Source organism: Anguilla rostrata, chromosome 1 (assembly GCF_018555375.3).
Source record: "Anguilla rostrata isolate EN2019 chromosome 1, ASM1855537v3, whole genome shotgun sequence".
Classification (NCBI taxonomy): Eukaryota; Metazoa; Chordata; class Actinopteri; order Anguilliformes; family Anguillidae; genus Anguilla; species Anguilla rostrata.
The window spans coordinates 23114926-23186439 of record NC_057933.1 but is presented as its reverse complement, the minus strand read 5'-3'; the positions used below and the strand labels follow the sequence as shown (position 1 = coordinate 23186439).

Here is a 71514-nt window from a genome sequence, read left to right as displayed (position 1 = left end):
TTCCTGGATAGTGCTCTAAGGCAATGTGGGAAGCATTAGAGTGAGTGGTGTGAAAGGAAGGTCTGTCAGGGCACTAACATCTCCCCCTAATTCTCTTCCCCCCCCCCCCCCTACCCCACCTCCTTTACACCCACTCTCTCCCTTCATCCCTACACCTCTGTTTCTTCTCCCCCTCCCCCTCCTTCCTCCATCACACCATTCCTTTTTTTAATCCTCCATACTCTAAATTATAATGCCCATTCTGACCTCCCTGAATGATTATTTACACCCCTATCATTACTGATATCAATCCCTCGCTCGCTCCCTCCCTTCATCCATCCATCCATCCATCCCTCCCTCCCTCCCTCCATCCCTTACCCCGCCTCCTTTCCCGTTACAGTGTGATCAGGACCAGTGCATTCAGAGCACCAAATTCGTTTTGCAGGCGGCGGCCACGCCCCTGTTGCAGAGCGAGCCCATCGTCATGGCTGCGGGCGACGTCCCCCTCCCGGCCAGGACCTCGCTGAACGGCCCCTGCGCCATGCTGCCCCTGGGCCAGCCGACCCCGCCCACCTCCACCCCGAACCTGAGCTGCGAGCCGGACCTGCTGCCCCGCCAGGAGGGGGCGCCGCCGCACCACCACTTCCTGACCCCCGAGGAGGCGCCCTCCCCGCCGGGCATGCTGCCCTGCTCCGCCCCCCTGGCCCACAGCCACACCCTGCCCTTCTACAACCCCGCCAGCCAGGACTCCCTGCACGAGGACTCGGTCAGGGGGCTGGTCAAACTGAGCTCCGTCTGACCCGGCTCCGCCCACTCACGCCCGACCAGCCCCGCCCACCAAGACCCTCCTGCTTGAGGACTCAGTCCAGGGGGCCGGTCAAACTGAGCTCCATCTGACCCGACTCCGCCCACTCACACCCTACCAGCCCCGCCCGCCAAAGCTGCCTCTCAACCAGCCTCCTCCCGAAAATAACCAGTGAACGCTCGCGCCTGTCCGCGGACATGCAGCCACGCCCCTTGAACTGGCAGAGTCCCGACAGGTGGCAACGCAGGAACTGCTGACCGTGGGTTAAAAATGAGCAAAGAAAAATGCTGCTTTTTTCCAGCACTGACTCAAGTTGGGCAAAATCCTTTTCTAAAAAATAAAAAAAAGACACTGCCTTGACCCAATGATTGCTCACGGATGACGCGATCACCCTCGGGCAGTCCAATCGGTAATGCGAGTTCCTGTGGCGTGTTGCATACCGTTTGATTCTTTTTAAGTTTCATGTTGAAAGATGCGCTATTGTGTTGTGTCATACCAAGGTTTTTTTTTTTTCTTCCAGTTATATTTCCTGTGGATATGAATAAAAATACAACTTTTCACTGGGAGTGCGCGCCTTCGCTGGGTGTGTGTGTGTGTGTGTGTGTGCACGCGCGTGCGTGTGTGCGTTTTCTCATGTGCACGTGTGGGCTAGGAGCATTTATAAACTTCTGTAAGAGCTCTGGCTCCCCCTGGTGGATAGAGGGTAATTGGTGATTGCTTGCACAGTGGTGCTGGATTAATGTCAAGGTTGTTACCACCCTACTTTCCCTCATCCCTGAGAATCTACTATGCTGCTTTTGGTCCTTTTAACATTTTCAAACATTTTGAGAACATGTTGGAATGTCCCCTAGATTTTTTTTTTTTGTCTTTGCCCATTTACCTTAGAAATGTGACCATTTCAGTAACCAAGTGCAGTCAATATTTAGTACAGCGATTCAAAATGCTGGCAAATTTTTACTCAGAAATGAGCTGTTGACCTGAAATGATTTAACTTTGCGTAACAAGCATTGCCCATTTTGTGGGTGAGTTGACCTGGAAAAGGTATTTGGGGCAGCGTGTCAAGCGCTCGCCTGTAGAACCAACAACCATCTGTCACACCCCAGGCTCACTGGAAACAAACGACTACCTGAATCTGTCACTGCAGACCTGTTCACCAGTGATGTATTCAAAATATTGAGTTTCAGTGTAGCGAGTTTCTGTGTAACACAATGCAGGTTTGACTCGTTTTCATTTTTGAATTCTTAATTATCAACCAGATTGCTCATTTTAGTGGCCGTGTGTCCATACATTCACAAATTAGGCATCTGTTAATTCACCTGAGTTTTTAATTTCATCAGTTAAAAAAGATGTATTTCTCTTTAATCATTTAATCATTTCAAGTTTTAGAGCTGGGGTCCCCAGTCTTATCCAGAAAGGGTCAGTGTGGGTGCACCTTATTCTACTAACCAAGGTGTTTAGCAAAGACTAGCTGTTGATTAGTAGAATCAGGTGTGTGCACGCACACTGGCCCTTTCTGGGTAAGACTGCGGACCCAAGCTCTAAAACATGAGCACCTAATTAAGAAAAATTAACAGTTTGTTAAAATTCTGGGATTGCAGTTGAATGAAAAGCAACATAGGCAGTGGTCCCCCAGGACTGAGTTTGGGAGCCACAGATCTAGACAGTGGCATTCAGACGTTTTCTGCCATAGCTGAAATTGGAATCTATATTCAGTTTCAATTTAGTATTCTGTTTAATGGATATACTTCTAATGTTTGTCTTCATGGGGTCATTTGCTGTGCGAGTATTGTACAATACCTTAGGACAGTACAGTATGTGCGCACCAGTACTTCTAGTACTGAAAACTTGCAATGTGTAATTCTGCCGCAAGGTGGCACTGCTATCCAACTCGTAGAATCCTTCTGTACAAAAATGTACTGCATTAACTCACAATTAAGTGCTATGTATATTTAGCCAGATATACTGCATATTATAGTCGTGCTCGCAAAATGCGTATTATGGGGACTCGACGTAGTTTAACCGTAGGAAAGCACGGAATGTATGTTTATTCGCTTTACATAGCCTAATGTTCCTTGCGTAAGTGTTTGATTTGCAGTTCTTGGAATGGAGGCCTCAGAATGCCCCAATGTCATATTTCATGATCAATGAGCCATCTGTAAATTGCTGATGGTCAATGCAGGATTTTTGATCCTGCATAATGGGGCCATATGTTCTTTTTCCATTCTGAACTGAAATGGACTGAGCTCATTTCAGACTTTTGGATTTAAAAAACAAATGCTTAGATCTGAGGAAATGCGTGACCATATGTTGTTCGTGAATTATGTTACTGCATAACTTTTTTTGTGAGTCGTGTTGTGCAATGTACTGCGGGTCAGAGTTCCTGTCATTGCAGCTGGCCTGACACGCACTCCACAGGTGGGTGACCAAACGCTCAGGAGGGGTCTATCCACTGAGAAACGATCGCGAATGCAATTGATTCTGTTTAGTGGCAACAACTGCGGACGCTGTGCCAAATTAAAGACTGGTTTACCTAAGCGGTGATTCAAACGAAAGAACAGCTGAACTATGGCATATATTTAGCGAGCGCGGTTCACAAGAGCAACGTCATGTTTTTAGTGGCGAAACTTCATGATACTTTGGCCATCAAATCAGCCTTTATAAGACATTTTCGCCGAGGGTAGCACCAAGTTTCTAATGCCCATGTCTCATCAAAATTTTTCGCGTGGCCGATTCAATAACTTATCTGGAAAGTTGACTCATTTTACAAGGTATTAATTTTCTTTCTTTTTCAGAGAAATAATCGTGCACGTATAATGACCAAAAAACGAAGCGTTGGGTCACACATTAGACTACGTAAATTGGCTACGTAATAGAATGACCAAGAAGTGGACCTCTTAAATAGGCCTATTCCTTGGAAACATCTTAATCCATGAGGTTTTCAGAGAAATAATCGTGCACGTATAATGACCAAAAACGAAGCATTGGCTCACACATTAGGCTACGTAAATTGAATGACCCAAAATGGACCTCTTGAATATTAGAGGAACAAGGTAACGATTTATAAGATATTTGTCTCCATAGGCCACTATGAAATGGATTTCTTGTTCCCGAAAACAAATTACAGGGCAACCACGTTTTAGGTCGTCTTAAAAATTCTTACTTATTCGCAATGGTAACTTGCAGTCATCTTCGTGAATTAGACACGACCTGTCCTAAACTCCATTTGCATGGAATAGACATTTTGACCCTGACATATGTGTATATAACTGTTAAAACACATATAGCCTGTCATACCTATATAAAGGTTATATTTCCCTGATAGTGTGGTCGCGTGCACCCACTGTCGGTGCTTTCTGAATTGTACGTAATTTTTCCCCCTTGCAATGTTTTAACTGAAGCACAAGCACATCAGTAGTTTTATGGATTCAGGCCCCATTATGCGGCTATCAAATTGACCGTGGTGCCAGAGCTGGATCCTCCGCCGACTTTCCTCTCCGTTTCATTTGAGGAAAGGGAGGACTACAACCCTTTGAAGCATTCTGGGATTCGTGCCATCTGAACTGAAGATTTTCCAGGTACATCTTTTTACCACTTGTACCATCTAAATTGTAATGTTGGACAAACATGATAATGTGAAATAAGCTATTAAAACCTTGGAATAATAGCCTAGTATGTTGAGATTTTTTACACAAATAGTCTATAGGAAAATACCTAGTTAATACAATTAAGACAAGAAGGGATTAAAAGCTAGTTGAACACGGATGTGTTGAAAAGTTTTGCGAAAAACAAAAGTAGAAAATGTTTCTGCAGTTCTGCCATTCTCTGGCAGTGAGTTCCACAGTTCAGCGATTTACACAGTGAGGGCTTTGTCACCTTCTGTGATGTTGACCTTTAGTACTAATGCAAATGGTCCTGTGAGTGAACCAGCTGGATGTAATCCTAAATTTGTCCAAAAGTGCTCTTGGGGAAGGATGTTCACCTGTTTTATGTATCTGTCATATTTGTGAGTGCCTTGCTTCTGTTCTCCAACACTTTGGTGGTCTGTGTGACAACCATTCTCTGCCGTGAAATGGTGTATACATGTAAGGTCAAGCAATCAACATGAGCGGGCATGCTCAATTATTTTGTCTGAAGTAGGTTGTTTAATCCACTTTGAACAGCACCAACAGTAAGTGCATACTAGTAAGAATTTTTGTACAGTGGCAGAAATGCTTGCATATGTCATAATGCTTGTTTTTTTGCTTGGTGTTAACTGCCTGGTCAGAGCAGAGTATTCTGTGTATGCTCAGGACCAGCGTTAAACACATATGTGGTGTAAATTGAGCATCCTCACTCTCCACTATTAGTCTGACAGTGTCTTTACCTCTGAGGTAAACCTCAACATGGAATAGAGGGGAACCCAGCAAACCACTGGGAAGCAGAATAAAGCTTTGAATCTGAAGCATGTGTCCAGGTCACGGATGGCAGTTCCTCTGGAACACCAATGCTTGGCCCTGTTAGTCTTGCCACGGTGATTTCAAAATCCAACAATGTTCTATAGCTATGAAATGCCACTGTAATAGCATGCTTTGTGCCAAAAAAACAAAAAACAAAATACAAGCAGGCATGTTTATAGAAAACCAGCATAATTATGGATATTTATGCTCAGTAATGCTTCAGTCTTGCCATTTAGCTTCAGCTCTGTGTAATAAGTCTTATTAATCTATGGGTCGGAAAAGTCCCTAAAACAAAACAAATGCCAGCTGTCTTTTCAGTCTCACAAGTCTGCAAAATCTGTAACAATTCCGCTGATGTCATAGGGTTCCTGGACCGGATGAACGGGCTCTCTCAGGCATTAGAAGTGCAAGCAGACTTCCCTTTAAGGAGAGTGCAGAAAACAAGCCCCGAATTTCTTCCCGCCTCCACGACAGGCATTACAGTACTGAATAGATTGTACATTTAGATTACATTTAACCTCTGACCTTCACTGCAGTAGTCAAACTGCCGCTGAAAGGAGCTGCACAGGGACGGGACACCAGCGTCTCTCTCGCTCACCCCAGCTGCACTTCGCAAGGGTAATGGGAGGGTAACCGTGGCAACCCTGTGCTGCCCTGTCAGGAGTGGTGAATGAGTGTCGTTCAGGGTTGCGGTTTTCCCAGCGCCTCATTGGTCACTTCCACCACAAACACATCGGCATATGAGATCTAAAAAGCATGATTCAGTCTGGTTGTTTTGCACTTGTTATTCACGTCCAATGCTATTCAAACTGTTGTCCTTAATTCACTATCTAAATCTAAATTTACTCTAATCTAAAAAGAAACTGGATTAAAGGCATAGTACACTTCCTGCAGTTTTTTAAATATATTATTTCAGTTTTAGTGCATGCTTTTGATTGACTCAAACAGTTTTAATGTGCAATAAAGGATATTTGGTTTCAAAGTCAGACATAATCGTAGCTTCAGTTTAAATTTGAAAGTAGCTTGGCTAAAGCTGGGCATGCAAGAACAGTTAGTGTGGTAGCTACCCCTTGACCAGACCTGCTTTACCTAAACCACACCACTCTGGTCTTTGGAAGCAAAGAACTCGCACCATTTACAAACACAGAACAAAAGCACCTTCATGAAATTAAAATAGATTTTTATGTATATAGTTGTGAATAAACACTATGAAATCTGTAAAGTATGTTTGCTTGTACAATCTCTGGCAACATTATGTTGCTGTGCAGACTGCTTTGGAGATTAAATTTTGTTTAGCATAGTTTGTGAGTTTTAAGCCCCTTTATTTTTCCTGCCTACAGCTTCAAGAGGCATCTGGCTTTTGCATGGATCGCCTTTGAGAGTTCTGCATATTTACAGTGAGGACAGGTGCTCTTCTAATATCTACAGAAAAGCCTAGGCGGGCATGAGGTCATTCCAGAAATGGGCCAGCGGGTTGCCATGGTTATAGAATGGCTCTGATCTAATCCTTGAGACATCTCTGTCTGTCGAAGGAAAGGGAGAGAAAAAATTACTTCTACCTTCCTGTAATGGAAATAAGTGTAGTTTTGAAATGGATGGGAAAACTAAATTGCATACCTCAAGTCTGCATTTAAGATGAGCTTAAAACCACTTTTTGTTAAATGGATGTTGAGTTTATGCAACTTTCCTGAAAATCCTGTGCACCCTGCCTATTAAAAGCATGGGTTGTGCACATAAAAATTGTCTGCTTGGAAAAGTTTCTTTGAAATGTTAAGTTTAGGCTTTTCAAAAACAATTTTGATAGTTCTATGAAATGTAAGTTAAGGATAAATAACCAGTTAAAGGAATTGTTATCACTGGGGTTTCTTGGCATAATTTCAATTTTATTGTATGTGTTTGATTGGCCAAGACAAATGATATTTCAGATATTCACAGAAATGCCTGTTGACCTTTTTTGTTTTTGTTTTATAGAGTATAGAGGCATCAGTGAGTTTGTGGTCTAAAGCAAGAAAATACACTTCAAATAATTCCAAAGGAGTATGTCCAGTGATGTTATGCTTCCAGATGTTACATTTGTGTATATATATTACCTTTTAAAAATTATGTTTAATCTTATTTCTGGTTGGAACTATTTCCTATGATGACTGGTATTTGAGATCACTGCACTCAAGGAAAGAAGTACCGGCACTATGTGAAAATAGATATATATTTTTAATTGTGAATATACACTATGAAATGAAAGTATTCACATAGCATTGCTGTGCAAGCTACCTTGGAGTTACTTGGTGTATTCTCTTCAAGGTTGTGGTCAAAACAAGCAGTTGGTACAACAATAGTGTGTGAGTGTACCACATAATGTAGTGACAGAGACTCCATTGTGAGGCTGATTATCCATCAGTCTGCGTATTCAAACCTTGGAGGTCTGGAAGAGGATGGCCAGATTCTTGGACATAATTGAAACTGAAACAGTGCTCAGACCACAAGCTTATCTGGTGAGTAGAATCAAGCCAAGGAAATCAGAAATATTTCCTGAATTTGTTTCCGATCCAAGCAACCATTTGGATTTCGCACACTGATTCGCAGGCTTATGTGCTGAAATGTTTTACCAAGAGATGATTTTCAGAGCGTTTTCATTGAATTGATTTTGAGTTCAGCAAGTCAGCCTGTCCATTGTTCACTCTGGACATAAACCGCCTTTTTTATTGGACTTCACTTCCACCACCCAGAAATAGGGGCTGAAGAACCAGACAGTGTCCTGTGGACTGACATTAAACTTGCCGCTGTAAACGTAGGCTCTGGTGGACGCGCCCTTATTGTTTGCGACGTCCCAGCGGTGCTGACAAAGGGAAGGGGGGAGCGTTTATGGTCCAGCTGCAAGAATGGAAAAAAAGGCAGCTTTGGAAATGCAATGCAATTCAGAATCCACCCCCAGATGCACACATGCACGCACGCACACGAGCGCACGAACACTTGCGTGCTCTTTCAACAAAAACAAAGCATTCCAGTGGCTGAAGGGGGCAGGTTTCAAGACTTCTCCTTAAACTGTGATTATGCTCCACTCTAAGGCCTGAGAGCTTTTTTTTTGTGTATAATGTGAAACTTGAGGCTTTTGGATGCCCTGTTTCATATTTTACTCGGGAGCAATACTTGCAACAGATCTCAAGAGCTGAGCAGGGCTCAGGGCTCCTATTGTTGGCTAAATTAAATGTGAGCACCATGATTCTCCCTCCGGTGTCTAAACACAGCTGATGAATGTGTCTGTTTGCTCGGCTCACCCTTTTTCTGTGGTGGGAGAGAGAGGGAGGGGACTGGCCGTTTCCTGACTGTGAACAGAGAAGATGCCGCAGAACGCTGGAATAGGACCAGTGGTTTCGTGAGAAGTTTGAAAACGCAGTCCTCCCATTTAAAATGGCCTATAATTTTTTGTCTGTACAAACATTTCATTTTCCAAGCCTATGCACAATTCTTTCTCTGGAACAAAACCGTAGACAATTTCCTTCTGGTGGGAGTGGGGGCTTGGGAAGGAGAGCTCTGTGCTCCTCGTGATTCTGGGAAGGATTTCAACAGTCGGGATCCTCCTGCAGTAACTGCCATCCCCGTCAGGCAGCTAGCTTGTAAAACATGACCTTGGGAGAGGTTGTTCCCTTCCATAAAACAAGTTGCAAGCGAGCAAATGAAATTCAGCTATTCTCAGTTGCAGACATCTACCCTTTCTTTGAGCAAAAGAAATTGGCCTGTCTACCTGTTCTTGGCCGCTTATACATGTAGCTTAGGGTTCAAACATTGTTCAGCTCCTTGAGAATATTGCATGCACATTTGCTGGCACAGTGTGGATCCAAGCAAATGCTTACTTTAGTGTGATACAAACCAAGGTGCAGACTGAATGTTTGTTTCAGCAGTTCTGGGCTTGCAGAGTAAGTAACTATTGAGTAAGTGGAAGATACTTTCGTGAGCGTTTGAACAGTGTGTTCTCCCCACTGTTGATGATAGGCTGAAGGAGAGGGTTATTTTTAGTGCTTAAAGTCCATTAAGGCTGCTGCTGTTTTGTCAGGCTCTGGGGCTTCACTGACAGGAAGTCGACCCCTTATACCGTTCCCCCCGACTCGTATCCTCTCCCCTCCCAAGCTGTGAATTTAAGATCCAGATGTTCAGAGCCCCTCTAAGGAGTACAGCGGTAAGGACTACTAAGGAGAGAATGTTCCATAATGGCAGAAATGCAGCCCATTGTAAGCTGAGAACATAACTGTTCCCTGTTATAGTAAATAAGTTTTAAATAAAACAAAGTAGTAAACTATATTTATTGCACAGTGCTGGGTAGCTGCAAGCATAACCTGCTCATCTGATGTAAAGGAAACCCAGGCTACAGTAGCTTGCCTGCAGGGTGTTTGTGCTGGTCATCATTTTTGCATTTCAAGTCCAAGTCAGATTCACAAAGCAAAATACGTTTGGCTCATGCTTGGCTTACCACTTACATATCCCTGACTTTGTCAGCACTTAACAGACTGGTAACAGTGTGCCTGAGGTGTCAATGAGCATCAGAACTGGCAGCAGTCTAGCAAAAATCAGACCAAGCTGACAATTGCTATAATTTCTATGTTTTTGTGCAGCAGAATTTGGGCTGTATACGAAGGTCACATAATGGATTGTTTTCTCCATTTGTCCTTATGTCAATGGTATTTAAAACAATAAAATAGAACAGAGCCAATTCAAATGTGTGACCCTCAAAATAAGTTCTCCTACCCAAGAAATGGCCGTGTTAACACTCTTAAGCACCATGACCGTTCCAGCAGTTCGGTCACGTGCAAAGACAGGCTGTTGAGGCAGCGAGGCAAAGCATGTGTGCGCGAGAGATTTAAGCAAGAGAGTTTGAAAACGCGTGGTGCGTGACGTCATCGCACAGGGTCGCACTCCAGATGTCCCTGCGCACATTCCGCCGCGCGGGCCGCCAGAGGGTAAGCAAACAGCCCGTACGAGCGAGCTCGAGGCCCGGGCCGCCCCGGTAGAATGGTGCTGCGGAGAAACGAGCCCACTGGCCTTTGTGTGCGCAGGCGGACTAAACAAAGGCATTGTGAGCCATCTCCAGGATGCCCGTGCTCCTGCACTGGAATGCACTACTTTGGTGAAACTCGGCAGTGCGCTCTAATCACTCACCACCGGATCAGTCACACATCGCAGCCCGTGACAGCCGCTACACACCCCTCCTATTCTCAACAAACTCCAATAAAGCCTATTAGCTGGCCGCAGACGGGCAAGTGTCCTTCTCATTGTGGGTGATAAGAGGTTACAAAGTATCAAAATAGTTATTAATTGCTATTTGGGGTACAGTAATATGCTACTGTAACGATGACAGTATTAGGCTAGTGCTAAATAAATACAGTAAACAATGAAGTATTTTGGTACAATATTAACAGTATATGACTTATAAAGTAAATTTAAATATATAGTAGCTACTGACTGCCTCTGCTGTCAGTAATTTCGTCTAACAGTAAGAAACTATAATATTTTCCTTATTTACTCTATCCAGGTTGAGTAGCACAGTGCACAACAGCTGTCACCCATTCAGGAGGTGCAACACTTGGTTACAGCGCTCGTTCCATGGCTATTCTACTACTCCCCCATAATAAATTATTTGTATTAAACACATTTCAATAACAATAATTCAAAAATGACTTTCATATTCAAATTCTAGACTATGCCAAATTCTGACTGAATGATTGCCCAGATGTGTCCAATAACTTTTGGCTACATCTCTGAACACTGACAGAAAAATCAAATGTTTAATACAGCTAAATACAAACATAATTTAATGTTACAAAGAAAACAAAACAAAAACTGTCTGTGGTGTTATTTTGGGACATGAATGAAAGTTTCTGTTGTCTGCCTTTCGGATTTGTAACAGAGGGAGGAGTCTTCGTAGCAGGACGCAGTAAATTTGTTATGTAACTGCGCGCTCATCTCTTCCAGCTGTTTCCCTGTCGCGGTTCGCGGCAGATGGGACTCGAGACCGTCTTGGAAGCCCAATGTTGTCTTCAGCTATAGGTCAGCTAGGTTACATGCATATTGTGCACGAATGCCTATTATTTAAATACTATCAGAACCATGACTGATTATGAGAGAGCAAATGTGTTTATAAGGAGGCTAAGAATGTTGTTTTCTCTCTCTCCCTAGCCACACAGCTGTCTGCAGGACCGCAGGGATTTTCCAGTTTTTAAATCGTGCTGCTTAAAAAAAAAAAAAAAAATGACGCAGTGAAGTGCTAGTGTAGGCTACTTCAATGCGTTAAACTTTTGCAGACTTTTTGAACTGAGCCTTACCCCTCTTGTCCAAGTGGGACTGGCTGTTCATCCATTCTAACGTAAGCGTAAGGGGAAATAAGTTACATTTTAACTTCCCCAACCAGATTTCTGGCAGACAGTATATGAGCAACTTGGGAATTTGACCGCATTTCAGACATTTTTTTTTTAGAATGTGACATTCATTTCGCTTTGCGCTCTGAATTGTCTACCGCGGACAGAATCATGGGCAGCGGTGGTAGTAGGGGAAAGAAGGTTGCACCTGCGGCTGTCACAGAAGTAAACGTGTATCAAGCGGAGAAGGACAGCGCCGAGTGCGAACAGAAAGACGGTGAGTTATTCAAACCTTTCAAAATTCAGAAACTAGCCGACTTCAATAGGTCCTGGAGCAGAGCGCGACCCGACTGCCACAGTGAGGGAAACGACTCCGAATTTTCAGCCGAGGACGACGATATTGAGGTAGAGCTGGATCGGGTGATGGCAGAGTATGAAAACCGGCGGTTTAATTCCAAAAAGGGCTCACGGAAGAAGTCTTTTGAGAGGAGTAAAACTTACGGATTTTGTAACACCAGCAGAGCGTACAGTGGAGGCGATTTCACATCAGCTCCTCAGTTTCACAGCTCGGAACCACCTGGAAGGACTCGCCACCCTAGTAACACCGGTTCTGTAAGAGCCAGCGACAAGGAACTATCTACCTTCAACCAGACATGGCCGAATACACATTATGACCCCAACACCCATAGCAAAACGTTTCAGGTAACGTATTTCCTACGCCTATGCTACTGGTAAAGGGCATTATCAGTCGCAGAATACTTGACTGATGGCTAGCTCGATGCATAACTAACCGTGTTTATGCTGTGTTAATTTTGCCAACATTGTTGCGTTAACTGGCTACTATACAAATTATGTAGCTATACAACGAGTGATTGGCGTATTCTGTCCTGGTACATGGTCCCAAAAAGAAATCCAATTCTGTGAATAAAATAAAATGAACACGGGTCACAAGAGTTCGTTCTGTTTTCCATCCTTTCATCCGTGGTAACTTGAGAGGCCCTTTGTTGGATAGACTGCTGTTCAGAAGTGTCCGTGTAGCAGTAGCCTAACGTACGAACGTTTGTTCAAGAGGCTATGATTTGACTTATCCGTATTAAAGCTAGTAAGGTGATTTTGGAGGCTTTCCCTATAGTTACAGTGTCCACAAGACGGAGAAAGGAAAGTAGCCCGTTTCAAAATTTGTGAATGCTTAACAAAATTGAGGAGGTATATTAATGATTAGGTTATTATGTTAAAAAAAATCTAAGAAAATTAATTAATTCTGTAAATATTGGATAGTCTACATTTGAATTAGTTGAATACACTCTGATTAACTAAATACCTATTGAAACAGTATTGTCCTACATTGTGTGCAATAATTTTAATAGTGGTGCTATCTGGAATGATTGGCTACAATTGCCTTCCAGGACCCACCGGCGATTCGAAAATCTGAGGACCAGGTTCTTGCTGAGGAGATAGCCCTGTGAGTATTGCTCATTTAATTATTTATACTTACGGCTCAGTGACAAGCCTGCAGTTTGGACAATATCGAATTACCCTTATCTATATTTAAACGCTAAGCCAAGCATGTCAGACAATGAACAGAGAAGTAACTTTTAAATACATTAGAATATTACCTCCAGACAATATAAAACTAAAAAGTAGGCAACAATGAAACAAAAAATATATTAAATAATACAATAAAATAAAATGAAAATGCAGCGCGTTAATTCTAGGACGCTGACTATGTAATAGCCTCGAACTGAATTATTGTTTTCTAAGAGCCAATGTGTTTCTATTAGATGAGGTTTGTATTCTGACATGAGTTAGTTTATTGAACAGAAGATGCAGTTTAAGGAACATGCTTGTTTGAAGAGTTCCGCCAAATGTTCAAATTACAGAGGAATAATGAGAGAATGAGGAAACCACAGTGGAAGTAATAGAACAAATAAACTGAATTTGAATGAGTGTGCCTCTCTCTCATTGCGCTCGCAGAGTCCCCGGTTGCTGTGACGCGCCTGACCTTACCCTGCCTGTCATCCTGTATAACGGTTCCGAGGAGGATTTGATGGAAACAATCGAAAGGGAATTCAGCTGAGGGAGGTTACAAGAAATCTTTCACAATGCCCCATTGTATTTTACTTCTTTAAGGACTAACAAAAATTACGACTTCTGCAGAGCGGGGGTACTGTGGAAGATGACATTATTGACTAAAAATGTTTAAAACCGTATGCGGACGTGCCTGAAATGAACCTTATTCAATATGTGAACATGATTTTATGATGAATTTTAAATGAACGAAATGTGTATAATGTTCATGAGTATGTGATTCAACTGCAAAGCTTAAAGACTTATTTCTGTGCACATACTTCATACATGCATATATTATACATACATGTTACCAGGTAAATGAAAAGGGGAATGTTGTGTAAGTAATAAAATTAATCATGCCTCTGTAAAGTTATTACAAAATATTCTAAAGAAAATAGTGGCTTTGAATTCTGGTGCACAGCTGGGCAGTTGAGAGCTTTGCTGAGTTTATCTGCTGGGCACTGTGTTGTCACAACCCATTGGAGGTCTGGCAGTTTGCCTTTGGAAAGTGTCAGTTGCCACTGGTTACTGTGACTCACCTGTAAGTACCAACACAGTCACAAAGCTGTTTTCTATCTGTTGCTATGGTGATGTGACTAGGCTACTCTTGAGAATATTTAACAAGAGCTAGTCACTCCTCCGAGTTAATCTGGTAAATGTTTACTTATTTTCATATGGAGTTGATGTAGTTATTTCTCTTTGCTGGGGGCAAACATCACCCTTGAAATTGTTTTTTATGACTATTTTAATTATTTGTCAACCAAAAATATTTTGTTGAATAGAACCACAATTATTACCTCAGAAAATGTAAATAAATAAAATAGCCAAACTATTCAATATCTTCGTTGGGTTACTTAAATAAATAATATGTCTGTATAAGACAACTTTTGCCTATTTTTACTGCAAAAGGCTGCAGGAGAAATATATTCCATATGTTGTCTGCAGAGGAGATTTTCCTGATTTGTAGTGTTGGATGTAGGGGATATCTAAGGGTACAGATGGAATGTTTTTCTTGCCTGGTTGGGGAAGGTATGTTGGAATGTATATTTGAGGTTCGTTTCCTGCCCGCAATTGCTCCATTTTGCGCCCCCTTCCTGTTAGAGGAATTTGCAGGAGAATGGGTCTGTGGCCCCATTTCTGGCAATGCGCTTACAGCTTGTGGAGACAAATCCTATCCCCGCTCAACACTGCCACCATGTGCTGGAAATTTGCAGTTGTTTCTTATCACTATTAATTTACAATTGGGCAGAATCCATATAGATAATCTTTTATATCACTGTATTTTGATTACCAGGATTGTCATTATGACGTATTATCCTAAGTTTACTCTTCATTGAAATTTTTTGTAGTTATTCCTTATTGGAACTGAAACCTGGTTATTGTCTGATAATAATGGGACTGTAATGTAAAGCATTACCACCTTTTACAGAATGATGTGCTATTTCATTCTATTAAATACAATGCATTGGCCTTATGGCCTGTCACACAATACATTCATAAAATTGTTAAGTCACTTGTCTTTTAAAAAAAAAAATGTTTGCAGTTAAGTCAGAATGTGATAAATATTTTATTAACGGAAAGTTAAGATCTTGAAATATTAACCATATTAAATTTTGGTGCTTGTCATTCCAGGAGAACCAGGTATGTGATAAAGGGCTAATATTGAGTCGGGGAATCTTCCGACACTTCTCTCCAGATATTATGAATCTAAACTGTATACTTAAAAATAATATTCTCTTGTGGTTCCTGCAAAGTGAGCTGTTGGAAAAATTTGTGTTATTTTCATCCTACCTGCCACAATTTTTAATATCTAGATTCTTCTTGTGTAAGGAAGGGGTACTATGAAAAGTAAAAACAGTATGGTGGTGGCTTAAACATTTTAGCGTTTAAGTCATGCTTTGGTCATCACAAAAGAAAGATTGAGTGACTATACAGTGAGTACACTGAAGACTAGAGCGATTGTTTAAAATCTGTAATACGTAACTGGGATACAAAATGACTATTGTGGCTTTGTTTTAAGGAGATGCATACAATTCTAAATGTCACGAGTCTAGAATAAGACTGGATTCTGTATGTCCGTCCATCCATCCATCCATTATCTATACCTGCTTAACCTGAGCAGGGTCGCGGGGGGTGCTGGAGCCTATCCCTGCGTGCATTGGGCGAGAGGCAGGAATCTGTATGTCCAGGTATTTTGTATTATTTTAAATGACATTAAAGGGATAGTTCACTTTTTAAAAATATATATTTGAGTGTTAGTGTATGTAAGCAATTGGCTCTGATGGTTTTTGTGTGTAACAAAGTATATTTTGTGATATAGACAAGTTTCTGTTTCTGATGACCTGCCGGCTTTAACAGTGGCTGCTACTGAGAATTCTGGGGTTTGTAGTCTAAAGCAAAAATATGCACTTCTTATACAGATTGCACATATGTATATTACCCGATTATTTAAAAAACATTTTTTATATTTATTTTTATATGGGTCATAAATGGGTGTTTGATTACTTTTTCATTAAATACAATAAATAATCATTTCAAAAATGTGTTTTGTGTTTACTCAGTTTCCCTTTGTCTAATATTACATTTTGTCTAAAGACCTGAAACCATTCAGTGTGGCAAATCAGAAATAATAGAGGAAATCAGGGATGGGGCAAATAATTTTCTCAGCACCTTTTAAAAAAAAACTTTGACCATAAACCCCCCAATGCTGAATAGGCCTACCTATACCTGGAATGTCCCATAGCCTACATGTCATTGAACAGCCGGCAACTCATTCGAAACTTTTTTGATGTCGCAAGTTGAAGAGAATATCTGACCAATTATTATGTTTGCCACACAGCTGGCCTGCTCAGTGTTTCTGCAACATTGGTGTTGTGAACTACATTAATCTTTCGTTGACTGTCATGATTTTAATTTATATTCCTGTGTAACTTACAGGACAGTACAGTAAACTATCTGTTATATTACTAAATTTGTTATTTAAAATTACATAATGTAGTATCAACAGTAATTCGTGCACACTACTTGTTTTTGCCCGAAATCAGAGAATGGTATACGCAGACCTGGCAATTCAAGAAAGTACAAAAAAGGAAGACGTTTTACAGCACTAAGACGAGTTGTCTAAATTTACAGTAATGAAACTGGGTACAGTTACAGTTCGTAGACTCCAAAACTCAACCTGCTACTTCACTGCCTGAACGTGCAAATGGTTCATTGAACAAATGAGACATGCTCAAATCACGTTGTACCACTTTTCTCTAAAATAATCAATTTAGAATTGAGTGGCAGGTAGGAATATTTAGGTTTTAAGTGCTTTCGAAAGCTGACTTGGACAAACTAATGGAAACGTGTTTATACCAAATTTCTACATAAACGTTTCTTGGTTCATAATTGATGTATGAAATAATTTTTATTTCTTTAATTTCTTATTTAATATTGGTTTTTTTTTTTGTTTGTTTGTTTGTTTTTTTTTTTTTTTTTTTGCTGTTTGTATTTTTGTAGTTCCGCAACGTAACGTTCTTTCGAATCAAAAATATAATTGTATTTATTGTTATTACTAATAACAGTCTAATAGCCTAATAAGTTGTGGAAACTCATGTGGCCCAAATTTGAGTTAATTTATGCTCGTTTATATGTACGCATACTGAGTGTGTTATGATTTGCTGTAGCCTACATTTGTTTTGTACAAGGGCTTTTGTCCGTTGAAAATATATTTTGTCCATTATTTCTACAATATCTGGAGCATAGTTGCAGGAAACAGGATATCGATTATGCGTTTCATTCGTATGGCACACTCACACACAAAAAACACGTTTAAACATTGTGCTGTGAAGTAGAAATATTGTGTACTAATACTAATTGTGTGGTGTCGCTTCTATTCACACGCCACTCCGTGGCGCTCTCGCGCCGTATAAAAGAGCACAATCTGTATGCAGACATTTTTTTTGCGTCCTCTGTATATCGGTCAGTAAGGCAATGGGCGGGCATCTAACAAGAGAGCTGATTGGTCACACCCCTTTATGGCTCCGCCTTTCTACAATATGATTGGGGAAAACGTTGTTACTGGGTGTCAGGGGGATACGGGAAATAACTGCCTCTAGACTGTAAACATTGTTCTGTCGGGAAAAAAACGACCGTAGTAAACTAAATAATTTCTGAAACGACTTGTTATTCAGTGTCTACCCACTGGCGTGACTCGAAGGGAACACAATATAGGTCGTGAGATGTGCGTTGTGCGTTAAGAGCACAAATTCTGGAAATGCTAACAAATGGTACAACAGCTCTGCCCTGCCTCCACTCACCTTCTAAAACTATACAATATCCTCCAAATTTTTAATTTGCATTTTTTTTTTCACCAAAAGCTATTTTTTTGTGAGAGCTGCGAGGAAGTAAAACTCCTGAGCAGAGCACAGCGGTTTCGTTTGACCAGCAGCGATTCAGCAAATTCTGAAGGGGGACTTTTAGCTGACTTAAAAATGACGCAAAGAGCAGACCAGTTGCGCTGTTTTGTCAGATGCTCGTTTTAACTTCCCCAAATCTCCAAAAGATTCCCATAGAAATGTAACCATACCCCCCCCCCCCCCTTCATTTTTTTTCTCTTTTACCTCTTTTACTCTCAAACTTCCCATATTAATTTTTCACATAACCCTGCATTTGTGGAGACACTGGCAACCTGGGAAGCCTTGAGGGAAACCTGCCCTCCTCCAAACGAGTTAGAACACAGAACAGTATCAGTTGAGCAGGTACAGCAGATTCCTAACCTTGGAAGCCCACGTTTTGACAAGTGATGAAAAATACAGTGTTTTTATTACAAATGTTTATTAAATAATACCCAAAGTGAAATGTTACATTATTATCACAGTGTGGATTACTGTTCACTTAAGTATTTTCCATATATCAATAACATTTTCATTATTCTGTAAATAAATGCTGTTTAGGATACACAATACATTCAAACAGATATTGATATGTACAAATATATAAACATACAGAAAGACAGACCGTAACCGACAAACTTCAAAGGCTTTGGCAAAGAGTGCATACATTACAACTTTGTAAAACATGATAGTAAACAAAAAAAGTCCTTTTCAAAAAGTACAAATGAGCATAAAAGAAAGATTCAAGTCCAGTGCATGTGTGGTTTTTTTTCCCATGAGTGTGTTATAGCCTTTCTCCCAGGGTGGTTTTGAGTGAGAGGAGTCCCATAGGAGAGAGGGAATGGGGGGGGGGTGGGTAGTGTGGCTAATTTGAGGCAGGTACTAGAATGCTGACGGGCGCCGGCGTCTTGGCGGCGGCCATCTTGTTGAGGTTGCGGACCTCGGTCTGCCAGGTGGGGACCTTCTTCGTGGACATGTGTCGGCGGGCGTGCTTGGTCAGGTGGTCGCTGCGCATGAAGCGGCGGTCGCACACGGGGCACACAAACTTCTTCTCGCCCGTGTGGGTGCGCCGGTGCCGCGACAGCTCGTCCGAGCGCGCAAACTTCTTATCGCAGCCTTCCCAGCTGCAGCTGAAGGGCTTCTCACCTGAGAGAGAGAGAGACAGACAGGTCGAGTCACATACCTGCGCCAGCACCATTTAGCCAGGGGCAAACAGCGGCTGTTCATCCATGCTGAACCCTCACCTCATTCTTACCGCAAAAAAACATTCAGCATTCATTTCGTCGCACAGCTATTTCTCCTACACCCCATTCCTTTGTGGAACTATACCTACTTTAGCCCCTTTCGCGCGCGCCTCCTAACCCCTAAACGTTCCGGCAATATTCTGCGACGAATTGATACGCGAACAGGAGCCGTAGTCCATTTTCCGCACACGACTTTCTTCCAGTTTGCCGGCTCAAGACTTAAGATTTATGGAAATCGTCCGCAGTGGCTCTAGTGTGAACAAAAGCAGCAACGTTTCCATAAAACTATCACTCTTCAACTGTTGTGATGGCAGAATTTACTTCTCTGCCAAAACTATTTATTCAGCTAAATATCTCGCTGTTTTAGAGATGAACTGGGGGCGATGACAAACAAGACATTTTCTTTCTGATTTGTTTGGAGGGGACACTAACAGTACCACCCAATACAACATGATAATATTGGTGGTGTGGGGTGGGGGGGGGGGGGGGGGGCATTCATGTTCCAAAGGGGGGGAAGGCCCCAGGGATCTACGTCCATCCTGCCTTGCCTAAACCATCCAGAACTGTCAAGGCATGTGTGAACAGGCTTGACACGCAAATTTTCTGTATAGATGACCTATATGTGAACGGAGAAGACCACTACCTAACCAGGACAATTCAACCCAGCAATGTTGTGGGTTCCATGTGTGAAAGGGACTTAAGGTTGTTCTTTTCAAAGAATTTTCCAAAACAAACTGCCACAGATCATTGAATGGTTTCACTTGAGGTGCTAAACATCCCTCAGCAAAAGGCCTCACGTGAGGCTGAAGTCGCAGTGCACTTCAAGGACGCGACCTACCTGTGTGAGTTCTGAGGTGCGCTTTGAGATGAGAGCTCTTGAAGTAGGTCTTCCGGCAGGCGGGGAAGTTGCAGACGTAGTTGCGGCGGCGGGAGAAGTCCAGGTGCGCGGCGGCGCTCTGTCCCGAGGGCAGGTAGACGGGGGCGGGGGCCAGGGGCAGCAGCTTGGAGCTGCCCAGGGTCACCACAGTCTGCGCGCACTGAGAGGCCGGGGACACGGACGAGGGGGGCACCACCAGCATCACCGGGGAGCCCACCAGGAAGGGCTGCGGCAGGAGCGGCTTCATGCCGTGCGCCGAAGTCCGGACCGGCGTCTGCACGAACGCCGAGATCATGCCCGGCTGGCCCGCCACGGGCACCACCTGGCAGATGATCGGATGGCTGGACACGGGAGGAGGGGGCAGGGGGGCGGGCGTGTCAGCGTCCCGTGCTTTTGGGGCGGGAGGGGCCGCGAGGCGGGCGCAGGGCTGGGCGGCGGCCGTCGGAATGTGGTGGCAGGGGGAGCTGTCGGCCGTGTGGCGGATGACGCTGGTCGCCATGGCTCTGCAGGGCGGGGTGTCAGGCGGTCTCTGGACGGGGAGCGTGGCAGACGGGGCGGGGCAGAGTCTTTTGCAGCTATGAGACAGACCGGGAGACGCCTTGCCCTGGGGGGCAGAGGTGGCCAGAGGGGAGGTCTCTGCGGAGCTGGGGCTGTGAGGAGGAGTCATGCACTGGAAGAGGGAGAGAGGGCGAGATGGTCAATCTCCATGACAGACTGGACTACAACAGAGAGCGCACAGGCAATCGCCATGCCAACAAGGCCTATAACAGAAAAGCACTCAGTCAGTTGTCATAACAACCAGGGCCTGGAGCCCTCAACATCCCTGGACGTCCGGCTGACTTATCTCACATCAGGTCGTGGACCCGGTCAGGCTCATAATACTGTAAGGTCATGAGCCTGATATATGAAGTTAATGTGGAGAATGTACATGGTCAGTCACCATGCCAACCATGCTTAGGAAAAAGAGTGCAAATGGTCACCGTGCCAACCAGGGCCACTCAAGATAAAATGATGACGATAAAACCCAGTCCTACATCAGCCTTGAAGTTAAGTTCCTTCAACCTTATGTTAAGTTCCTTTGTGTTTTTCTAACATTTACAGTGGATACAGCTGCAAGTGGCAGGAAAGGCAGCTGACTGAGGGTTGCTCAGTTCAGATTGACATAAGGCCGTTACTAAGCAGACAGTGTACAGCTAGAGGCAAAGTGATGAACACAAGGACCCTTCTTTTATCTAACCCCGGCCGCCATAAACCTTGAGGGTTTTTACTGCAAACAGTTGAAGGCTTGATAAAGCACTGTGGGCCTTGCCTGTGGGTTTACCTGTTCAGCTCAGACCAACATTGTTTACAGATCAAACACCAGCCCTGCTCACTGGGCTGGTGGTGGTGGTGGTGGTGGGGCGAGGGGGGAGCGGGGGTGGTGCTTACCAGGGAGGAGAAGGAGACAAAGTCCTTGGGGGGTTCGGCAGAGTCGGCCTGAATGAGGGAGTCGCATGAGTCGGAGGTGGGGGTGAGGGGGCGTTGTGACCTCTGACCCCAGCCGCTCATGCACACCAGGGCCTCTGCTGCTTCCAGGTCATTGTGTTCCTGAAGGCTTCTGCAAGACCGCGCATTGCCCCGCCTCTTCCTGTGCATGATCAACCCGCAGGAGTCCGTAAGCTCTGACTGAGAGAGAGGGAAATACCATAACATAATGGCATCAGTTTCACGCAACTGTAAATCACAAGAAACCAGCCAATATCTGCAACAGCTAGCTCATTGATGGAATGACAGTGTTAAGGAATAATTCGCGTTTTACTTAAGTTAAATCTACATCGGCGTATGCAAGCGCTTCCTAGTTATGTTTTCCCGGAGCGCCATTCAATTATAATGAGGACATTTTTTAAAATCAAATAAACCAATTAAATAAAGCGCGATTAAACTGGAAACAAAATAGAAAGGGCGATACTATGTAGCCCGTGGCGTATTCCTACCGAACAGCGAAATGCGCCGCAGCTTTCCTGGCACTACGCTGGGCAAATGGGGCTACGGAACAGCCGCTATGCGGTTACACCCAAGTCTCACGTAGCTGTCAACTACAAACAAGGGAACCTCCCACGGCCAAATATAGTACAAACAGTGCCGTCCCTCACAACCAGCCCAGCGGGACATCTATACGCAGACCGAAACGCAGCATGTGCACCAGTAAGTTCAGAACTAACGCCACTACTCTGCAGGTAAAATGCATCACGTCAGACGTTACTAACAGCACATGGGTTACGTAGCTACGTCTGCCTGTCTTTGTTCAGATGTCAACAGTGAGACAGCATGCTAATGATCATACCACTGCGCAAGCACAAGTGGTTCTCATATAACAAGTCTAACAGAACTTATACGTATTTATTATATGCGTTATTTGTTAACACTAACTGAGTGGGTAGAGCATTTTTGCCTCAGACTGCTTTTGAATAGGCTACATTCACAACCGCTCATTTTCAAATTAATCTAAAGCAACCGACATAACAACAGGACTGCTAGTTAGCTATACAGCAAGTGGTGTTAGGCAAGGTTAACTAGCAGGCTAGCAATCAAATCAAAAAAATATCTAGCAGCTCTCAATAAGTAAGCAAGCTCGCTACTTGCCTCCTATCCTATACACAAACTGGTACAGACAATGCCGTTATCCTAACATAACCCCAAATCCAGCAGCCTAGTCGGCTAGACTAAATTACCGATTCCTACCATTAACTGTTCGTACTACTAAATTTGCAAACAAGCGAGCTATTATACCAAACATTGGCACACTGTCTAGCATCATTCTTAAAGACTGATGGTGTCACTGACGTTTACAACTAGATAACAGCTAGTTTAGGTAAACGAGCTATACGCATCTGGCTTTCTGCAATTCTGAAAACGTATCCATTCCAATTCTGCTGACCAGTAAAAATATTGAAAAGACACCCAAAAACTACAATAGATGGGCAGCTAGCTACCTGGATAATTGACCATAACAGATAGATCTATACATACATACCCGCAAGAAACTGAATAGTTAACTCGATAACGACGTACACAATTCAGAAGCACAAGGTTTCCAAATGTTCTTACCCAGGGTATCTCTCTCATCTTTGAATTCTGAGGAGTTGTAACAGTCTGCATTTGGACAAAATATCTCAATCTATCGGGAAACAATGGAACAAAGACGGCAACAACACAGCCACTCAGTAGACACTGAGCACGGATTTAAATTCGCTCTTGCCAACAGAGTCCAACCTCAGCTGTGCAAAGAAAAAAAGGAAAACAAAATTCGGAGTAGTCTGGCGGGTGGCAACATGTTACCAATCAGAAACTACCGCGGATAGAACGTCGCCCAATGGCACAGAAGAAAGCGCGTGATCAGTGCGTGATCGGAGGGCTATTGGAGGAAACAGGGTGCGTGGCTGTTGGAGGGCGTATCGGGGGAGTCAGCGGTGTTAGAATAAACCCGTTGAACTGCGGGAATGAAAACTGGGGGAAAGGTCGCGGCGCTGAACAGGCGCAATAGTGAGCTTACGTCTGGTTCAATGTTGCCGGTAAAGCGCGCGCACAAAGCGCGGCGGCTCCTTAGTAATAATTATGTGCAACAGAATAATAAAGCTTGTAGCTGTTTTACGATTGCACAGCAACACGTAATACATGCATATGAGTACAGAAGTATGACTGAAAACACCGTTTTTATTAAGCTCAGTACACTTTAAATGATCAACATGTTTTTGTTATTCAACGGTATAAAGCTAACGTTCAGAAGCATAAACAGTGGGGTGTCATCAGCTTCAGCAATAATTGATTTTCTCATATTATTTTTTTTTTAGAAAAGAATGTATAAAATTGTTATAGATTGACTACATTATCCACTGTAGCCCTATGTTGCAATGAAAAACAAACACTTGATTCCCTTTCTCCAGCTATGATCCTGCAGGCTCCCGATGCCTGAAGTACCCCTCCCCCCATACACAGGCTCATTACATCACAACATTAAACTATTACACATTCCCATCAAGCAGATAGAGGAAGAGCAAGGGAACCATGTTTGTGCTCACAAAAAACATCTCTATATATTTTTTGACCAGCCGGTGAAAACGTAAACACTCTAAATGTGATTATGGCAGCAGCAACACTGGTAAAACCTAACATATGATAAAAAGGGCTTGTTCTCCCGTTACATGTAAATCAAGTGTTGGGAGACAGGGAGCAGCCACATGGAGACAGCCTCTTATCCCCTCCCACCCCCTCCCCCCCATTTGGCTTTGAACCCGATGACTCCGTTCAGTAGGGTTGTAAACAGCCATCCTTCAAGGAATTCTGAGGTGAGCCTCGGAGAAACAGGGACAGCTTCATCTCTTTGTTGCACATGAACGCATCAAAAGGAACCCAGTGTTTTTACCAGACAAAAGAAAAATTTCAGAAGCATGCATTTTTACCAAATTCAGTACCACACATAGCCTACTGGTAGCCCCTACAGATGACAAGCACCATAAATTATAATTCCATGAGATCTGATTGGAGAAACCGCCGCCCTACAGGCGCAGTGGCTTTGGTTACGGTCATCCTTTCTGTTCTGGGAATGCTGGGTGTAAACAAAGACCATCTGAGGCCCAAGTAAAGATGCATTCAACTTCATGTCGAAAAGCACATGCCCTGATATACAATTACATGTGTAAAATTAGCTCATAGTCAATTCCATGTTGTTGTCTGTTTTGTAGAGGGGGTATTCAAGTCATGCGTTTCCCATTAATACCATGACCTGCATTTAATAACCTTTGAAAAGAATCATGCCATTATTGTAAATAACTCAGGTGCCCTGTCACAATGAGAAATTACAAAAAGGTTTTGGAAACTCATTTGTGTAAACCTCAAAATAGAACAAATTAAATGAGCATCCCTTTAGTCAGAAATCAGAGCCTCAACAACAGCTGTTTTGTTACTTTTTAACCAGTTTTTATTTCCTGTAATATCATGTATGTGTTTTTAAGAGACATAAGGTGTGCACACAATTCTATTTGATATTTGAAAGCAGAAGAACTTGGACAAACACTGCAAAGAGAAGCAGCCATTTTGGAAAGCACCTAGGTCCAAGGGGGATTGGCGGAATTGCTGGTGCAGGTGGCCGTGACCCTGCAGTTAGGGATAGCTGGCTGGAGAGTACAGCTTGGGCTACGAGTGGGAGGGGAGAGATTGCTAGTGGAAACAAACTGAATGAACCCCGGCGGGGGAACTGGAGGAAAGGTTACTACATACACCCCTCACTGCCAGCTCTTACTGGGAAGAGCTCCAGAAGAGGTCATGGTAGGTGGGGAGTGTGGGAGTGGCTCTGGTGGGAGTAAATATATCAACCGGGGCTGTTTTTCCGCCTCTGAGCAGCAGCAGGGAGCGAAAGAGGAATATGTTAGACTCAGGAACAAACACTCACTTCTGTTAAAACGTAAGGGGGAGTGGTTCCAGCCGCGGTGCTGATATCTCATGTTTATTGAACAACCACTGCGCTAATAGTTCCTGTTAACTGGCCACAGTGCTTGTATCCCCTGTTTATGACCGACCAGCTGGAGTGCTGATATCTCTTCTTTAATGGCAACAGCATTGGTACCTCCTGTTCAACTTGCACGCAATTGGCATCTCCTCTTCGCAGATGGCCAGCAACAGAGCTAATATCTCCGGTTTGTAAATAGAATTTCTTGGAACAGGCAGGTGGCAACACACTACAGCCACAGCCTTTGCTTTTGAAGAAACAGGGCACCACCTTCAAATGACTGTGCATGATGAACTGAACATTCATGTTAGAATGACTGAACTAGTTTTTGGTATTTAGTTTAGCATCTACCTTTAGTGCTGTGTAGTGAAAAAAATTGTCATTTATAATAGGAATCCCAAAAATTCTCCTCTAGTCTTTCTTGGGTACGGTCTTCATTCCTGTTCCTGGCGGGCCACAGGATCTGCTGGTTTTTGTTGTTACTCTGAACTTAATTAATCAATTAAAGCAGTCGATTACACAATTAAGTCACTTCATCAGGTTTCTTGGGTCTGAATTGGTTGCTGATATTGAGGCAAAAACAGAAGTCAGCAAACCCTGTGGTCTGCCAGGACCAGTGACGAAGATCACTTCTCTGTGACCTTACCTATGAAAGATCACTGTCACAGAGCCACAAATGGATGTGCTCCTTGACAGGGACTCTCACAGAAATGTGACAAATCACACCAAACTGGCCAATCAATGTGGAAGACAGGATTAACTGTAATGTTTGTAACAGAATACAGATTTTAAAAGATTTTAAAGTTAGGGAAGGTTCAGGATCTGCATCTCATTGCTCTCTGGCACTCCTACTGGTCTATGAGGTGCCGACAGTCTGCTGGACGAAGCTGCTCAATCTCTGACACATACCATGCGAGCTCTGCTTGTGGGCTGCTGTATGCAAAAAGAGGCAGCTGGCAACATCATGTGTTTTGGAGGAGCGGGTATGCTTATCTACACTCTCCCGCGTTGGCAGCAGAGATCGCAGCATGAATGCGAATGTAGCCTATGCGATTGGGCATTCTGAGTTGCAGAGAAAACTGGGAAAACATTGAAGAGATGTTGTGTTTGGAGGGGTGGGCTTTACTGGCACTCTGTGTAGCAGTCTGCCACTATGAGGTCTGGCCAGGAGAGAGCAGGCCTCACCAAGGCCCCTTACTTCAGAACTGATGGGCTGCGATTGAGGCTACAGATTTGTTTGTGTCTATCAGAGGGTGCTGGATGATCTGAGGGAGGCCCTAACCAGTCCCTCCATCCATGGGTAGTCTGGAGAGGGAGGTTCCTTGAGTGTATGGCAGCAGCTCAGCTTAGGGAGTGGCAGGAGGGGGAGGGGATGCTCTTTTCCTTCAGAACACTGGAGCTGGGCTTTTTCTGTGGGGGTTGGAAAGAGGGCTACTTGCACCAGTTGAAAGAAAATATTCATGCTCCCTTGAGTCAGAAGGATTTGACTTTCACAGTAAGTCTGGCTTTTCCTCGAACGGTAGCTGTTAGGTCCCACACAAACCCCCATTGACAAAATATTAGGTGATGTTCACTGGGTAATAGCTACAGACAGACAGGAGGGGGGCTTGAATCTAGTAAGGGAGTGGAGTATTGTTTAGGTGGTATTTTCTTCTTCATGCACTTTTCACTTATGGTCCATGTTGTGTTGTGTAAGTTTTTGTTAGCCAAAGCAAAGCCATTTGCCTCACCGGGAACAAGAAGGTATAAGGCAGATTGTCCACAAAGCTATGTTCTAGTCTTTTATGTATATCGGTATGTGGGTAGTATCTCTATGCATGATTGGTTCATTGTATGTGCACATTAACATTTTGTTAATCTGTGCAATAAAGGAGACTTAGAGTTCAACGTTTCTTTCTGATGAAAGATTATACGCCATATTACCTCAGACCAAACACACTCATGTTCACACACACACACACACACACAATACACAGAGTACACAGAAACTACAAACAAATACTCCACCTAAACACACACATACCCACACGCTCTAAACACAAACTACAAACACACATACTCCATGTAAACACATGCGCATGCTCTACACAGACACATGCACACATGCACACATCACACACACACACACACACACAAACATACACACAACAAATGGCCATAGTGTCACCCAGGGGATTTCAGCTGACTGGACTTCCAAAGCCTGGTGACAGATGAAGTGTCTGATTGAAGCAATGCAGTTCAGAGCTCGCCCACTGTTGGGACATAACCAAAATTTTCTAGCCATTCGCAAATACTCGGTGAAGGCCGGTTGAAAGCAAATAGCAAGAGGAGATGTGCATAAACTATGTCACACTTCTGCAAACGTCCCTGTGAAAATATGTCTAATTTGTAAGCTGGAAACCCCCAGGAATGCCTGTAGCTGCTACAGTATGTATTGTTCCCTGCTTGTAAGAAAAAAACTTTCCGACATTTGAGATCAGCGCTAGCTTTACTGGTTCTCTTTGGAGTGAAAAAAACAGTGGCCTGACATGATATTTTTGAGGAGGAGAGTATGTGTTTGTCTGTGCCTTCCTGAATACTGAAATGAACACAAACACCCAAATTGGAAATTGGGAGATAATATGACTAAAATAAAAGCATGTAAAACAAGCACACACACGTACACACGCACACACACACGCATGCACACGCACACACACACGCACACGCATGCACACGCACGCGCACACACACATGCACGCACACACACACGCACGCACACACGCATGCACGCACGCACGCACGCACGCATGCACACGCACACACATGTTTGACTAAACTCCTGAAGGAAAGAGGGAAAGGCCCAGCATTCATTGAAGCACACAAATGACCTGGACTTTCCCAAGAGAGCCGGAACAGGGAGCAATCTGGGTGAGAGGACAGGGCAGCTGGGGGCTCGGGGCAGGGAGGAGGCGGGAAAGTCAAGGCAGCCCACCAGAGACAGTGCGGGTCTGTATCCTGTCTCATGTTTCACCGGCATACTTCCCTCAGCCGTTTGCTGGGGTTGGCCTGGATTTGGCCCAGGTTCATTCAAGAATTCGGCCATGACTGGCAATTACTTGTGCCTTTGAAAACAGAGGACAAGTCCCTGTAATTCTTGTTTATGTAGCACCACACTTTTTTGTAACGTATTTACAACCGTAATTAGAAAACCAATTAAAAGCCACAATGTAACTCACTGCTGGCAGATTGCCAAGCCTTTTGGCATGTTGCACTGTTTAAGTCAGTTCAGGTCTATATGATCGAATTTTCATTGTGTTTACTTAAAAATTCTGCAGTTTAAACCATTCTGACTTGCCTCAAGCTAAGGCGGGGATTAACATGCTGTTCTTCATCTCCTTAAGCTCATGAATAAAATCTTTGATGGGTGAGTGGTTAAAAAGTTGCATTAGCCAATTGACGGGTACAAAGAGTGTTTATAAGCTGAAAGATGAAACAAAGAGCAAAACTTAACAAAAGACTTATTAAACACAATTATTACTTCATTAGGAATAAATGTAACAACAGAGAGAGAGTGTGTGTGTGCAGGTGAACATTAGTGTGTTAGGTCAGAGGTCATGAGCGGGAATCTTTTGCTTGCAGGCGTCATGTGAGTAAGAGTGCTGTGCTTCCACTTGCAAAAGTAAAAATAGAACTAGGAGCTCACGCATTGTGTAAGAAGCCTGCTAGTATCGGAGAAGACAAACAAGGGCTGACTCAGCAGCCAAACACCAGAGACAGAAAAATGCAGAAGTGCAGCTCTGTTCCACCACTGTGAGCAGAACAAACAGAACATGTCATCAGACCAGACCCCCTTATCAGCACCGGATTCTGGCCACTGTTCTGCTGTGATACACAACAAAAATAATGACTTCAGGTACCCCAGCACTGAGCCATCTCTCATATACGAGTAAAACTTGCTTTCAGATTCAAAGTTAAACATACCTGCATAAAACCCAGAAACCGATCTAAGACATAATGTCTGTTATTGTGACCTGTTTTGATATTTTAGGTTATGAATTTATGCAAGTAGCTTTTGGTAGAACAGCTTGCACCGATCCCTGAGATAACACTGCAATGTCTCATTATGTGCAAATAGACCGAAAGTACTGAGAGTGCTGCTCACAAATTTGGGCACGAGAGCGTGCTTTCCACGTGCGATTGGCCAATTGCCTGAGGCCGTTGCTTCCTGTTTTGTCTTGGAGCCGTCCACCACCGGCAGCCTTACAGGGCAGAGGTCAGCGGAGCTCATGGACGTGCCCTTTCCTGATCCCAGCTGACCCCTCCTCCATTTCGTCACCACAGTCAGAACCACAAATAACCTTTAGAGCGTAATATCTTGAGATCATTCCGGATAAACAGGATTTATTCACCTCAACGAGTTTATCTGAACTTAAGATGTGTTTACAGTGGCAAAAGATTAACAGTATTTTGTATGCAAATGTTCTGCGCTCTTGTTTCACAAAGTCTTGGAACAGTAATGTGGTCAGCTGATTTTGACGGTTTGATATGGCTGCATGTCATCACTCGCTGGTGGAAATTGTTTGGGAGCAGGACAAGCTGCTTTGATTGATTGAAGTCTCCAAGCAGGGACAGTCTGGTACTCCTCCTTTATGAAGAACCACATACGGCCTCCAAACAGTCATTCAAGTCCAATTATAGCAATACTGTCACTGCCCCACAAGGACTGGCTTGGTGGACTGGCCAGGTTGTATGCTGCTGAGTTATATGTATCCGGAGTCTGTGGTGGTTATACTCTCATGTAATGGATGCCTGTTCATGAGAGTATGAGTATTTGTGCATGTACATGCATATTCGTATGTTTGTGTGTGTGTGTGTGTGCAGTCATATGTTTGTGCATGTATGAGTGTATGTATTTACAGGGTTTACAGAAATGAGGAGAATGCTGAGGCCATCCACCGGCCGATACTGTCGTGTCTTCTGGGGTGACTGTGTGCATATGTGTGAGAAACGGTAGCTACCCTTTGCTTAAATCATCTCTCTATGTACTATGTGTTTGTAGAGTGCAAATACACAGTACACAGCGGCCATTTGGTTGATATAGCAGACAGACTGTAGCACTGTGGTCAGTGTGATATTAGTTAAATATAATAGCAGGCTAAAACACCAGAGCAAGTATAATATATGTGAATGTGCCTGTAGATGAATGAGGCTAAATGCATTAGCCCCTGAATCATAAATTCAATTTACCACCAGACAGGCTTTACCCTTTATAAGAGCATCAATCTCAACACCCCTCACAGGCATATGCATATAGCTATGTACACACCCACATACATACACACACATGCTCACACAATGACACTCAGGCGATTGCAAAGCTCTGAGATTTCCAAAAAACGATCCATTTTCCTCTACACAAGGCTACATTAGCAGCTAATTTGCTGGCTGTTGTCTTGGAAACACAGACACAGGAGCAGCACGCCTGGGGCTATTCCACGGGGATAGACTGAGGGAATGCCATCCCTGAGAGATGGTTACCATGGCAATAAGTGGGAGTATGGACAGGTTACCCTGTTGGGCCTGCCAATAAGGCAGTATTCCTGACAGTGATTGGCTAGCTGCACCAACCAATCAGGTTCTACAGAGTGTCGAGAGAACACATTATACCGACACCCAGGACACTGTAGCCTGTCTAGTCCTGGAATTACTTGATTTTTCTTTTCTTGCGGTTTTGGTGCATGCTCGTACACAAACACACTCAATCGCACTCACACACATTCTCTCTCTCTCTCTCTCTCTCTCTCTCTCTCTCTCTCCCTGTCTTGCTTGCTCTCTCTCTCTCTCTCTCCCTGTCTTGCTTGCTCTCTCTCTCTCTCTCTCTCTCTCTCTCTCCTGCTCGCTTGCTCTCTCTCATTCTCTCTCTCTCATACACACACCACACACATGCCCCCATGCACACACACACAGCGACTCGGTACCTATTGTCTATTTTTACTGCCCTGGTTTTTGGCATTCATTCCAGCTCAGTTTATCTGAACTGTCTCTTATAGTGTACAGAACGCTCTAAAACTCCCCATAAAATGACACGTGGGCTGTCATCCATGTCTGTCAAAATGTTACTAATGACAGGACAAGAGTTGCCCACAGAATCAACAACACTTTGTACTTCATCATCATGCAAAATGGGTCAAACCATTACCAGAGTGAACACAAAGGAATGCTCCACTCACCTGAAAGATTACAGTTACCTGAGAGAAATTTCCTCAGCAGTGCCACAGCTCCTTGACTTGCAAGAACACCAAGGCAGCCAGCCAGCTCCCTCTGGTGGAACTGGCAAATATAGGCTGCGAGAAACCACAGTTCACACTGCCATGATAAACCATCAATATAGCCTTATAATCTGGGGCTAAACTATCATTCAAAGGGTGATTCTACTTTATACTGTCTTATCTTCAGAGATGGTCTTCTAAGTCCCACAGGTGAAAGCTTATCATATCAAAGATTTTTAAAAAATAGCGTTTATTTTTATTTAAATGTTTTTTTTTCAGTTTTGTAAAAGCATTCACCAACTTCTGAAGCACAAAATTAATGACGATATCGTAAGTGTACAGGTATACATGTAGTGAGGTATGGTCAGGTTTATTCAGAGCAAGTTAAATTCAACAACCAATCAGAATTATGTGCGTCTGTAGAGCCCAACTTAGGGAAATAACATAGGCACGAAAATTAGATATATTTATTGGCTATGATAGTGAATATAGAAAAAAATTAATTAAAAATAATAATTTGCACAATATGAGGAATAATATTATAAGAATCCTTAATCAGAGGAAAGGATAATTCTGAGACAGCTTAACATAGAGGCTAACAGTACTACCATTTACAAAGGTTAATTCATGTTTTTCTGTAGGTTAGTGACATGCTATTCTATATTATGTGGTTTGTTTGTTTCATCAGTTTAATAAAATGAAGTTTTAACACAGACACACACACACACACACACACACACACACACATACATTTCACATTATTTTGCTGAACAGTGATTTCACTTAGAGCTGAGTCCATAAACTCACCCACTCAGGTGAGGTCATTAAAGGGGAATGATTGGACAGGTGTGGAGCCAGGAACTGTAAGCCCATCTCTATGGACAGCAGCAGGATCCTGGTCCCTGATTGGCTCTGCTACATCTCTCGGGAGACCATACTCCAGACACACAGCCAGTTGTGTAGTGCTTGCACAGCATAGTATTCAGGTCATGTAGGAAGAATTACCAAAGCGGGACTTCACAAGGAAAAGGAGGTAGCATGTCCTGAGGGCTTTTAAGGACACAGGAACGCTGCAACGAAATCATGGTCAGCTGCAGCTTGAGAGCCTGTTTCCTGTCAGCAGGACTGGGGCTGAAGCGCACACGTATGGGGTTTGGAAAATGCAGCCTGGTTCTTTGGCAGCCATTTCCTATATGACTCATTTCTGTGTTTTTCTTCTTGAGGAAGACGTTGCAGATTTCAAAACGTCAGTCCCACCCTGTTCCTTAAAACAGTGTATTTTGCCCTGAGCAACGTGTGCTCCAGTGCTCCTTATTTTTTTAAACTCTAGTATGATCCATTTATTGTTAGTGTTGTATTACAATCACAAGACTCAATTCGCTTCAAGAAATCGGCTTTTATTTTATTTAACACAGAATACATTTAGAACTGTAAAAATATTCTACATGTAAAAACGACAAAGTAATACATAAACACCCTCTTTAAAAAGAGAAAAACTTAACAAAATAAAAATATTCCCTTGGCATACAAATACATAATTTTATATAAAAACAGTCAAACTGATAATACTAAATAATTATTTTCAATAAACATTTATTATTAAGATAAGGAAGATCATATTAATAACCCATCCCTGTTCATGAAGTGTAAATAAATATGTACACATTAAGGTGTAAGTACTTTGATATATACGTTTTGGTATACAAAAAAAAAAAAGAAAAGTTACCTGCATTTAGATGTAAATATTGGCAAAAGCTAGTGGGCTGCAAAAATACCTTTGGCAATGAACTAAAAAATATACAATTTGTATTTATCTTTTTTCATTCACCTGTAGATGTTCATGTGAAGATGCAGAATATTCTTATAGCCCAACCAAACAAAAATATGGACAAATCAAAAAGACATGTTTTTGTTTCTTTTTTTTTGTTGAAGATAGACATCGGCTGTACAATTAAAACTTTTAACACATGGGTTGTTGTATTTTGTACCAGCTCACTGTCACACACACATGCGCGAGCGCACACACACACACACATACACACACTCTCTCTCTCTCATAGAAAGACCAGAAGAGCTGATGATTCAGCAAACTTCAAATGTTGGGATGGAGTTTACATGTTAAATACTGTGGTGTGTTATGTGTGAAAACAGATCAGTTGAGCATGTTCCGCTGTTTACCGTGACTGCAGCCAATCACAACACAGCAGCCCAGCTCCTCTAGGGTAATGATTTGCCACACATGGAAAAGAGACAATTCCCAGAATACCCACAGTACACTGCATTTATCAACAGTAATGGGGATTCAAGGTGGATTCATAAAGCTCAGAATGGTGTCAGCTCATGGTGTCAGCTCACTCACTCCAACCAATTTAAGAACAACAAACAGAGGAGAAAGACTCAAGCCAATCCAAAGGCACCAACATTACATCAGCGCATGGGGGAGTGGCTTAAATGTTTTACAAGGCTTTTCTCATCAGATAAGCACTGGAAAATTGATGCCGATATGTATTTACAGCAAGCTTGCAGACAGGTGAACTCTGGAGAGTTTAAAGATGAGAGTACTGTATATATATATATATTATGTACCAGTGGTTGCCTGAGAGCAAGAAACAGGTTCTTCATTGCGGATAACAATCAAAAACAGGTTCAAAGTGACTCTCAGGTAAAATGGACATCTCATAAGGTGTCACAGCCACATCGAGTTATGGTATAAGTCAGGTGACAGGAAGTAGGAAGTACAGCATTGCTGTGTAAACCCAGAGTCCCTCAGCGGTGCTACCCAATGACCGCTTCTCAGTGTGCATGTTCTCATCACTCTCCCTCTCCCACACCCCCCAGCACCACCGCCCCGCCCCGCATGCCTATTCCGCCCCCCTGGAGTCCCAGGTGGCTCAAATCTCGGTCAGGGTCAGTTTGTACATGCCCCCCAGCTCCTCAATGTGGATCTGGAAGGTGTCCTCATTGGAGTAGTGCTTAATGATGTTGTCATCCATGTTGACCAGGATTCTGGAAGGGGGAGGGAGGAGAAGAGCTCAGTTTTATTCCGGGGCCGTGAGCACACCGGGAACGGAATGCCAGCCCCACACGAAACCTCCTTCACACAGGGTTCATCAACCATACACGTGTGTTTGTTTGCTTGCTTGCGTGTGCACATACATGCGTGTATGTGTGTTCTGGGATGACATTACACGTATGATGGTGTCGGGCCCCACTTACCCCTTCTTGCACTTTTTGTACACTTTCCCCATTTTGTCCAGAGGGACCTCATACTTCTCTGAGATCTGCAGAAAGGAAAGAGCCAATATATAGTCATATTTCTGCCACACTCGCATTATTGGGATAACATAAACATCTGAACACTGGATTGACGGCTTGAGGTCATGGCACTATTGGTGCCAATATCAGGTGACAACAAGTCCACAAATATCATAGAAGAGACAAATTGCAGGTGGAGTGTGTGTGTTTGCGTATGCATGTGTGTGTGTGTATGTGTGTAGAGCAGGGATGTCCAGTCTTATCCAGAAAGGGCTGATGTGATTTTGTTTTAGCCCAGCAGTAAGACACTTGATTCTACTTATCAAGGTTTTGATTGAAAACTATGATTAGTTATTTAGTTGAATCAGGTATCCCAGTGTTGGGCTAAAACAAAAAATCTGCAACAACACCAGCCGTTTTTAAAAAAGTGTGTGTGAATTTGGGTAGCCTCTGTGGTGTGTGTGTGGAGTGTGCGTTTGGGGGAACTGTATGGTTGCTTGGGCAGAGTATGTGTGTACAGTTTGTGTGTGTAGAGCATGTGTCAATGTGCATGTGTTTAAGTTGAATATGTGTGGTTGTAGTTTGCGTGCATGTGTACGTACGTTTAAGTGGAGTATGTCTGAGTGGTTTGTGTGGGTAGTGCATGTGTGTATGTATTCATGAGGAGTATGTGTGTTTGTAGTTTGTGTGTATTATGTTTGTGTGTATGCATGCGTGTGTGTGTGTGTGTGTATGTGTGTGTGCGTGTGTTTGTGTGTTTCGGTGGAGTATGTGTGTGGTTTGCGTGGGTAGAGTGAATGCAAGACTCACCGCCTCCACCAGCCCTTTCATTGTGGGTGTTTTCAGCATGAGGGCATCAAACACCTCCTCCGTCTCCTTCCGCACATACAACAGCACTGCGTGGCAGAAAGATAACACTATTACACAAACACACACACACGCACAGTCACACACACGTGCACAGTCACATTCACACACATACGCACCGACACAACACACGCACAGTCACACACACGTGCACAGTCACATTCACACACATACGCACCGACACACACACACACACACACGCACAGTCACACACACGTGCACAGTCACATTCACACACATACGCACCGACACACACACACACACGCACAGTCACACATATCTGTGCAATCACATTCATACACATACACACACACACACACACACACACACACATACAGTATACACACACACACACACACACAGACATGCAGTACACACACACCTTTTTTGGGTTCATCCATCCTGGCCATTTTGTTAGGAGGGGAACCGAACTCATCCTCATTGGAGAAAGGTAATCTCTTCATGGCCGAACTGCAACATAGGATGCTAAAATTAGACACTTCGCTACAGCCCTGTCCAACTTTCCCCTTGACATCCCAACATCACCGTTAATGGATTTACTGTACTGCTGATAAACAACTTACCCTTCCTCTCCATCTTCTGAGGAAAATGGCTACAGAGAGAGAGAGAGAGAGAGAGAGAGAGAGAGAGAATGATGATTATTTGGGAATAAATACAGCTGTTTCTAGTTTGTGAAGCACCAAACAGACAGCATCTGCATTTTAAAAGAAGTGAGAGCAGTAATCATGACATAAAGTAATAAATGTGACCTCTGTGTGTGGCACTCAGCATCACTAACTCAGGGCTTAACCGAGCTATCAGTAACCTATCCCGCAATAACAAACCACTAAGATGTTTCCAGTAGACTTTGTTCTTTTGTGTTTGGGTCACGATGACACAACTGTTGTTCTGAGTTATTTGCCAGGGAAGGAGTGGGCTGAGTAAGCCTGTTTACCAGGAAAGGATCATGTATCACCCACTTGTCTTATGAAACAAATAATGCATATGTGTGTGGGAGGAGGTGGGGGAGTAGAGTTGGCCATTGAAAAGATCAGCACCCCCACCTCTTGGCAAGCAGCAATACCACAGTCTAAATCTTTTATCTCTATTATATATTTGGCTTCAGTAAAGTGATGTAAAATTAATGCCAAGAAGGTGAACAGAGAATATGGCTGGTTTGAGCTGAACTGCTGGGTATGGTAGCCCCAGGGACCCTGCAACCTTCAAGAACACCAGCCTCATGCACAAACTGCTCCTCTGCAGGTCAGCCACCAGAGGGCACTGTTTTCCTGCGGGAAGTCCATGAAGATTCGAGGTGTGAGGGACGGTGTTACTTACATGTCGCTGGAAGCTGGAGAAGTGGATGTCTGGGATGAAGAGGATGGGCTGTGTGTCCAAGTCATTCATCATCTTGAAAGTGGTGATGTCACTGCGCTTGTGTAGAAGAGGGACCTTCACATCTACGACTGTAGAGCAAAAGAAGAACGGGTATTACACTCTCACCCGGCCCTGAGTGTTGGAACTATATTTGGCAGTGTTTTCTCAGACCAGGAGTACTGACAGGCTGGAAGGAATGATGGGTAGTTGGGCTGAAAAGGGTGTGTGTGAGGTGTTAGGGTATGAGCAGGCTAGGTGTGTGAGGTGTTAGGGTATGAGCAGGCTAGGTGTGTGAGGTGTTAGGGTATGAGCAGGCTAGGTGTGTGAGGTGTTAGGGTATGAGCAGGCTAGGTGTGTGAGGTGTTAGGGTATGAGCAGGCTAGATGTGTGAGGTGTTAGAGTATGGGCAGGCTAGGTGTGTGAGGTGTTAGGGTATGAACAGGCTAGGTGTGTGAGGTGTTAGGGTATGAGCAGGCTAGGTGTGTGAGGTGTTAGGGTATGAGCAGGCTAGGTGTGTGAGGTGTTAGGGTATGAACAGGCTAGGTGTGTGAGGTGTTAGGGTATGAACAGGCTAGGTGTGTGAGGTGTTAGGGTATGAGCAGGCTAGGTGTGTGAGGTGTTAGGGTATGAGCAGGCTAGGTGCGTGAGGTGTTAGAGTATGGACAGGCTAGGTGTGTGAGGTGTTAGGGTATGAGCAGGCTAGGTGTGTGAGGTGTTAGGGTATGAGCAGGCTAGGTGTGTGAGGTGTTAGGGTATGAACAGGCTAGGTGTGTGAGGTGTTAGGGTATGAGCAGGCTAGGTGTGTGAGGTGTTAGGGTATGAGCAGGCTAGGTGTGTGAGGTGTTAGGTATGAGCAGGCTAGGTGCGTGAGGTGTTAGAGTATGGGCAGGCTAGGTGTGTGAGGTGTTAGGGTATGACAGGCTAGGTGGTGAGGTGTTGGGTATGAGCAGGCTAGGTGTGTGAGGTGTTAGGGTATGAGCAGGCTAGGTGTGTGAGGTGTTAGGGTATGAACAGGCTAGGTGTGTGAGGTGTTAGGGTATGAGCAGGCTAGGTGTGTGAGGTGTTAGAGTATGGACAGGCTAGGTGTGTGAGGTGTTAGGGTATGAGCAGGCTAGGTGCGTGAGGTGTTAGGGTATGAGCAGGCTAGGTGTGTGAGGTGTTAGGGTATGAGCAGGCTAGGTGTGTGAGGTGTTAGGGTATGAGCAGGCTAGGTGCGTGAGGTGTTAGAGTATGGACAGGCTAGGTGTGTGAGGTGTTAGGGTATGAGCAGGCTAGGTGTGTGAGGTGTTAGGGTATGAACAGGCTAGGTGTGTGAGGTGTTAGGATATGGGCAGGCTAGGTGTGTGAGGTGTTAGGGTATGAGCAGGCTAGGTGTGTGAGGTGTTAGAGTATGGCAGGCTAGGTGTGTGAGGTGTTAGGGTATGAGCAGGCTAGGTGTGTGAGGTGTTAGGGTATGAGCAGGCTAGGTGTGTGAGGTGTTAGGGTATGAACAGGCTAGGTGTGTGAGGTGATGAAAGGGGCGTGGTGTTTTGGGGTGCACACAGCCTCAGTGTGTAGGTGTTGGAGGGGTGTGAAGCTTTGGGGTGGACAGAGGCTCATCGTGTGGGTGTTGAAGAGGTATGAGGTCTTTAGGTACACAGCCTCAGTGTGTGGGTGTTTGAGGGGTGTGAGGTTTTGGGGTGCACATAGGCTCAGCGTGTGGGTGTTTGAGGGGTGTGAGGTTTTGGGGTGCACACACGCTCAGCGTGTGGGTGTTTGAGGGGTGTGAGGTTTTGGGGTGCACACAGCCTTAGCGTGTGAGTGTTTGAGGGGTGTGAGGTTTTGGGGTGCACACACGCTCAGTGTGTGGATGTTGGAGGGGTGTGAAGTTTTGGGGTGCACACAGGCTCAGCGTGTGGGTGTTTGAGGGGTGTGAGGTTTTGGGGTGCACACACGCTCAGCGTGTGGGTGTTTGAGGGGTGTGAGGTTTTGGGGTGCACACAGGCTAGTGTGTGGGTATTGACGCGGTGAGGTTTTGGGGTGCACACAGACTCAGCGTGTGGGAGTTGGAAGGGTGTAATTGGGGTGCACACAGGCTCAGTGTGTGGGTATTGAAGCGGTGAGGTTTTGGGGTGCACACAGGCTCAGTGTGTGGGAGTTGGAAGGGTGTAATTGGGGTGCACACAGGCTAGTGTGTGGGTATTGAAGCGGTGAGGTTTTGGGGTGCACACAGACTCAGCGTGTGGGAGTTGGAAGGGTGTAATTGGGGTGCACACAGGCTAGTGTGTGGGTATTGAACGGGTGAGGTTTTGGGATGCACACAGGCACAGTGTGTGGGTGCTGGAGGGGTGTGAGGTTTTGGGGTGCACACACGCTCAGTGTGTGGATGTTGGAGGGGTGTGAAGTTTTGGGGTGCACACACGCTCAGTGTGTGGGTGCTGGAGGGGTGTGAGGTTTTGGGGTGCACACAGGCTCAGTGTGTGGGTATTGAAGCGGTGAGGTTTTGGGGTGCACACAGGCTCAGTGTGTGGGAGTTGGAAGGGTGTAAGGTTTTGGGGTGCACACAGGCTAGTGTGTGGGTATTGAAGGGGTGAGGTTTTGGGGAGCACACAGGCACAGTGTTTGACTCACAGTTTCCCAGGTTGGCCTCGGGGCACTTCCCCTTCCTGCGGGACTGCTTCCTCTCCTCGTCGCGGATCTTGCGCTCGGCACCCTTGTCGCAGAACACCTTGATCTGGCAGTAGGCACGGTGGATCGGCTTGTTGCTGCGGTTGTTGTAGCTGTAGGTGTCGATCTGCAGGTTCAGGGGGAGACCCTTCACCCCCTTCTGGGACGAGAAGTCCGTGCTCAGGCAGTTCACCGAGATGAAGATCTGAGGAAGATGAGGCAAACGGAGATGCTGAACAGATGCACACAGCTGGATGTGGGTTGCGAACCACCAAAGGATTGGTGGGATTCCTTGTTTTCTGGTGAGAAGCCTTGTTGCAGGCACATATGGTCAAAGGTTTATGGTCTAATAAAGTAACAATTAGTTTAGATCAGGAGGGACCCATCCTGGTCCTGGGGAACCACAGGGTCTGATGATTCTTGGTTTCACCTTATATAGAACAACCACTTTAGACCCAAGAAACCAGGTTACCTGTGTAATCAGTTGCTTTAATTGATCAATTGCCGTGTAGCAACAAAACCCAGCAGACCCTGTAGCTCTTCTGGACCGGGGTTGGCCACCTCTGGTTTAGATAAAGACCCACATGTCAATAGGGTAGCATCTGCTACCAATGGCAGTGCACAGAACTGCATACCATGAGGATAGTGGAGGGCAGCCCCTCCTTATTTGGGTTAATAGCCACCATAGTCAAGTGCAATTGCTTAGAATCTGGAGGGCAGCCCTAAATACAAATAACCAGAAAAGCCATTGTTCTGTGCCTATTTCACTGCATGAGCTCATACTCCCTCCTTTGGCAGGACTATGTAAATGCATCCACTGTAAAGTGTTGCAGAAATTATGGAGAATAGCCTGGAATTTTTCATTCCTGTTTTATGAAAATGTGTCTTTTAAAATTTCCATTTAAGCTTTTATTAAACTCATTCAAATTAATAGATTTTACTATGAATAAAAATAGTATCTAAATTCAGTTTCAGTTAAGTATTTTAACTAATTTTTTTAAATTAATTTTTTTGAGAATAAAACTTTCTATATCAAGTTGCTTGAAAAAAACATTTTGCACATCAGGATCAGTCACATATGTAAATAATCTCTATCCTACATGGGTGGACATCTGCCAACAGCTCATACTAGAAAAGCACGACGTGTCAATAACAGGGAAATATTCTCTGTCCACTAGGGGGCACAATTGTGAAATTAAAACAAAGCAACTCTGCTTCCTTCACAAACTCAGGAACGTATCAGTCATTAAATTTCTCTTTTTTTGCACCAGTAAACAGCACATTTTACACTCTTCCAGTTTAATTCAGGACCTGCCAAACATCCCCCAATTCCTCCGCCCCTCTCCCCCCTCTCTGTCTCTACCCCCCCTCCCTCTGCCCGTATCCCCTTACAGCAAGCAGATCGGTCTCAGTCTCGAACAAACAGACAGAGAGGAGCGTACACAAGGATGCGCGTCTCATGACCAGGGCCGCCGGGTCAGGTGACCTGCTGGCGACCCACATCCGGGAGAAAGGAAAACAGACAAGAAGGGAGATGAAGGGGGTGAAGACAAGGCTCGGTGAATGCTGTGTCTTGCTAAACACTATGTGTGTTTGTGTGCGTGTGTGTGTGAGTGCGCGTGTGTGTGTGTAAGAGAGAGAGAGAGACTCAGAGAGAGAGACTCTCTGAACACAAAGGCAACTCTAGGAAGGTAAGTGAGCTAACGCTAAGAGTGTGTCTCTCCTCTGTCCCAAAGGGAAGGCTGTATAATCCCCCTCCTGTCACTGTGGACTTGGTGACATCTGGCGTCAAAATGGAATTTCCCGCACCTGTCAGACAGGATTCCATCACAGGGCTGTCAAATGCTGGCGCTTCCCCGCCTCCTTTGCCCTGTTTCCTCATTCCTGACCCCCCCACTGGTGTCAGGGTGGGTCTTGCTCAAAAGCTTTCTTTGTGCCTCACACCACTGATGCGATGACAGGTGTAACAATTAAAGAATGTCACCTGGATAGCACACAACACACACACATGCACACACACACACACACACACACACACACTAATACTCAGACAAACATACATACACAAACACGCTCACAGAGACACACGTAGTCAAATGCCTGAGCAGTCCTTGCGCACTGGGGGAGATCCATCATTGTCTGACAGGGTTTATTTCCGTGAGCGGAACTGGGAGCCAACTTAAACAATGGCCATTTACAAAGAAATTATACAACATAAAAAACATGACTACCGCCCACCCCCTTCCCCCAGATTCAGTTGAACTTCCTTATATCCTGCCTCCTAATTACACCTTCTCACACCTGACAAAAAAGAGTGTCTTTGTTTGAGGAAATTGTTTGAGGGGCTCCACCCACTCACCCACCACTTGCCCAAAATAGACCACAATACAGCATTTATTGGAACACATCTCAACCAAGTCACTGTCTGTGTAGACTGTGACTGTTTCCAGCCAGTTACATGACCTCTTCAAACAGGTATTTAAACCCCACATAGCTCTCCTAATCCGAAAACAATTGTCCCTACACAAAAAAAAACCCCACAAATAAACTGCATTGCACAATGGCGTGCAAGTCTAGAAGAAAGAGGTTTTCATGGTGAAATACAGCACGTCCTCTCACAGTGAGGGGAACCTGGTGGGATTCAGATATCATTCTCACCTTAGCCTCCTCGTTGATGTCCCATGTGAAAGAAATGGCGTTGTAGGCAATCTCTTCAATATTGCTGATGGTGTTGAAGCTTTCTTTGTAGTCAGCTGCAAATGACAAAAGCATTGACTAATTAAAAACAGAGCATTAGCACTGAAGAGTTGGCAGAGATAGCCTTTTTGGGGATAGCATTAGTAGTGATAGTGTTGGTGGTCACATCTCTGCCACCCCCCCCCCCCTGCCCCCACCCCCCCGTCCAATCAGAATAGATGAAACCAGTCTCCCAAACTGTAGCTTCCATTTCCAGTCACTCTAGCGGTAGGGGGAGGGGTGCTGGGGATGACCTGCAGGGCAAAGTCAGGGATGAGGATGTGGGTCCTGGAGCCTCCAACTGAAACAGCACCTGGACGTGTCTCGGTTTGAAATGAGCCAAATTGTATCAGACCCACAAAGTAGCTATGTCTACCTATCACAGGTGAGTGAGGACAAAACCTCCACTGGTTTCACATCCTAAACTCTGCCTGTTCATTTCAGACACAGCGAGGCCTTTTTCTCCCGCTCATACTTCCCACAATCCTTCACTCTGTAACAGTTACAGTCTGACAGACAGCAGAGCGAGGCTTCTCAGCCAGGCAGAACTAAACCCTCCTCCCTGTGCAAGGCAGGCGATGGGAGATTGATGGTTCTCTCTCTCTCTGTCTCTCTCTGTCTGTCACTCTTCCCTCAAGTATTAAGCCCCTGTATTGTTTGTGGGAGCCTCAATAGAGAGAGGTTTACTGTGGATAAATAAACTCCTCGCTGCCACCTTCTCTTCAGCGGCACCAGGCGCGGCGCATTGTCCGCCGTGATTCATCACTGCCTTTCAAAGCCACGCTGCAGCGCTCTGTCACCTTAACAGTGCCATTCTGCAGTCAGTTAGCCCACTGCGATGAATGAGCAGAGCTAGCGGACGAGGCTGTGGGGGGAGGATTGGGACGCCACCAGAGAATGTGAGTGAGTGAGCAACTGGGTGAAGGAGTGAGTGAAAATGACTGGGTGAGTGTGTGAGTGAAATTGGATGAGTGAATGAATGAGCATGTTAGTGAATGAGGGAGTGTGCTAGTATGCGATTGGGTGAAGCACTGAGTGAAAGAGAGAATGAATGGGTGAACATGAGTGAGTGATTGAGGGAGTTATTAAACGTTGGGTGAGTGTGTGAGTGAAAGTGGATGAGTGAATGAATGAACATGCTAGTGAATGAATGAGGGAGTGTGTAAGCGATTGGGTGAAAAAGTGAGTGACGGAGTGAATGAATAGGTGAATGAGTGCATGTGTTAGTGAATGAGTGAGAGAGTGGGCGGGTGGAGCTCCTTACCAATGTCAATGCAGCGCTGTTTAGCCGTGTGTTGTCTGGAGTGCCAGTACTTCCAGTGTTTGAGCTGATCGTCCCTGCATTTCTCCTCTCCAAACACCACCATCACCACACTCTGAAACAGCACCACACACGGACCAAATACACTCATTTCCCATTGGCTAACTGCTCTCAGTCATCACCATGCTCATTATACAATACAATATAAGGAACAATGCTCATTGAAATCAGCCACTTGCTAAGAACGCAAACAGGTTGTTATAGAGTGACTGTGACTGTAACTCATACCCGCACTTTGCTGATGGGGTGGTGAAGGACCTTGCCGTTGTCAATCTCCCTGAGGCTGATGGGATAGAACTGGCCTTTGTTCAAGTAGGTCATCGTCCCGTCACCAGACTTCTGACGCAGCGACTTTGATGCCTCCAGTGTGTATTCAAAGTTATTTCTGAGGAAAGGGAGGAGAACCGTGAAGCAGCCGTGTTGTGCACGGCTGTGAAATATTAATATTTACTAACCAGGAGGATATTACTGGGAGAATATGTACCTAATGGTAATGCAACTTCCGCTTTAATATCACTGTGTCTCTGATGTTACTGCAAGCTCTGGAGCTGCACATTGAAGATGAGTGATGTGGCTTCTACATAAATGGCAAATTTCCACAGGGTTTAAATGGGAAAATTGATTGTTGCACTCTGTTGCAGTCAATGGTGTCTGCCTGGATCACACAACTTGGTTTGATTCCATGAGTGATCATTAATGCCCTACTCAAGCAGGGCTCCATTTGCACCCCTGTATTGACTCTCAGACCTGGCGGCTGTAGAAGCAGAATGACAGCCTCTGCTGAGGCTGATTAATCGTCCCAGGTTTGAGTGAGAGCGCTACACCTGGGCATGCCTGCAGTTTGAACCAGGTCTGTAGCTGACAGGCCACCAGGCTGACAGGACCCTCACAGCGATAGCGGCTTTCAGTCGTTCGGTCGGGGGGCAGCTGTGCCTTTTAAAACGGCTGTGTGTGCGCTAAGTGGCACGGGCCTGGCAGCTGGGCTTACCCCGACTCTGTGTCAAAGGCGGCGTAATCATCAGGTGCAATGGATGCCATGCGCAGCTGGAGGTCCCCAGGGAAGGAGAACACCTGGAGCCGGAGGGGAAAGAGAGAGAGCAGCGTTAACAAACCGGAGCTACTCAACTTCCACCCTGTTCACAAGATCTAGAGCTAATCGTGCCAGGATACCCCCACCCCTACTGCCCCCACTCCCCCTCCCCCCCAACCCCCATGGCTCTTGTATTGGGTTTGATGCCCACACCCCCTTCCCAAAAAAAACACTCCTGGATAAATAGAGACAGAGGAGAGAACAAGCTCTGCTTTTGTAAAAGAGAAGTACAGCAACGCATTGTATTAGGCAGACAATGGGATAATAACAGGCTGGCTGCTGGGCTCAAAGCAGAGGATTACGCGCGGTCCAGGCAGAGAGCGCGGGGGAAAGGAGAGATCCAGGGGGGAGGGGGTTCAGAAGGATCTGGCAGCAGGAAAGCAGCTCTGTCCAAAGCAATACAGCTTTTCCCCCAAACCCTATCCCCACCTCCACCTTAATAACTAATCCAGACCATGCTCTGACCACATTTGACCACAAACTTAATCCCCCACACACACACCCAAATCCTTCATCCTGGGACCACAAACTCAACTTTAGTCTTACCGCAACCACAATCCTCACGCACTGACTCTAAATCTGGCAGCCAAATTATGGTTCAACCCCAAGCCCAAACAGACTAATTTGTTTAACTACAACCCCACTGTGACCCTGAATTGGATTTATTTCACATCTAATCCCTTCCCTAACCTCTTGGCAAATGAGGACCATTCTGGACCCAGGACAGGTTTCCAGACTGGTTTTCTCAGAAACAAATATGGTTAGGAACTCTAGTAAGTCAGTAAAGGTCATTAAGGTCCTTTTGGCAGGGGTGTAAAAACCCAGAGTACACATAGCCTGCTGGTTTCTGGTGTGCTAAACGCTAAATTTAAGTAACTGACTGGCTACAAGGTCCCTGCATCGAGAAGGCCTGTATTGACTATGAATCGAAACAAAACCAAAGAACCCGCATACACTATATACCTCCAGGATACCCCTGTATTTGACACCCCTAAAGCAGTCCCGGATGCATAGAGACTGCCAAGGGTACAGTAGGGCTTGGAGATGATCATCCTTGCGCACAAAACACACCTCATTGGGCGCGTCCTTGAAGGTCTCGGTGAAGGTCGAGTCTGGAGTGCGAGGCTGTGGGTTTGGGCTGAACTGGCTGTGGTTGAGCTGCCGGTCGAACACCCCGGCGTGGGCGTCGGTCTCGGCGCAGTGAGATCCACCGGGCGTGGCCACCGTGAACCCGTGCGATGAGCCCTCCGCCTTCATGGCGTAGTTTGGCACGGTGGCGATGGACACGGTGACCGTGGTGTCCGGCGAGGGGAACGGGGCTCGCTTGTCCGGGGCCAGCTGGTTCCCCGGCAGGACGATGTTGAACGGCACACTCTTCAGCACCTGGATACGGCTCTCAGGCGCTGCCATGGAAACGTCCTGCATGGGAGCCAACAGGTTCCTGCGAGCGAGGGGAGGAGTCAACAGTCACATCAGCAGGAAGTTGGACTTGCATTGGGATCTTTACAAGGGAAAGTTTCAAACATGGAGGCCCAGTTCTAAAAGGGTCTCTGCATCTCTCTCTCTCTCTCTCTCTCTCACACACACACACACACGCACACACACACCTGTAACAAACCCTGCAGATTTCCATCTCCTCGGAGGGCTTACCTTTTGTTGGGATCCACATCAGTACCCAGCACGTCAGTTTTTGTCTGTGTGAGTGACCTTTTCTCCCTGGGCACCTGTGGAAGGCAATTCAGTGGCCATCAGTCAATGTACATCCTACTATCGGATTGGTGCACCTGGCTCCATGGCCACCCAAACAGCATGCACTTGTAAAGACTAGTGACAGTGACCTTAGACTAACACTTCAAACCTGAAAAATAAAAACCATGAGCTAAATAGACATCTGTATGCAAGCTCTGCATTGTGATTGGCTATTCTCCAATTTATAGCCGCTCGCAGTGTAGGCATTCCAAACCAGCCAATCAGGGTTTATTTTACAGTCTCTCTCTGACACTGAAATAAACCCTGACATCAGGATACTGATGGCGAGAGGAGGAGACGCCATAGAACTCAAGCTGAGCCCCACCCACATGCCATACCAACGGCTCCACCCACAGACAACTCCACGGCTCATGTCGTATCTGGTGGTACCTTGTAGTAGTCATAGAGCAGTCCCAGAGCAGCAGCACTGTCCTCGTCGCCATTGATACTCATCATGGCCTTGGTAGCGGCTGTCAGTGGGTTCTCCAGGAAGGACTTCCATGCCTCGTCCTCATTGGTGAACGGCCGCCGCTGGGCATAAGGCGGCTCATTCTGTAGCACCAACACCGCCCGCTTACTGCCAGAGAGATACACACACAGACACGCTTAGACACATACACACATCTACACACTTCTAATTTACTGTCAGAGAGAGACACACAGACACACTTAAACACATACACATAGCTATACACTGCTAATTTACTGCCAGAGAGAGACACACAGACACACTTAGACACATACCTACACACTGCCCACGTACTGCCAAAGACACATACTGCACTAACACACCTACACACTGCCTGCTTACTACAAGGGACATACACATATGCACATGCACTAAAGCACCCATAAAGACACAAACAGCTACAACTGCAGAAGCAAAGGTGTTAAAGATGAAAAGTATTGTGTTATAATGGGAAGCTATAGCAAGCAAAGTTGTTTGTGAATGAAATGCTATATTTGTATGATGTATTGCTACTTTTCTGCTGGAATTGTCACATCTACTAATGTATCAACAGAAGTGAATTTACAAAAGAATCTCCAAGGCAATTGTTCAGACAGGCAGAGAAGTGTGGCGGCCTTACTTCATCTATAGAATTTATTGTACAAAGGCCAGATTGAGTAAGAAATCTCAGCAACAACGGTTTTTTCGTTTGAGGAGGTGCAATACTGGATGGTCCGGTAAGATTGGTAGTGAAGGATAGTTCCTGCTGGCTGTCTGTCTGTAGAACAAGACTGAGCCCAGCTTTAGGGACATTCCACAGCTGTTCTGCCTAAAGAAACCTGTTCTGAAACAATATGCCCCGAGTTTCCATTCCTTTATCATCCTCATTATCAATAGGACATGTGTGCATGTGTGTATGTGTGTGCAAGTCCGTGTTTATGAATCTAGGAACCTATTTTCCTAAAGCCAAGGTTGACTATCACTCCACCACACTGGTGCCTTGTCTCCACTCAAAAAATCCACAACAGTCAATATGCTTACTATACCCTACTGTTCTGAGAAAGTTGGATAAGTGAAAAATGGGCTCCATATACTTTCAGTGCACATGGCAGTGGAGGTGGGGCTAGAATTCCGTCGGAAGACAGCCTCGGTGGCTCATACTGTTGGCTGTTAGCTGAACCTTTTAGAATGCCCCGTTCTTTTCTAGACTAGTGGCTGATTTGTTTGATAGAAACACAGAGAATCCTCCCTAGGTTTAATTTGAATGTAAAATATCAGCAGGTTATTATAAACAGTGCAGGTCTCACTGTTTGAATGCAGCCGTTATAATTTGAAATAGAAACGTTTAGAAGATAGCATTTGTGATCAGCAAAATACTCGAATTCGAGTAATTAAACTGCGCTTTTAAGAACGTAGTTGCAACATGAAGCTATAAATTCAACATTAATAAAGCGGTGGCTGTTTGTCTGGGCCTATTTGCCTACAGAGGGAAACTGTCTGTTTCAAGTGTAAACACCGACGGTACGTCTGGTCAACATCAAACATAAATAGTTACCCAAACCTTAAAACAACAGGCTTTTTTAACTCAGTAAATTGAGTTAAACAATTTTGACAATTTAACTAGGCCCTAACCTAAGAAGTTTTTTTTTTTTGGCTCTTAAAAAGTTAAATCAATATAGGATATAATGCGTTTAAATACAAACGTATATGTGCTTTCAAAATCTAAAATATGTTTTTATTCACCTTGGCACTGATTAATATGAATGCTTGTTTATATTTGCTTTGTAACTTTGTAATTTAAATAATTACGTCCAAAAAACATCCAAAGGTTCCGTTTAGCTAAATAGTTTAAGTGAGTGCGGTTTAGTTTTGTTTTGACGCTGGGATGCTAATACAAGGGGAGACAATGCCGTTGCCTAGTTAGTGGTCAATGTAAGCACACTATTAGTAATTCAATATCTAATTGTACCATTCAGAAAAAAAATCCCCCAGGTCGATTTTAAGACATTTCGGATTTGCAACCTGATAGATGCGTTATTCAGAGATGTTCAACAGAGAATCCGCTTTTAAAACAAAGGGGTCGACCAGGCATGGACCTGCTCGACCCCTTTAATAGTCTTTAATAGAAGGGGCACAAATAGATGGTGCCAAGTTATGCGACTGTAGTCCTATTCAAACGAAAGCAAGCATTTGACCGTGTTAATTAAAAACTAACTCCATAGCAACAAACCAATTTTTATGTCAATCGGAAATAACAGTAAGCTGCCCTCTCGTACACTGACAGAACAACAATACTGAGCTATTTATTACATATTATTTCAACATTTTGAATGTTCAGTAGGCTACCTAAAAATATTAAATATTACATTAAATGCTCGACGTTTTAGTTAAATTTGATGTGGCTCCATTAATATTCATAATGCTATTCATAATGCTGAACGTCAGTATTTGAAAAATCGAGGTAACATACATATTTTCTAGACTATTTTGCATCACATCTAGGCCTATTATTATTATTATTTTTTGAACTATTGTAGGCCTACTTAAAGTTGGCTGACATTATTTCTCTGACTACGAGATCTTCCAGAGACAGCCAACGCCTTGCGGGTGTACGATTTCACTGCAGTCAACAAACTCCTTGCCGTTGTCCTCAACTTTTTGTGAGAGACAAACGACAAATGTTTAGACAATAAATATATTAAATGCATCCCAAAACAGACATGCGCTAACATGCGTATATTTTCCGAGTTCATTCCGAAAGACGGATAAATAAACTGTTGACCCATTTGATAATTCTGTTCAAAAAGCAAATATGAGATTGCTACAATAAAACTCACACTATTACACAAATATAATATAATTTAAAAATGTAAAACTTTTTTTTTTTTTTTTTGAAACCCGATAAGAATCAGAAGAGGCGAAAGCGAAAAGACTGAAGTAGCCAACACGATGAGCTGCGATGTGCTCCAACTCGCACGACAGGTGCACTACACCTGCAGAAATGCACGCTGAAACATGACAGGTGCGAGAGCGTTCAGACAGCCCTCAACACCGTCCTCTACCCATTCGAAACTCGCAAAAGAGAAAGATCCCATTTGGAACCCTTTTGCTGCCCGATTAAAATTAAATTGAATAAATCATCATTAAATTGAATAAAACACCCAGCCTACATTTGTTGCTCATGGACTCTGAATTCAAGATATATAGGAAAAATCCTTGGATGAGTAAAATCCACAGGAAAATTTGCTCTATGGTCGACAGATTTTAGTCCCCCTACCCTCCTGCCCCCCGAACGGGGTAAATTGTAAGTAAGTAGTTCAGCACTTGTTAATAGATAAACACGCACACGCACACCGGTTCTACTGGACTACCACCAGTGAAGGTGATCACCTACTTGTCATGTTCCTGTGTCATCTCGGTCGGTCGAACTGGACTTTCTCGTTGGTACGGTAAATCCGATCCGGCCTCTTTACTGGAAAAACTTACCCAAGAAGCGGGATGAGGGCGACGTTAAACTTGTCCCTAATAGAACGGGTTTTAGTGGCTTTTCTCGCTTTTTGAGGTATACGTAGAATTAGAGGCCGGTTTTACCTGTGACGGGGCAGGGGATTGGATTACATTGACTTGTGGGGCGGGCACTAATATTCCAATAACACTGGCTCTCACACTTATGATTGGTCCAGGCGTAGGCTGGGTCCATGACCCTAGGCACTCTATTGTATCCTGAAGAAAGAGGGGCACGAAAGTAACAGCGCAATTAGCCGAGTATTCCAAGCGCATTTATTCTTCATTAAAAGTGCAGTTAATTGAAGCTGTACTTTTTGGGAGCAATATGAAATCAGGGCGACATTTCTGATTCACATAGGAACAATAGCCTAATTATACATTAAGTAAGTACAGTAAGTCAGTAAGCAAGTAAGTAAGCATGAATAAATAAATACGTGTATTTTTAAATAAGTTATGCTTAACAAAGTTAAACCCATACCTTAATAAACTTTTGCGTTGGACCTCGCTGAACCGGTCATAAGTTCAGAACCTGCTCATTTGAACAGCGCCCATATTGATTCCCGGCAAGACGATGCTACTATCTGTCGTCCTGGCAACCCCGAACAAAAAAATAGCAAAAAATTAAATAAATTAGATAACCAAGGTTAATTTTAGTGTTTCGAACATCATTTAAAAGCTGTAGACTACTACAACTGAAAACAAATATGTACATACATTTACATACTTTTGTAAAAAAATAAAAATAAAATATAAAAAAGTTATTTATCATCTTGAAGTTTTGAAGTTGGTATGAGTTTGTATAGACTCTTAACAGATGACATTATTGTGGATCGAGACAATTGAACTCTTCCATGGCCTACACCCCAAAGAAGGCCGGTGCCCATTTCAAGACCTAAAATAGTGCATTATTTCAAAACAGTTCATTAAGCGATTTCGATTTATTGTGTAGGACTATTATACGTAGTCTTGTAGCCTACTTAGGAACTTTTACAACGGATCAAAACAACGCGTACTTCAACCACACATTTTGTTGCGGCTCGGAATATTTTTTCGCATGCAAGTTTCAAATGATACAGTAGCCTATTAATAAAACAATACACGATTGTTTTAAGTAGCCATTCGAGAAAATATGACAAAATAAGGCAAAATACCTGCACGGTATGATCAACTAACAAATACATAATACATTACAATAATACATTTTAGCACTGACTAATCGCCTGGTAATAAGACCAGGTGAAACAAAAAAGATCTGACTGGGTACTGGTCAACAGTTCACGTGGTGATAAGGATGAGTCGAGATTGCGGTTTCTATCGAAACCACAATCCACAAAAGACGTCTAATGTAAAGGGATTAAGGGGTGATTGAGAATAATTTCATTTCAAACGATTTCTAACGGCAAAATCTTTCTCACACACGCGAACGGTTTAAAATATAAAAAACAAGCTCAGTGACAATGATCCTATCTTTAATAAGCAGGCAGAGAGGGAAATTCCGAGTAAAAGTTGTCCATAATGGTATATTAACGAATACGTTACATACGTTAACACGAATTTAAATGCATAATGTACAGTGAGTACACGTGAGTCCAATAGGCGCCATATGTACTCTGTAAGAGTTGATTTGACACTACTGCAGATAATGACTCCATGTTTCGGAAATGTTTTCATTCCTGTCGATGTTAGTATCTTCATTTTACTTGTTTACTGGGCGTGACTGCGCACACCTATGTTTTTAGAGCAAAATATAGGATTTTCCCTGAGCTTTGGACAATAGAGTTGCAGAACCAAAACCCATCCCCAGTGTACAGACCACGCAGAGGAAAGCAGTTTGTCAACTTGGTGATCGCAGATTGACTGCGTTAAGTGCTGACTTCTTTTACATTATTCAACATCCTGCTATCACTAGGCCGACACTCAGGAACATGTTCTAAAGATGAACAAATAAAGATTAGCATGTTATGTTAAATACTGCAAATACTGCAATTCCTTTAACCTCCGACCTACCCTAGCCATCTTCAAATTGTAATTTTCTCTTCCAAAACATTATTTAATATAAGCAAAATTGTATTGTTCAGAGTGTGGCAACCACAAAAACATTATTTTCACAAACATAGGCTCACATCCTGTCTCATCATTTTAAAAATCAATTGTATATGTATATTTTCCCATCTGTTTCATTATATTGCTTTATTTAGAGCTGGAACCAGGCACATTTTGCCCCTTTCCCACTGTACAGCTGGAACCTGTCTGGCTCATTAAACTCCGTTTCCACAGAGCTGAAACCATCACTTTATGCTCCTTTCCACTGTAGTTCTGGAGCTGTAACTGTTTTGAGACAGTTGAGAGAAGATTCTCCCATTGGTAAAATGTGTGTGTAAAAACAAGATCTGCATAAAGAAACTTATGGTTAAGGAAAATATGTGTTTGCCTTGGTGAGAGCTGAGAGCAGTTCAATAATTTCTGGAAGATTTATAAAGAGATGTTGAATTTATGATGGTATTTACCAGAACTATTAAAAACATGCAAAAGCTAAATGTTCTGGGGGGTATTTCGAGCAGCAGGATTACTGAGTTAGTTGGATAACTGTGCTGAGTGAAACCTGGAACAGCTCTTTTTACTTCGGTCCATGTTCCACATGTTGGAGGGTTCTTAGTTTTACTCAGTGCCATGATCCAGCTAACTCAGTAATCCAGCTTTGTGAAACAGGGTCCTGTTCAGTGAGTAATGCCTAGGAATGAATCCCGTCAGAATTAAATCAGAATGGCTTGTAACCTGGGCACTGTGAATCCCCATAAACCTGGAGCCCCAGCAGGAGACTGCAGAGAGAAACTTTGGGGTGGAGTGGGTACTGAAACTCATCCTCACAATGAAATCAGTACATTTATCAACTGAATTTCAACCAGACAAAAAAAAAAAAAAACAGAGAAAGATGATTGGTTGTGTTGTGTTGGGTTTCAACCATGCCCACTGAAGAATCCCCACCCACAAGTAAAACAAAGCCCAAAGGGGCATGTCAGCTGCAAAGGCGGGGCTACACCTTGCTGAGTCTGGGGGACAGTTTTCTGTCAGTCTTGAGTCAAACAGAGCCATGGGGCGGGGGTGGGGAGGTGGGAAATGGTGGGTTGCCTCTCAAATCCATCGTCTGACTGAAATCTTTGGACAAAAGCTTACACACTGTACTTATGGTACAGCACAGCAGGGTAATTACACTTTGGCGGAGGTTATCTTCAAATATGATTGTATAATAGTATTGTATCATTTTGAGCTAAAGAGATTTAGACAATTTATAGATATAATAACATGATGAATGAATTATGATTTCAGTCTTGAATGCGACTAAATCTGTCAAGTATCATTAAATTAATTGTCCAGTGGTACTGGTACAAATGGGGAATAAGTCAAAGTACATCAGCATCCACAAGAGTCTTTTATACACAGGATGACAGCTAAAAAGTCTGGATCTGTATTCAAAGAACCTTTATTGCAGTCAAAGCAAAACTGTCTTCAGCTGGAAAAATAATTTAAAAAAATAAAAAGGATAAAACCTTATGAAACCTGTTCTTAAGTGTAAATCTGTCTTGGTTAATGTTCCTGGTTTATTTACACATACAGATAAAACAAAGAAGCTGAGATTGTTAAATTTTTCTTCTGTGAAATAATTTTTGGTTCTGGAAATTTTTGGGGTGCATTCAACATGCCAAATGTTTTCCAGTTTTTGAAATGCTATGTTGGCTGAAACAATTTACATTGTTCAGTCTGTGACAGATTGAAAAGTCACCACTATAAACCACATTGTAGTTCAACAAGATCTGGGATCTCATTGATAAAAATGTTCTTGGATTTAACCAAGCATAATCTTAATAAATTGTGCTTATTCTTGATATATAAAAATGACTGAAACTGAAAAAAGTTACCTTGGTTTAAAGTGGCAGATCTCCATTTTACGCACCTGTGGTATCACTATACAAGTCTCAAATTAATTTCATTTTGAGCGTGAACGGGCTTTACAATTAAGTCAATAACCAGTCAAGCTAAATAGTATTCTTAGAGCATGAACACAACATCCTTTGGGGAGTAAGCCTACCTCAAACATGCAGTACCTCCACACAACCTGCAGGTAATTAATTCACATCTAATATAAACTTTACATAGAGATATGATTATATCTATGCCAAAGTGAGATTTTGTATAATAATAGCTTCTATTAGAGTACAGTTTAATTGTAACAGCATTTTATAAATGACGCCCCATAGCCGTAGGCATGTATTCTGGGTTGGATAACTGAACTCTCTCGATAACTATACCCCCAAATCTGTTTGGTGCTTTAAACATTATGACCTGAATCTCCTTCTTGCACCTACGATGGCACTTAACATAATCTTTTAAGTTTATGTATGCACTTTTACTATCAGTTGTAACACTGATAACTTGCCATTGTTTCATATGCTTTCTTATGCAGTTTTGTAAATCACTCTGGACAAAAGCATTTACTACATTCTTAAATGTAAAATGTAATGTCATTCGAGGAAGCATTGCAGAAAGCATTGGGAAGCAACTGAGGATGAGTTATCATTGACTTTCATAAGGACACCAGGGCGTCCCACTGCAAGTGATTGAAGAGTATATATGGCCACTGCCTGGTAAAATGATTATGTATACCTTCAGTGTACAGTGTTGCAGTGCGGTGAGGTAATTAGCTGTAGCCTCTTTGTGGAGCGCTGCAATGTGCTGAGGTAATGTTTACCCAGTTCCAGTAGGAATCAATTATACTACATCAGACAATAATGCACTGTATCAAAGTCAGAGCGTGCTGCCAGTTTAAACACTCCATGTAGTCATGTAGGGCCACAACTATCCCTGGGCCACACAATTCAAAGTTTTTTTTGTTTTGTTTTTTTGGAACATATTTTTTGGAACACATATTTTCATTTCACGATTTCTAAGACCCAAGTCCCCCCCCCCCCCACTATCCAGTCATGATTGGTTCCAACAACCCCCATGGTTAAACCCCTCTTTCATTCACAATTCACTCCCCCCCCCCCCCCGACACACTATTGTTCAGAGCCACCAAAATCCAGGAGCCAGCTCTGATCAGAGTTGATTTTTCACTCTGATCATTTTACTGCATATGATCCCCAGTGGTTCTCTGCTGTTGTAACGCTGAATTAAAGGTACTTCACCTGAACTGCTTCTGTCAATATTCAGCTGTGTAAACTGATGATACAGCAAAGATAACCTGTATCAGTTTCCATGAAAGAGGGCACCAGAAAGATGAACAAATAACAATTATAATATATAATATGGCATGCTAGCAGAACTGGTCTTAAAGCAGCATAAATAATCAACGAAAAAGCCACACCTGTTTAGACCCCTCAATATGACCAGCCACATTATTATGTTCAAGAAATGGTGCATATTTTAAAACTTTATTCATGCTCCTCTTTGGAAAAGCCATTATCATGCTTGCTCATACATCGGGCAGAAAGCAGTACGTTCAGTTTTGACCAGATTTGCATTGGAAGTAAAAAAAAAAAAGAAATTCGAGAAGGGATTATGCATTTGAGAGTGTTTCAATAAGATTTTAGGAATTACCGTAGTCAGTGATGAGACAGTCACAAAATATCTATTGCCAACAATGCTTTAAATTGTGATGTACCAAGGCCATGCAATCAAAAGCAGTGGGCATTTCACCTGACCAAACATCATGCGGTAGGTGGTTCTCATTAGCTAAGGGACAGGCAATGAGCCACTCTCATTGCAATCTGTATGCTAATCTCAGGTACATGGATGTTATTCAGCGAGGCGGTCTGAAAGAGGCAGGAAAACAGACTTATGGGAGAGACATAAAGTAGCAACATAATTCTAGTGCAGAAGATCACAGCAGGAACACAGTTCTGGAAGAGAGGAACATTGTGGAATCCTTGATCTCTTTTTTATACCAAGCTTTTCTCTGATTGGCTACTTAAGCCCCACTACGAAGTGTCACAAACCACCCATTTATAAAAGATCCCAAATAATTCTGCACTGTAAAAATGACATCATGACCATTGCAGCCTGGATCATTTCATTTTTTTGTGACTAAATATTGGCGGTTTTTACCCTAGTTACAGCCTGGGATCTGTCATTAAAAACATCCTTGTGCTTTTCCAGGACTTACGCCTTATTCACAGAATAACAAACAGAATAGACGGGTATACACTATCAGCTATGTGCTTGCACAGTCAGCCCACAGGACAGCACACAACCACCTCCTGCATGTAACTGCCACCGCATCTGCCCACTCCCACTAAACAGTTAACACTTCCCGACACCGCATGATCACTATCTGTTTGGACTGTCTGTTTGTTTTATGGGATACATCTGTTTGGTGTGGGAGAACGTTATCTTCTGTTCTCTCTGTGTGCCCCCCCCCCCCCAACACCTACCGTTCTCTCCTCCAGGAATACCTGGCAGTTAGCATCACTTCAAAAACCACAACTATCGTGCAGTCCACCATGGAAATAAGATGCAAATGCAGACCCTCGCAGGACCAGCTGAGACATGTACAGAGTTGGTACTGAGGGGGTCTGCTGAGTGGGTCAAACATCAGAGACAGAGGGAGGGAGAGAGACACGCAGAGAGAGAGAAAGAGAGAGAGAGAGAGAAAGAGAGAGAAGCAGAGAGAGTGAGCGAGAGAAGCAGAGAGAGAGACAAGGAGAGAGACAAGCAGAGAAAGAGAGAGAGAGGGAGAGAAAGAGAGGAAGACAAATTAGGGGGGGGGGCGTAGTTCTCTTTGGAAACCGTTTTATGTCACCAAACCCCTGTGGTTGAACACATTGGTAAATAAACACCTGACAACATCCTTGTCCTCACCTCCAAGTCCTATTTGGAAAAAAAAAAAAAAAACCGGAAAAAAAAACCAAAGAAAACCCACCTGTGAATATCTCCAGGTCATTCCATCGCTCATCCTATTGTACTCCAGCAGTTTCCAACTCAAACTCTCCTACTTCAGCATTATTAATCTCCTTTTCTGTCATAGTCCGACTCTACTACTTTTTGCCTTTAGCTGATATGATGTATGTACCAAAGGGCCTCTACACTAAGACATCCAAAATTAAAGGAGAGCCACTGGTGGGATAAGAACCAAAGAGACTTTGTACCATATTGACTAAATTAGGGTACAGAACTCAGAGCCAAAGAGGGGCGCAGCGGGGTGTGAGGAGCAGTGTCCGGGGCAGTTAAGGTGTTTGGAAGCCGTGCTGGGGAGAGGCAGGGAGAGAGACGACAGAGGTGTTTTGAAACCGTGCTGGGAGATGTTATCTGGCCTCCTGCTGCTTACAGTGCAAACTCTCCCAATGGGATGGAACAGGGCTACCCGCATGAATCCCTGTCAAAGATCCCCTGACATCAGCACTGTTTTCGTGGGATTCGGGAACTTTAAAAGGGAGCCTGTATGACTGTTATGGATGACTGAAAACACCATCCTTCATTCACCTGTGTGTGTGTGTGTGTCTGTCTGTCTGTCTGTCTGTATGTATGTGTGCATGCATGAGACTGAGTGTCTATGTGTGGCAGTACATGTCTGTGTGTGGGAAAGGAAATGAAAGGGAATAACTTTGTGAACTCAATAGAGCTCAGACTGACAGAGAGAAAGAGGGGGGACTCATTGGCCTCTAAAACCAAACCAGACCTTTCTGAGGAACCTGAAGGAATCTCTATCTGTTTGCAGCAACCCACTTATTGCTGGTCCCATTCTGGGATTCGCCATAAGAAGAATATGACCGCAGCTTGCAGTGCTGGGACACAAGAGAGAGGTGAGTTTAAAAGCATACTTTAGATTTTGCTGTGGTCCTGTGTTCACAATCAAAAATATCTCCTCCTCCATCCACAACCCAGCCCACTCACCTCCGTTTTTATATTCTACATTCATTTTTATGTCGTTTTTGTTTTGTTTATCTCCGTTTTTCAATAGCTGCCGCCATCGAGGAAAAGCACTTGCAAGGTCGACTCTAGTTTTTGAACAAGCCCTGTTTGTTTGTCGTTTTGCTTTGCTGCACTTGTGCTTCTTCACCTCCGCCATTGCAGTAGCTAGTTAGCCACACCCCGGGGGAAAATGATCCCACCCCACAGGCTCTGTAGCCACACCCACCCCTGTCCACAAAGAAAAGAGCGTTATGCCCAGAAACGTCCCAAACACATTTTTTAAGGACAAACACAGACAGAGGAGCATAGATTCAGTGAATGTACACAAAGATAGAGATTACTAGTACATCATAGATATGACTTATTTAAAAATATTTTCAAGGTAAAAAAATCCTGCATAGCACGTCTTTAAAGTTGGCTTCCACTGCATAAGTGCTCCCTACTTATTCACACACACACAGACACACTGACACAGACACACGCACACATGCACACATGCATGCACACACGCGTGTACACACACCCACTCACGCGCACGCACACCACACACATACTCACACGCACACACACTCCCGCTCAAACTTTTTTTTCTGTTCTTGTCTGTACATGCATCTGTTCTGGGAAGGACTGCAGATAGAAACTTTTTTTTTTCAGCTGAGTCACCATTACCTGAGATTTGGTCACGCTGCTTGGCTTAAACTGTTCCTGTTGCCTGACTGTCACTGCCTCAGACACAGACATACAGAGGCTGGCTTTGATGCAAAACAAATCTCTCATACTATTTTCATTTATGTTCAAATTTAAATACCAAAAATACATGGTACTGCAACATTTTGTCTTTCGTAGACTTCTATATTAACAGGACCTTCTTAAATTAGGTCATTTTTATTTTAAAACGGAAGTTAGCTAGAAACATGAAAACTTGATTGGCTAAACTGTAGGTTTTGTGTTGTGCCCATGCCTGGAATACGAAGCCTGCCACAGAATTGCGGTTTAGCCATGTTCCTTTTGATTCTCATGCTCAACCAAGAAGGCCAATGGCAAAACCTCTCATTCCAGTTCAGGAATTTCCCTGGCTCTGGCACATTAAGCCGTAATACCCAAAGTCAACAGAAAGGTGTTTTGAAATTTGCAGCAGGTGTTTGTTCCTCCAGATGAGATTCCTCACCTGTAACCGGTTAAAATCTGATATTCTGTCTTGAATCTCGGATGAGGGTTTCTTGCAGTGAAAACTCCAAATAAATGTTACAAAACAAAAAGCGTTGTGTGTTTGTTTTGGCACATCGTGGCACAGGTGAGCTGTTTCGGCATGCCCTCTGCCTCGCCCTCATTTAAAAAAAAAAACAGACAGTTAGCCGTGGGCTGATACAGGTTGATCTAATGATGTCCCTCACTACACAACAGCCAAGCTTACACTGTAAATAAGGCAGGAAATGCAGAAAGAGCACGGTGGTGCAGTCACTCCAGTGACCACCAATAACCTCTAATAGACAGAGAAACAAAATAGTTTGCGCTGAGAATCATGGGACATAAAGTTCTGAGTCATTTAAACAATACCCGCGACCCTAGGCTGTGGACTTCATCGCCCATCACCATAACTTGCCGACATGGGCTAGAACCCTGAGTCATCATCACACATCATATCACACACACTGGTAACTTTCCTAGCTATGCTATTTGGGCAGCTTGAAATTCAACCACATGGCCCTTATTGTGCAATAAGCCAGAAGATCTTTAACCGACAGCCATGAAAAAGACAAACATGGACAAACATGTGAAGATTTCTCTATTTTTAAACTTAACTAATCTTCAATCCCCAAGAGATAAGACCTGCAACAAGTGTGTTGTTATTTTGGCTAGATAGATAAAGCAGTGTGAGGGGAAGCCCTGGCTCTACACGTCTCTTAGGATACATGTCTGGTTTGCAATTATCCCTGTCTAGATTGAGCCTGTAGACATGCATAGGGGCTGCCATATTGATACCACCTCTTTCTCTAACCATAATGTACTGGCAGTACATTAACACTGAGGGGTTCGCAAAGTGCACAGAACCCATTGCATGAAACCGTTGGGTGTTTCCACCTTTACTGATCGATGGTTAGTTCCTCCTATGTTGCGGAATGCCGGCGAGCAGAACGAACCACATTCCAGTCCGATGACAGTGATGGGGACCATCAGATACACAGAAACACATACAGATACACATGTATACACACTCACACAGCACACACACACACATACACTCATAAACAGACACGTACACATATAGAATATGCTCTCACTGCATACACGCACTTATTAAAAATCAGGTCCAAGGCTTTTCTAAAGAAGCACAATATGTGGAAATTGTGGAAATGTTCCCTTGGATCTTTGGATGAAAGCATTTAAAAGTAGCATTCAAGACAATGTAAGCTAATGCTAAGCTAATGACCTACTACCCAGTTCAGGTAAAGATTCACAATCTGAGAGGCCTTCCACCCAGAGCAGCTTCAGCATTGTAGATAAACAAATTCTTCACCCATGCAAAAATACCTGACCAGCTCAATTACAGGGTGTTTGAGTGATGGTGCTCAATTTGCATGAGGTTGACATTCCTCTCCAACAGAGTGTTATACAGAACCTCAGGGCAACCAGAAGGGATTCCACCAACCCACTCCACACATGGTAGCCATCTTTACTGTGAGAAAGATGAAATGTCTCCAAGTAAAATCTACTTTTCCCCATCAGGATATTTCCACCAGAGTTCTGAAGTGACATTTCCAAAGTTGGAATACTAATGACTTTTTTTGGATAATCATTGCATTCATTTGTGTGAATGCAGAAGGTTTCAAACTAACCTTAATCTCACCTATCCTAATGTTTAATCATGATATATCCTTACCCGAACTCCTAATTCCTTAATCTAACCAGCACCCAGACAACAAACCCCTCTTCACCAACCCTATCCACGGTCTCTTGCACTGACCAAATCCCAGACCGCGACTGTACCCTTATTACATAACCCCACCCCAAAGAATAGATTTGACCAGCACTTCCCTTAACCACAAATCTCCTTCTAATGCTGCCCTGACTGGAAAATGCACCTTCTGACTACTAAATCAAAATAAATCCATGATATCCCACAAAAAAGCGACAAGCATTAATTCCAACCCCACATGGGCTTCAACTTGAAACCACAACTTGAAACCTCTTGACTTATATATTCAGACTCTGTTTCATGATTATGAGGTGTGTCACTATAAAAGTGTTTATGGAAAATACCGTAACTGCTGATACAAAGTGGTGCTTTTCTGTGTTACATAGCAGGACAGTTCTCCAGAACAAGATCAGTCTCCACAGCAAGGATCAGGGGCCAGAAAAAAGATTAGCCCCCAGAACATGGATCAGCCTCCAGAACAAGACCAGTCTCCATGGCAAGGATCAGTTGCCAGAACAAAGATCAGCCTCCAGAACATGGATAAGCCTCCAAAACAAGACCAGTCTCCACAGCAAGGATCAGTTTTCAGAACAAAGATCAGCCTCCAGAACAAGAAAAGTCTTCACAGAAAGGATCAGTTGCCAGAACAAGGAACAGCTTCCAGAACAAGATCAGTCTCCACAGCAAGGATCAGTTGCCAGAACAAGGATCAGCCTCCTGAACATGGATCAGTCTCCAGAACTAGATCATGATTTGTGAAACAACGAGCCGTACAATACAGCGTTTATAGCAGAATAACCCTCCCCGCAGACTCAAGTTTCCTACATTTCCATCATCTGAGTTTCCTGCATTTTCATCATCTGACGTTAACAGCAAGGGGTACCTTCTCAGTTCTGCCCAGGAAGCACATTCCACCAACCAGAAGCAGTTGATTTGAATGCAGTGAGCATGATGCTGAATGCATCACAGAAGCAAAGATAAAGATACCCTGTAGAACTGCTACCACAAATCCGACCAGGGATGTTTTTATTTGAGCAGGATGCTAGAATGCCTTGTTCATGTTTTTGGATGACATACACAAATGAAAAGACTAGGTAATACATGCAGCAGAGACATGTGGATGTGTGCAAGGCCCATGCAATCAGAGAACAACATCTCTATCATTATGACAAAGAACTTCCTCTGGGAGCAAAGGGCTTTTTCAACTGAAATGACCTTCCACAATACCGTCCACTTTGACTGCAGCTGGACAACCCAATATTCCACAGAGCCCATGATTGCCATTGCATTTCAAATGTAGGTACATCTGTACTGTGAGCATGATCAGTGCTCATAAGCATCCCCTGGGGACAGAAAGGGGAGCCACCCTGCCCTTATCAGGAATTTGCGTGAGCGACACACGTCTTAGATCCGAGGAGGAAGTGTCAACCGTCGCAGCAGTGCATGTTCGTAACTTCACCTCAGCTGGAATGCACACCTGAAGATCATTTCAGATTCATCTAAAATGTGAACTCGCAAGAGAGATGTAAAAAGGCATCAGGAGTTTTTGTCAGACATTGTCTTTTTTGCATCTAGGCAAATGTTTGAGTTGCGGAGAAGTTAAGTCCTATATTCGTGCATCTATGACTAAGGTGCCATGTACTCACACTTGCACCAATCAGACTCATTCTGATGCTTTTAAAATTCACCCTGCTTTGCCTGGTCTTTGCCTAGCTGTGGGCTTAATTCAGAATGAATTCAAATGGATTTTTCTCATAACCGGATCAACAGGATTGCTAAAGCACAGCAATAGACATTTTCACTGCATGCATGCAATGACACTGTCACCACTACAGTCTTCCAATTTTCAATGGAAATCAGAGGTTTACTGCTGCAGTCATCCTGTGAATTTCTGTGAAGGTAGTACTCCTTTAATGTAGACATACAGTAGTGCACCTGAGAGACCTGTCTCATGCAGTGTATTACACACACATGCAGAGATGACCATGGTAAGGAGGTGCTGCAAGGTGTGAGGAGCAGGGGTGATGTGAGGGAGATGTGAGGAAGGAGATGTGTGTGAGGTGTGAGGAGGAAGGGGTGCTGGTTAGATGTGAGGAAGAAAGTGAAGGTGAGGTATAAGTGAGGAGGTGCAGATGAGATGTGGTGAGGTGGTGTGGGGAGGATGTGAGGCAGGAGGTAGTGGTGCGGGTGAGATATGACACTTCTGGGTCCTGGACGTAGTGCCATTGGGGGAGTATGGGGTAATTCTTCTTGCTTCCCTGAAGAACAGTTTAAACATGCAAGTAAGCACAGATACACCCCTCTAATTCCCCAGGTCTATCTCCCGGTCTGCTTTCAGAGATTTCACTGAAAATGACATAAATGTGCATGCACACGCACACACACACACACACACACACATCCGCCCTAAATCACACATATCGCTCCATAATCCACGTACACCCACCCTAATCCACACGCACCATGAATCCTGATCGAGCCAGGCTCTGAGAGAGAGGAGTGTAGCGGTAGCATGTTCCAGGACATGCAGGAACAAGCCCCAGTTTCAGTTGGGCTGCAGCCAGCCCTGCGTTACCACAGAGCTGCTCAAATCTGTCCTTTTCTTCCCCTTCTCTTGCCCCGAATGTGGGCGTAAAAGTGAAACTGTCACACAGGAAGGGAGAATAACAGGGTGATTATGAAAGCAGGAGAGCGCTCATCCTAAGTCTCTGCAGGCGTGACACGCGCGGCTCCACCATCGCAAATCCAGGGAGGTCAAACGGATCCCATTCAGGCCTGTCCTTCAGGTTTCGATGGCTGAAAATTTTTCCCACGATTCCTGAGATAGAAAAACCGGGAAGGCCGGCCCCAAACCTAAAAAACGTCTTTGCTTTTCCCTTTCTTACTTGTTGATTAAACCATGTGTCAGATTCAACTGTTTAAAACACAGTCCTGGAGGGCCGCAGTGTTTGTCGGTTTTCTGTGCATTTTAGCACCAGTGAATCATTTAATTCATTGATTGGTTAAAAAACCCACACAGCTTGTTGTCAGTGTCTTAATTGGCTGCTGAAGGAAACCACAATAACCCGCATAAAACTGTGGTATTACATTGCTTAAATTTGATATCACTGGTTTAAAACAACCAGGGGTGTGAGATGATCAGTTTGTGTATTTGTTTTATGGGCTAGATACTTTGTATCAAAACATACTTTGAATAAACATCTTTCAAACAACATATTTCTAAATAAGTCTGAGCCTTTTTAAAACTCGTATTTCAAACTATTTCAGTCTTTCTTAGAGGAAGCAAACACTTAGCATCCAAGAGTTGTCCTTCATTTACCCTCTTTACCTCATAATGAATAGAATGGGAATAAAATATTGAAACTTCTGCACATATTTCCAAAATTTCCACAAATCAACCAGAACTCAACAATCATCAGAAATGGTAACATACTTTAGGTTCTCTAGAGACCACCTTTGGCAGGACCCATTCTATGCATCACTTAAAATGATTTTTTTTTTTTTAAACCCTGCTTCAAATGCTAATGTTAGGAAAGATTCAGTTACTACAAGAGACTGTGAAGAACTTGGGAGTTTCACTTGATCTGGAGCCAATCCCTTCCCTTCAGGGGACTGCGAATACATTCAAGTTTGTCACGTTCATATTTTTTAAACACCTCAAACTTATTTTCTGACCAAAATCCTGATTATGTAAAGCTCACAAAGATTCACATGAAAGTGATGAAAATGTAGGAGTCCAGATTATACACAAAATATGTTCATTTTAGGTTTCTCTGTGATTTAGTTTTTTTTTTCTAATCAATGGGCTCTTTAACATTGTTATTACTTCTCACTTTGGGCCGTAGAGATTCAGAGCAGATTGTGACATGATTTTCTCAGTGTTACATAAACTCAGGTTCAGACTGAGAGAGAGTAGTCACTGAAGAGATTCAGAGATTCAGAGGGATGGGTGTACTCACTGGTTTGGATATTCAGAACTTCAGAGGGATAGGGTGTACTGACTGGTTTAGAGATTCAGACTGAAAGGGGGTACTTACTGGTATAGAGATTTAGAGTGACAGAGTGTACCCAACGGTATACAGATTTGGAGATCATTATTCTGGAACCCCTGCAATGCTGGTTCATGAACACTCAGTATGGCCAAGTAAACACCTTCCCTGGGTTCTTTTTTTCTCAGTGAACCACGCAAGCTGCCCTTAAGGCTATGTTTGACATGTAAGCATGTCAATTCAGTTGAGCCCCAAGGTTGTTCTCAAATCATGCTCACTTCTTTAGCTTGACCATTGCATTGTATTGTGACAGGAATAAACTCTAAAGCCTCTAAGTTTCTCTTTTTCAATTTACCAAAACAGGGGGCATGCAAATGGTTATGGGAATCCATTAGACAGTTAAAATGAGCTTTGCATACATTCAAAGGCCTACTCAAGTCCACCGAAGATTCAAACCTTTATACATGGGAAACGGGCAAATAGCAGTCTTATTAGAATATTCATTCTGCCCTCAATGACATCCCGGGCCTTGTGTGGTTTATTGCACTGAGGTCGTTTTAAAGCACATACAAATCACAAGAATGCACAATCATGCAGTACAACACTTTGAGTTCAATCCTCGCATGGAATATAATCACGGTAAAACTGGGTTATCTCGAGAAGCAAGAGTATGTTGATACTTAACAATCAGTAGCCATACCAACAGCATCTGGAGAAACAGCCTACACACAAATGTTTAACCATAGTTATTTACTCACTGCAAACATCTAAAACCCAGAAGTGCTGTGAGCAATATTTGTTACTGAGGTCTGGTTTCATGCAAAGATGTAGGAACATAATATGACAAGACATAAACGTTACCTTGCAGGTCAAAGGAGAACGACGTCACAAGCTGTTGTCAGATCAGGGAATTTTCTTAACATATTGAAAGCGAGTAATTGTAATATTTCAATATTTACAAGAATAGTTAAGCAGCACAAGGGAGTTGAGCAAATCACCTCGAGAGCAAACTAAAAAGAAAATCTGTTGTTAGTAATTAAAGTGTGACAAATGAAGAATTTAATTCAGTTATTCAATCCAGCAAGGTTCACAAATAAATGTCGAACCAACTTCATAAATATGCATGAGGAAGCAATGTGAATAATGGTGCCAGAGTCATAAAAATTATGTTTCCTAAAATGTACTAATTGTCCCATATTAATTTTCATCCAAATATTTTTTTCACTACCAAGCCATTAATAATACATTATTTCTAATGACCAGTTTTGTCAGTGAGCGAACCCCCTAATTTATTAAAAGGTTGAAAAAATCCCATCAATTCACATTCAAAACAGAATATACCTGCCTCTGCTTAAAGAGGCGGTTCACTTTTTGTAGTTTTTAAACGTAATTTCAGTTTTCAGTGTGTTTCTGGCTGGCCCAGACAGTTTTTGTGTACTGATGTTTTGGCCACCTGCTGGCTTTAGAATGACTGATATTGGGGCATTTGTGAGTTTGAGGGCAAGAGGCATGAAGAATATACTTCAGTGGAAAAATGCATGAAAATGCACTTCAGTTAACTCCAAAGTAGCTCGTACAGTGACATTATGTCTCTAGAGGTTGCATGTCTGTATACTGCCTGATTGTAATATATTTTACTAAATGTTATATTAGATTTACACTAAATGTAATATAACATTTACCTTACTTTCAGTTGGAAATATTTCCTTAGGATAAGTTAATGCAAGCTATGTCCAGCAGTTTCCCACCTGATTATACAGAAAGGAGAACATGTAAATTTGGGCCCAAATAAATAAGGTTTGGTAACTCAGCTGAAACTTTCTATCATCTCACAGTCTGACATAATCTTAGCTTCAATTTCAATTTGTAAACAGCTTGGCTAATGTTAAGACATGCAGCAACTTGCACAGGCAGAGTGGCAGGCACCCCTTGGCCAGGCACTGCATCTAAACCACGCCTCTCTGGCCCTTGGGAGTAAACAGCTTGTGCGATCTGAGAACTGAGAAGGAAAGAATTGCTATTACGATATAAAAGCTAATATTTATGGGGCCAAGCACCAAGGGTATGTAGGAGTCCTATTGATTTTTCTAGGATTCTTCTTCTTCTTCTTCTTCTTCTACCTTTCCCTAAACTTTCGCACCTTTCCCATGCTTAAAAACGCACGACATTCAGCAGGCATGACCGGCATGGGTGTAAATTTGTTATGCATGACACCCATACTACTGAGACTCTAGGTCGCGCTGCAGCGCCACCTGCAAAATTGCAACACTGAAAAATTATGGCCATCCTGTTACACATACATGCACTAAATTTCTCCCAGATATCTACCTCCTCATCCTGAACAATGAATTTTGACAAAGACAAAAAAAAACTACTAAAGTGGTTCATTTGTTTATTGTTATTGTTTATTAAAGTTAAACATTAATAAGCACCAATCTGAGTTTCTATCATTTTGTTTCTGGCTGTTACTGCCTTAATACACAATGCAAATCCTGTTTTAATCATTGTTTGAGTGTGTCTTAATAAAACCTCTCTAATATATACATCTCATTATCTAGTAGGCCTATTTATTGGTTATAGAGCAGATTTTAAGTTAATAAAATATCAGTTAATAATTATTAATCAATTAATGGACACCAATGATTGATCAAAATAACTGCATGAAATTTCTATCTCTAGTATATCCCTACATTTTGCTTGATTGCAACATTACTTCAGGGGATGATAGAAACCCATATTGTGGAGAGCCATGTGCAGGCATCCAGTGTTGTAGTGCAATATGGCCAATAGGACATGACTTGAGCAAAATGCTCATTTGCATTAGCTCCAAGGGCCAAAATGACAGACCTGGAACTCTCAGACAGCTTCCCTGCAGCAGTCCTGAGAAGCACATCCCCCTCAGTCCAACATTCTGAAAGAAAATTAAATATGAATATGCATTAATTGTGGAAAAAATATTTTATCACAGATTTAAATCTAGGCTCTATTCAAATTTTTGCAAATGTACTAATCTAAGAGGGACCAATTTAGGTCTTGTGAATCACATTTCGTGCCACTACCAGCCTAGGCATTGCTACAGTGTCACTCCAAAATTGCAATTTTCAAACAATTATTATGGATGTATCCTTTCATCAAATATGCACCAAAGTTGTTATGGATGGAATTTCAATTAAGTTTGTAGTCTATGACAAAGGACTCCTCAATGCGCTAAGGCTAGCCCTTGGTGCTAGGCCCCCTACATCACTGCTTGCAGCTACATTTATATTTGTAATTGTAAATAAATTCTGTAAAATTAATCTGTTCACATGTACAGTCTCTGGAAATAGAACCTCGCTGTACAAATTGCTTCGGAGTTATCGTAAGTACATTTTCATGCACTAATAAATGCAATTGAAAACCATGCATTAAAACTAAAGTAATCTTTTTTTAAAATCCATCTCTGTAACAGCCAGGTTTGAAGACAGGGTGACCAGTAAAACATGATATCACCAAGCAGTGACAGACAGATGACATCATTTCTTTAGACAGCTTAATGCAACAGCTTTCATCTGTTAATCTTCCAGTTAGCCCTGAGGCCCTGACCCCTCCCTCCTCTCTCTCTCTCTCTCTCTCTCTCTCTCGCTCACACACACATGTATTTGTGCTGCTGATGGTTCAGGGTTTGGCCAGCCCAAAACCACAGGGTGCTTCCCACCACTGGACCAATAGAAGACATACTGCACGAAGCGTACCTGCACACAAAAGAAAACGTTGCTCAGACACATCGTTCATTCACATTTTGACATTCGCTGCACTCACTCAATCACATTCTACGCCCTGATTCCTCACCTGATTCTGGGTAGAGCAGGGTTGGGTCACAAATCTCACCTCTCAACTGCCTTCCCTCCTTCCTCAGGACTCGGTCCATTGTTGAGGGAATTATACCGGTAAAACCAGCGGACCCGCCCTCCGAGCCCGGGAGCTCCCACCCTGGCCCTGCGGGTGACACAGGTTTGACCTGCAAGGAGTCTCCTCTTCTGCTCTCTCAAATTCAGATGGGTGACTGAAGTCCCCAGTCCAGCCAGAGGCTCATATTAATACAATTAATGCACTGGGTTGGAATGAAGACCATAGACCAGGACAGTATCCAGAAGAACGTGTTAGGGATTCACTGTGTGTGTGTGTGTGTGTGTGTGTATGTGTGTGTAGGTTGTAGATGTGTGTGGGTGTGGGATGTAATGTAATGTGTGCGTGTAATTGTGCATGTGCACGTGCGTGTGTATGTGTGTGTGTGTGTATGTGTGGGTGTTCACACTCCCCAAGGGCACAACGGTACAGCATCTTCACATTGATTAAATTGTAAATGTAAATGACAAACTGTAATTGTATATTGCAACACATATGGTAGGGTACCTCCATAGCAACATGCATAGTAAAGGACCTCCACAATAACACAATTGGTTGTGTGATACACGCTTTGGTGTGAGTACAGAACGATCTATCTGATGCCATCAGAATGGCTGAGGTATTAATCTAGCCAGGGTACATCATTTTCCGGTGTCTATTGCAACTCTTTCAACTTGCATGAATGCACATTAAGACCACCTTTTACATTTCCTGAACTATTGATTAAAAATCCGCTAGCAGGGTCTAACGTTTTCAGAACCGATTAATTTCATTTTTATCTGCACAATTCTCATTTTTATTCGGTCAACTGCACAAAATTTGGAATATGGCCCAAATATACTATGGTATCACTTTATTGTATTATAACGTTAAACTCATAATTCCACATTGAGAAAAGTGCCAAGTGGACATTGTGGTATTACATTCATGATTCAGGCATATTTATATTCTAACTTGATCCTAACTGCCTGAAGTTATTTGGCCAGTACATATGATCCACTACAGGATGGTAGTATAAACCTACATTAAAACCATGTTGATCAGTCTGATCATGAATTCATTAGTAAAGTCAGAATTTCCTATAGTCATTTTATAAGTTAATAGATAATTCCTGATACCTATCCATACCTGAAAATGCACTATTTTCGTTGTATTGTCATCCTCATTCAGTTACTGATTCAAATGATCCAGTGATGTCTGTTAAAAGGCATTTTGATTACTCCCATACTGTAGGGAGCATATACACTCACCGGCCACTTCATTAGGTCTACCTGTTCAACTGCAAACTGCATTTGTTAACGCAAATATCTAATCAGCCAATCACGTGGCAGCAACTCAATGCATTTAGGCATGTAGACATGGTCAAGACGATCTGCTGAAGTTCAAACCAAGCATCAGAATGGGAAATAAATGTGATTTAAGTGACTTTGAACGTGGCATGGGTGTTGGTGCCAGACTGGGTGGTCTGACTATTTCAGAAACTTCTGATCTACTGGGATTTTCACGCATATCCATCTCTAGGGTTTACAGAGAATGGTCCGAAAAAGAGAAAATATCCAATGAGCGGCAGTTCTCTGGGCGAAAATGCCTTGTTGATGGCAGAGGTCAAAGGAGAATGGTCAGACTGGTTCGCTGATAGAATGGCAACAGTAACTCAAATACTGTTACAACCAAGGTATGCAGAAGAGCATCTCTGAACGCACACCACGTCAAACCTTGAAGCAGATGGGCTACAGCATCAGAAGACCACACCAGGTGCCACTCCTGTCACCTCATGAAGTGGCCGGTGAGTTTATATGCCATTTATGAGAAGGTAACTTTTGTTACCTTCGTAGACAATATGGTATAGAAATAGTCTTTCCTTACATACAGATTCTGTATTTGCATCCACTTTTTGCATTAAATAATTGATGATAAGATTAAGATTTATATCTTACATTAAAACACAGGAC

General features: G+C 43.4%; 3 protein-coding genes and 2 long non-coding RNA genes across 11 annotated transcripts in view; 2 read left to right on the top strand and 3 right to left on the bottom strand.

The window, feature by feature from the left end:
* Positions 1–1350, top strand: part of LOC135252446 (palmitoyltransferase ZDHHC14-like) — a 37129-nt gene extending 35779 nt beyond the window's left edge. For 2 of the 3 annotated variants that reach the window (XM_064330517.1, XM_064330508.1), the window contains exon 10: positions 380–1350. In XM_064330517.1, coding sequence (XP_064186587.1) covers positions 380–778 — 399 coding nt within the window. In that variant the 3' untranslated portion in view covers positions 779–1350. The remainder of the gene's footprint in view (positions 1–379) is intronic. The other variant, XM_064330525.1, reaches the window with a different exon arrangement.
* A 2835-nt stretch (positions 1351–4185) lies between these two features.
* On the top strand, positions 4186–14469 carry LOC135252470 (uncharacterized). Of its 2 annotated transcripts, XR_010329418.1 has the most exons (5): positions 4192–4359; positions 11185–11259; positions 11389–12269; positions 12974–13029; positions 13542–14469. It is a non-coding gene; the product is annotated as an uncharacterized LOC135252470 (long non-coding RNA). The 2 variants fall into 2 exon arrangements; XR_010329417.1 differs by having other exon boundaries at positions 4186–4359; positions 11185–12269.
* Positions 14470–18438: 3969 nt separating this feature from the next.
* LOC135252464 (Krueppel-like factor 11) lies at positions 18439–23413 on the bottom strand. Of its 2 annotated transcripts, none has more exons than XM_064330539.1 (4): positions 23222–23413; positions 21563–21799; positions 20096–20804; positions 18439–19159 (listed from the first exon to the last, which is right to left on the bottom strand). In XM_064330539.1, exons 1-4 carry the CDS (start codon positions 23270–23272, stop codon positions 18879–18881), a joined length of 1278 nt encoding a protein of 425 aa, XP_064186609.1. In that variant the 5' UTR covers positions 23273–23413; the 3' UTR covers positions 18439–18878. The 2 variants fall into 2 exon arrangements, with proteins under 2 accessions (XP_064186609.1, XP_064186619.1); XM_064330549.1 differs by lacking the exon at positions 23222–23413 and adding an exon at positions 22108–23184.
* A 9838-nt stretch (positions 23414–33251) lies between these two features.
* Positions 33252–50934, bottom strand: grhl1 (grainyhead-like transcription factor 1). 3 transcript variants are annotated; one of them, XM_064330478.1, is made up of 15 exons: positions 50754–50934; positions 47302–47488; positions 46813–46886; positions 46234–46603; positions 45061–45143; positions 44301–44457; positions 44016–44127; positions 42674–42768; positions 39980–40220; positions 37331–37458; positions 36577–36605; positions 36375–36463; positions 35936–36021; positions 35087–35151; positions 33252–34876 (listed from the first exon to the last, which is right to left on the bottom strand). In XM_064330478.1, the coding sequence occupies exons 1-15, from the start codon at positions 50771–50773 to the stop codon at positions 34762–34764; spliced, it is 1851 nt and encodes a 616-aa protein (XP_064186548.1). In that variant the 5' UTR covers positions 50774–50934; the 3' UTR covers positions 33252–34761. The 3 variants fall into 3 exon arrangements, with proteins under 3 accessions (XP_064186548.1, XP_064186565.1, XP_064186555.1); XM_064330495.1 differs by lacking the exon at positions 50754–50934 and adding an exon at positions 50530–50705; XM_064330485.1 differs by lacking the exon at positions 50754–50934 and adding an exon at positions 48454–49722.
* Positions 50935–68086: 17152 nt separating this feature from the next.
* LOC135241788 (uncharacterized) lies at positions 68087–69814 on the bottom strand. Its single transcript, XR_010326111.1, has 3 exons — positions 69506–69814; positions 69310–69408; positions 68087–68588 (listed from the first exon to the last, which is right to left on the bottom strand). It is a non-coding gene; the product is annotated as an uncharacterized LOC135241788 (long non-coding RNA).
* Between the last annotated feature and the right edge of the window lie 1700 nt (positions 69815–71514).

Coding starts and splice junctions, on each gene's coding strand:
- LOC135252464 (XM_064330539.1), bottom strand. CDS start 23,272: ATGCAGACTGTTACAACTCCTCAGAATTCAAAGATGAGAGAGATACCC. Junction 21,800..23,221: donor AGATGAGAGAGATACCCTGG/GTAAGAACATTT, acceptor CCTCTCTCTCAG/TCAGAGCTTACGGACTCCTG. Junction 19,160..20,095: donor GCACCTCAGAACTCACACAG/GTAGGTCGCGTC, acceptor TCTCTCTCTCAG/GTGAGAAGCCCTTCAGCTGC.
- grhl1 (XM_064330478.1), bottom strand. CDS start 50,773: ATGACACAGGAACATGACAA. Junction 45,144..46,233: donor TCAAGGACGCGCCCAATGAG/GTGTGTTTTGTG, acceptor CTCCGGCTCCAG/GTGTTCTCCTTCCCTGGGGA. Junction 40,221..42,673: donor ACATCAACGAGGAGGCTAAG/GTGAGAATGATA, acceptor CATCTTCCTCAG/ATCTTCATCTCGGTGAACTG.